At 53.3% G+C, this 71,654-nt stretch overlaps 1 long non-coding RNA gene across 2 annotated transcripts; it reads left to right on the plus strand.

Moving 5' to 3' along the window:
• The first annotated feature begins 12,612 nt into the window (after positions 1–12,612).
• Positions 12,613–27,318, plus strand: LOC115252976 (uncharacterized). 2 transcript variants are annotated; one of them, XR_003891273.1, is made up of 3 exons: positions 12,613–14,763; positions 14,867–15,038; positions 27,210–27,318. It is a non-coding gene; the product is annotated as an uncharacterized lncRNA (long non-coding RNA). The 2 variants fall into 2 exon arrangements; XR_003891271.1 differs by having other exon boundaries at positions 12,613–15,038.
• Positions 27,319–71,654: the final 44,336 nt, after the last annotated feature.

Here is a 71,654-nt window from a genome sequence, read left to right on the forward strand (position 1 = left end):
GTTCCCTCCTTTCGCGCCGTCCGGCTGTAATTGTGAATTGATTCGGGCCGTCTGGAACAATTGAGGCCTGAATCACATCAGAGCCGGATCGTCTGATGGAAACTCCGCAGCGGTCGAAGACGCTTTTATCCCTGATTGGTTTTCCACGAGCCCGTCGAGCCGCCGAAAGCGTCGGCCGTAAACAGGTTTCGCTCTCCGCAGCAGGAACCAGGCAGGAAGTGACGGTTCGGGAGAACGGCCTCATTCATTCATCACCTGAGCCGCAGTTATTATTGCAGCTTGACCACAGGAGGAGGTTCCCGAGGGCCAGCCGGTGCTTTCCCTGCTTCCTCACGTCATAAAAGCTTGATGGAATTATGTCATCAGAACGGAATCTGGGGCCGTCGGAGCAAACGGGCCCGTTTGCAAGTTTGCCATCGCTCCAGAATTCCTCTGGAATACTAGTGCAGTTGTGTGCTCGGGCCCCCCAGCCCACTCCTGCCCCCCCCCCCCCCCCCCCCCCCCCCGGTCTCGGCCCAACACCAGGAATCAGGAGCTGGGCTCGGCTCTGGCGGCTGGACTCTGGGGAGCTGCAGCTCTACCTGTAGACAGCCACATCCAATCTTATTCCCTGCACAGAACACAATCATACAGGCAGAGGGAGCAGCTCCGCCTGCGGAATACTGATGAGACGGGGGGGGGGGACAAACTCTTAAAGATACAGGCGGTGGAAGACTTCCCGACCGACCCTGGTGACGCCGCGTTAACGAGCGAGTCGTCAACCTCTCTGGACCCCAGTGCAGGACACGAGGACAAGTCGTCCCACGGAAGCGTCCAACCACAGAGTGAGGAGCCGTCCACAGAAGGTCGCCGCCGCTCCTCCCACTTCCTCTGAGGATGGTGATAGAGTGAGGCATTGTGGGTCGTTGGGCATCGTGCCCGGGTGATATGAATGTTTGCAAGCAGAGGGGCTAAAGAGGAATCAGGCCGTCGTAAAACTCCGTCTGAATTCCCACTAATCACTACCGGAGTTTCATCACTTCCGGAAACTTATTGCGTCACTTCCTGTCTTCTCAATCGTTCGCTGGTTGCACTGTGCACGGGGTGTTGGATTCACTTTACTTAATATTTGAACATTTGGGACATTCTAGTCACCTGATAACAACAGTGAGAAACAACCCCTATTAAACAAATACAGGGCTCAGCCAACTATTAGCATTAGCATGGCCTCACCGTCTGTTTCACCCGGTGTCTTTGTCTGTTCAGCGTTCGAAATGTTTAGTTACTCCTCTGCCTCCCTTAGGTGCAGAAAGTGGAGTTTATTTACGACTATGGAGGCGAGACTTAGCGAGCTTGAGACGCGGTTCCGCAGCTTGGAGTTAGCTGGAGTTGCGACAGGTAGCCAGGGTAAGCTAGCTGCTGCGGAGCCGCCTAGCGTAGCTACAGCTAGCGGTCCCCCGGCAGCAGCCGAGCAGCCGGCTAGCCAGGGCGGCTGGGTGATGGTTGTCCTCTCCTCTCCTCTCCTCTCCTCTCCTCTCCTCTCCTCTCCTCTCCTCTCCTCTCCTCTCCTCTCCTCTCCTCTCCTCTCCTCTCCTCTCCTCCCCTCCCCTCCCCTCCCTCTCCTCTCCTCTCCTCTCCTCTCCTCTCCTCTCCTCTCCTCTCCTCTCCTCTCCTCTCCTCTCCTCTCCTCCCCTCCCCTCCCCTCCCTCTCCTCTCCTCTCCTCTCCTCTCCTCTCCTCTCCTCTCCTCTCAGGACCTGGGATTCTGGAAAGTGCCTTGAAACAATTTTGATCGTAACAGACGCTAAATAAATAAAGATTGATAAAGATTGATTGATAATATGTGCTCCCAATCCTCCGGGGTTTCTGTCTCCGGTTATTGGGAAGGCTACAGCTCAACCCTGCCAGTCATTTCAGGTGAATTACGGCGTTATTCTCCTCAAACTGCTGGTTTAAAATGCTAATCGTGTATGCTAATTGTTGGCTTAGCGAGCCTGTTGATTAAAAGCCAGCGTAATGTACAGCTAATCTCATGTGCGCGGCGCTGGGAACCAGGCTCAGAGCGTTGCTCGTCCTCACAATTTTCCCTCTAATTACGTCTCCAGAGGGAGGCTCCACTCCCACTCCCGATAAGTTCCTCGGCACCGTGTCGCTGGGAACGACGTGCACGCGGAATGCAGGCGACGCTCTTCATCAGGGCGCTCGGCTGCTGCGTATTTTTAGCCAGATGCAGAGATTGGAAATGACTGACGCTGGGCTGCGGCTGGTAATGGAACTTAATCCCATCACGAGGCGGCCTTTTATCTTATTCCCTGGTATCTATAATAATCAGTCACTTCCTGCCTCACACTCACATCCCATAAGCAGCCGCAGCCACTAGCTCGTGAAATTTAAGAGCAGTTTCCAAAACTCTGCTTTCAGAGCTCGCAAACAAGCGGCTGCAGTGGAATTTACCACATCTCCCCTCCGTGCTGAAATATTTATAACCTATTAATTATCAGAAAAGAGGAGGAAAGTAGGGGAGCGGCGGCAGATCTGAGAGACTACAGAGACGTGGCGGAGAAACAAGGCTTGGCGTGGGCTTCCTGCCATCCTCGGGATTGTTCTGCCCTTTCAAAGCCCGCGGTCTCATTTCTGTCTGATCACATGGAGGAATAAACCCACTCCGGCTTGTTATTAACGGACCCGGAGCCAAACGCCGCCTGAACCGGCGAAGACGCCTTCAGAAAGGAGGCCAGCTTGCAGGAGGGGCCTTTAATCACAACATCCACAGCTTCAGGTGCAATCACCAACTGAGACCGATCAGAGGTTCTGAGAGCAGCCCCACCTGGAAACCTGACGCAGCTGTTGGGTCTCCTGTCCTCCAGAATCAGTCTTCAAGTGGACGTTCAGAGGGGTGAAGAGTGACTTCAGATGGTCCGAAAAGGAGGACATTTTTCAATTATTTTGAGGTTCAGGTTTGACTTAGCAGCAGCAGCAGCAGCTAGCAGCAGCAGCTAGCAGCAGCAGCTAGCAGCACTAGCTAGCAGCAGTAGCTAGCAGCAGTAGCAGTCCTGTTTAACTGACCGTTGGGCGTTCAGCCTGGAAACCAAAGATCTTGCCGGATGCTCAGCGTGCAGCTTTGACCGTCCGAGCCGTTTGGAAGAGCTGCAGTTTGGGAGCTTTGCGAACATTGAGGAGAGGAATCGCCCAGGAACGAGATGACAGGAGCAGTCAGACGTGCGGGGTGGCGGCGGAGGTGAGCAAATTGGGAAAGTTTGATGGCAACTTTCCCCGGATGCAAGTCTGCAGTGACATGAGAGTGGGCTGAAGGTTCTGTGGGGAACCGTGAGCTGAAACCATCCATTTGTCCTCCAAATGAGCCGAGCAGGAACGTGCTCCTGCTCCGGCCGTCAGAACATCCGTGCCAGGTAAGTTCCAGCTTCCTTTATTCAGCGCCTTACGGCCCAATATGCAAATGTTGTCCACTTCCTACATAAAACACGTCCAGAGCCTGATTGTCTCTCTGCTCCCGGCCTGTTTAATTCATCTCAGCCTGCTCCTGATTTATATTCCTGCCGCTCCAGGAGTTCCTGGCCTGAGTCCTGCTCCTTCCTTTCCCCCTGACGTCCGTGTTCGGAGAGGAAAACCTGCAGCTGCTGCACGTCTGCTCCCGTCTCACTGACCTCGAGTGTGTGTTTCACACTCCTGCAGGAGAATCACACAGGTTCAGCGCCGCGTTTCATTCTGTCCCACTTCAACGGTCAAAATGGATCATTTACAGCTGTGAAACCAGCACCTCGACCTTCACGCAGCCTGTATTTTTAATCCACCTTCAACCCTCTGTGATTGTGGATTTGACCAATTCCGTCACATTTAACCCAATTTGTTGTTCAGCATTAGCGTGCTAATTGTTAGCACCCTCCGTATAGCTACAGATTGCATCGTCGCCGCCTTTATTTTCACCAGTAAAACTATCGACGCGCAGCAGACCGCCGCTCATCAAAGGTTGCCGGCGTTTGGGAGCCGCTGCTCTTAATTTCCCGCTTTGCTTCGTCCCCGCAAAGCTGCAAATGTGTGGAACAAAACACTCCGACTTCTCCTCGGGATATTACAGCATGTAGAGCTAATCAGGTTGGAAATGATGGCAGAGGCAAACCCACACAAGGACGTGCTCGTTTGAACTGCCTCTTATCTCTGCTCCTCATTCAACATGGTCCAGAAACACACACACACACACACACACACACGCACACACACACACCTTTCCCCAACTTGCACATCAGAATTTTAAATGTGCTAAGAGTATCAGAAATGCATTATGTGTAAACACATCTTATCAGGAAAGGGGCTTCGCTCCGGCTGCGCGCTGATAAGTGGAGCCTGGTGCGCGAACACGGGATTCCCCAGATTGTTTAGTTCTTTTAAGCTAACGAGCATCACAAGCTGGTCCCCGCTGACCACGCTGCAGCAGTTGATGCAGATTAGAAAAGGCAACGCGGCCCATCGTGAAGGTCGTGTTACACCGAGAGCACATCAAACGTCGGAACTGGCGCAGAATTAGCTGGGCAACAAGCTCTTACTTCCTCCCGGCCCGGCACGCTGCTATTATAACACGCCTGGTCCATCAATTAGCATCTCTTTTTCTTTTGACCATCACACAAATTAGAGATGTGACGCTAATGCGAAGCTTGGACCTCTCAGCCGTTAGCACGACTAAAGCCCTGCCAATGTGCGAGCTAAGCTAGCACAGTCGCGCCAAGCCTAAGATGGACAACTGGGCTAATTAATGCAAGGCGATGTTTTCTGATGGTGTCCAGGCTGACTGGGACCTGAATCACGGTCGCTGGCGGCTTTAGCGAGGCTAATTCCTCTGGTTTTCTGCGGTTTACACAGATTGGATCTCATCAGTTCATTGACCTCGAGTGAATCTGAGGCGTGCGAAACAACCCCCGACGCTCCTGTGAAATCTGCTTTAATGTGCCTTTTAAATGCAGCAGGAGCCAAATGGCGACGAGCTCAGTTACTGTTGCAGATTGGATCCAGGGTTTGGGTCCGACGGGGGTTTGTTTGACAGGTTTTGCTAAAAAAATCAAATAAAATTTAAATGGACTGAGTATTTAAAATGCAGTCGTCAGTGGGCGCGGGCGAGGTCTGACTCACGTCCAGAATTTCTCAGCCAGAAAACAAAGAGCGGACGCGTTCCAGCCCGTCTCAAAGCTCCCGAAACCTTGTTAAATATAAGGGAAAGCTGAGCAGATCATGCCTGGAGGCCAACCGGAATTTAGCATTAGCATCGCTACAAACGTCCACGGTCAGCCGCGACTACCGTCGTCCCTTCGGAGCGTCTGAACGCTCGGATCACCCACGGGACGACATTAAAGGAGAGCGAGTGGAGTAAAAATAGATGAAGACGTCTGCGGCTGCTGCCACCACGCCGTCGCCGGGGAATAAACACGTCTTTGATGCTGATGCACATTTATAGCTGCCTCCTCTGGGCGTCGGAGAGTGACCCGCCACGCCGCCCGGAGCGCCGTCACTTGTCAGACCAGCGGAGGGTTAGCGAGTAGAACTCGCCGAGCTGGTCGTTTCCCAGCAGCTGAGTCAGCGATCTGCCCGATTGTGGCGAAACCCCTCCGTGATGTGGCTCTGATGTCAGAGAGGGTGGGGGGGTTCTTCTGGAAGTAAACAGGAAGTAAACAGGAAGTGGCACGTTCAACCACGAACGGCGACCATCACAAACATGATTAATAACGGGCGGCGTGGTGGGACGGCGTCCAATCAGATGCTGGTTCAGAGCAGATACGATAAAACGGCATCATTGCAATATCCAAGCTCTGGAGGCGGCAGCGTCCTCGGGCCGAGGACACGCCCCGCCCCTCAAACCCCGCCCAACCCCGAGGACACGCCCCGCCCCTCAAATCCCCCCAATCTGTGGACACGCCCCGCCCCTCAAACCCCACCCGATCCTGAGGACACGCCCTGCCCCTCAAATCCACACAACGACACGCCCCAAAGGACACGCCCCGCCCCTCAAATCCCCGCGATGATACGCCCCCGAAGACACGCCCCGCCCCTCAAATCCCCCCCACCCCGTGGAAAAATCAGCCTCGTTTGTTTCCCTCCAGGGCGGATCGCCATCTACCAATCATTCGTCACAGGATGGCGGCCCGTCTGCCCCTTTCATCTCGCTCCAGTTTGGCCTTGAAGTACGACCTGAATGTGATGCAACACACACACACACACACGCACACACACACACACACACACACCCCTCAATCATCCATGGAGACCACACACAGACACATTCTGAGCATTTTATTTCAGAAACAATATTTGTCTGCCGCGACTTCCTCGGGTCACACTCGCCAGGTAACCGTGGTAACCGCGCTCATCGACACGGGGAGATTGTTCCCGCTCACCTTACGGCGGCGCCATATCGGGGGAACGTTTAATAACGTGACACAGGAAACCATTTCCCGGCATAAAGCCTCCATTTTTGTGGAGAGCAGCCAGAGGAGAGTCTGGCCGACGTGTGACGCCCCTTAATGAGGACATGATGGGAGAGCGGCGTTGTTGTTGCCACGGCGACGGCAGAAATGTCACCGTTGACACAGTTGGGCCCAGCAGAACTGTAATTAGCCCAAACACAGCAGGACGAACGGGGCAAGGACACCAGTGGTGGAGGAGGTTAGTGGCGTGAAATAGGAGAGGAGCGGGGGCGGCGGGTCTGCCGGGGGGGCAACGACGCCACTCTGGGGCACTTAATCACCTTTTATCTGCTCTGAAGGCGTCTGAGGGGGCTTTTATTGGGAGATGAAGCATGTTTAAAACTGGACTAATGCTTCACCCCCACTTGCTAAACAGCACTTTGACCCCTGGGGGGCATCTGGCCACTCTTAAACCGGGTTAAATGGACCCGTTGCCCGTCAGGCCGGAGGCGTCTGACCTGCTGAGGTTACATCTCTTTGCATTTCGCCCTACAGAAATGACATTTTAAGTTTGGTGGGGGGGTTTGGGGGGGGGACTTGGCTCTGCCCAGGCTTCCTTCTCCTGCCGCTCTGCCTCTTTTTCAGCTCATTTCACATTCAGCCGTGGAAATTAAATCAGGGTGGTGTTTTTTACCCTCCTCCTGTGACATTATTGTACCCTGATAATGAAGGCAGCAATTAGGTGGCATGAATTAATCTGCAGGGGGGGAGAACCTTCACACCCGCGAGCAGGTCGTGATGCTGGGCGGAGCGCTGCCACTGGGGGGCGCTCTGACACACACTCCTGGGGCAGCGCTGATTGATGTGCCGAGGCTCGGCCCTCTCAGTGGCCTCCGCCCTCCTGGAACGGAGCAAAGAGGGAGAAAGGTCTTCCAGCAGGGTGGGTGGGTGGGGGGGGGCTCACCCTTCGTCCCGATGACCATCAGAACAGTGGAGGAGCAGCATCTGGATCTGCAACCCGCTGACGGCCAAAAATGGGCTCAGGCTTCCAGAACCAGGTGCCAGTTCAACAGATTTGACTTCAGTGGTGTAAAAAGAGGCCCACATTTTAATTTTTTTGTTCAGAAATTTGAGGCTGTGGATCCTTACCGGGACCAGGAGCGGCTGCCTGTAAACACAGGTGAGGATGTAAAGCAGGAGTGGATCTAAAGTGATGCAGCACCTGGGTAATAACGCCGTTTTAGAGCTGCGTTTACGGCTCAGGGAACAGATGGAAGACCTGATGTCTGATGTCAGAGCTGCAGTATAAATTCTTGGCAGGCTTTGAAAAGGACACCTGCAAACTGAAAATCACTCCTGAATTCATCGTTCCGCCGCTAAGGCGCTGCTCATTGCAGCGGCGCCTCCACCGACAGTGGTTTGACCTGTAACACCCCGCCAAAACCTTCGGACCGTTCTGGTTTTATTATACTTGCGAGGACCGCCACTCACTTTGGTCCTAGATCTGCCGTCCACACGTGAGCAGACTGGAAAACCTCAGAGACGTGGGGTCATGCTTAGAATGTCACCGAGTCGCCGCTTCTTTGTTTCCGTGCAGATAAACGAGCCCCGCGCCGCCGAGATCTCCTCATTTTGTCCACATGAGACGACTTAAATGCGCTGGACTTGAAACGGCGCCGCCCTCCTTTTCACGAGTGGCTGCACACGGTCGACTCGTCCACAGGGTCCAATTTCAGGTTGCTGACCACGTCAGGCCCCACCCCCTAAATCTGAGTACGATGTCATCTTCTGCGTGTCCGTTCCATCAAACCTGTGCCCGACAGGTGACCTTTGACCTATTGCACAGGAGGTCAGCGACGTTATCCTGTACGAAGGCGAGTTTCCCAGTGAATATTCAGACAATTGTGAATAATCCAGACTGGGATGATGAAGAGTCCCAGTTTTGAGCGCCTGGCTCGTCTCAGCCGCGATTACGAAAGCGCTTCGTTATTCCCTGAAATGTTTAATGTGTCTGAACACACAGCGCAATAGCAGCGTGCTATTGAAATGCTAATCTTCCCATTAAATCCAGTTGGCTCTCTGGTAAGATGCCGCGTTCCCACAGATGCTCCAGGCTTTTATCTGAGAAGAAAGAAGAACTGATTCGTGCAGATCAATATTTGAGGCTCTGATAACGTAGCTTTGCTCCGCACCACCGTATTTTTAAACTTCACCGGCGTGCCACCGCACCGCGCCGCGCGTCCCACTCAGAGGACGGCGGCAGATCACACCGAGGAAAAACTCACTGAATAAAATTACCTGATTTACCTGACACACACACACACACACACACACACACACACACACACACACACACACACACACACACACACTCAGCCCGTCTTGCCCTGCGCAATCTTCCGTGGAAGGTAATCATTAAAATCAGTCCCACTGTTTCCACGGTGACCTCTGATCGCTGACGACAGGCGGCGCCGCCACCGTTTCATTAGCTTGTGCCGCTAATTTGCATTCAGTCCAGGCATGAAAGACCCTTTGAGCCTCTCACAGGCTGAGAACATTCGACAATATGTGCTCCATGTAAAGCTAATGTAAAGCTTCTAATCCGGGACACAGTCCGACGGCTCCCACGGCAACAACTCGCATCACTTCAGCTCATCACAACCATCAGAAGAGACAGAAGACAAACAGACTTTAAAGCTGGAGGACAGCCACATGTTGCAGATGCTGGAGAGAGATTTCACCCTTTGACATGTTGCGTCACGCATAAATTCACATCTACGCTCCCGTTATCGTCCCATCGGTGAACAAGATTTAAATTAATTCCAACACTGCTTGGAAAAACAGCTTAAACCACCTGTGAGGTCAAACTCAGGCTTTTATTTTGAAACATTCTGGATCACACACTAATGTGTTTTACCCTGCATATGGGGACCTTTCTGGTGTTTATGAGACCCTTTGGAAGCAGAAGGTCACTTTTCCGCCTCCTGCAGGTTCCAGCTGTAACGCGACCAGGAGTTTATTTTATGAATCTATGAAGCTTCCGGTGCGGGAACACGACGCCGTCATACCTCAAACGGGCTTTTAACTTTGGCTCCGACTCCATTAAAGGTTCACAACAATCCGCCTCGCAAAAACACCTTTTAAAAAACCGCCAAACGCGACGTCTGGGCGCAACAGGAAGTGGTCCATAAAGCCGCCTTTCATGCTTCCCCACCTCTTCCCTCCTTCCCTTCCAATAAAGACGTTCTGAAGACGCGAGATGAGACGGTGACCACATATCGCGTCTCCTCCGTGGGGGACGCCGGGGGGCCGGCCTCCTCGTTAGGGCGACCACGGACGACGGCGGCGGCGGCCATTTGTTTCCTCCACTAACAAGTGTCGTCCAGAAGCGTCGCCGCTCCTGCGGAGACATCGATACAGACGACGACACGCCAACACTCAGGGGACACATTCACGCGCAGTCTGATGCATCCAGAGACGATAATTCTTCCCCTAATAGTCAGCAGAGGGAGGAAGAGACAGAGGGGGGGGTCAATTAAGAAAATAAAAACTGCCTGGAGACCCCGGGGGCTACGGAGGGAACCTTAAATTAATAATGTGGATTGTGCGGTCAGTTTCTGCTGGAATAATAAGCACAGCTACTTCCTGTGGTTTCAGAAGAACGTAAAGTTTCCGAACGCATTTACACACACAGATGGTGTTTTTAAAGTATTTGTCTCTTATTTAGGTTCCAATTCTCCGCGTCACAGCTTTGATACACGTCGGGTCCCTGAACGCAACACAGTTGAAGCTTTGATGAGCCTGAAATGAATGGTGCGGGCTCTTCGTTCGGGGGGAACAACCGCCGTCTGCTGCTACAGACGGCTGCAGGAGTTCAGCCTGAAGCCAACTTTGAGTTCCTCCCTCCACGTTCTTCCGCCTCTCCCAGGCTTGGGCGTCCTCTCCTTTCCAACTCTCTCCAGCAGCGACGGAGACGCAGACACCACTCGGGGTCGCTCCTTCGTTGGTTTGCTGGTGGAATTTGTTGACACAAAAGGGGCCGGAGGATAAATCCCACATGTTGGAGAACGACCGCTATCATTGATTTCACAGGCTTTATTTATTCTCTGGGATCTGTTGCGACCCTGCTTTAAGACCCCAGAGATCCGTTTCCAAAAACCAACTGTTGACCTTTGCAGTTGCTCAACGCGCCGCCGTCAAATCCCATAATGGAGCTGCGGCTCCCCGCTGGGAGCGCGTATATACCCTGTACATATGGACCGCAGCTCCATCTGTAAAACAGAGTCAGGTTATTGGGATGGACGTGAGCGTGACAGAGATGGAAGATGGCTGGAAGCAGCCGGTAAGAGGCCGGTTTCTTATTCTCTCCCATTGTTTGCCTGCAGACACGCACGGACACCTTAAACAATTACACACACATGCGCGCACGCACCCTACATTTCCTCCCGGGTGTTTGAACAGGGAGCATTAGCCTTGGCAAACAGAAGTGTGCATTCATCAGGCCGGCGTCTTGTTTCATTTCCCTGTCAGATGCTGAGCCTCGGCACAGGTCAGGAACAGCAAAACCATTCCACCCGTTTAATCCCTCCATCCACACCTCCACCTCCCCCTCCCCTCAATCTACTGCGCAGTTGGAAGGACCTTGAAATTCTAATGAGCCACAAGGCAAGTTGCTATGGGAATGAACAGAGGATGCGTCGGCAACGGCGCCCCTGCTGGCCACAGGAGGTATGACATGAGTACCTTCTGCCCCAGTGCATTGTGGGTCTGGATGTTTTGAGGACAAGTCAAGTATGGGACATAAAATAAAAAGCAGTTTAGGAGAGCAGCAGCGTTCAGTTGGTGGAGTGGATGGAATCAGGATGAGGAGCAGAAAGGAGGCGGAGCCTGTCGCTGCTGCCCCCCCCCCCCCCCACGTCATGGTTTCCTCCTCCGATGCAAACGCTCCACAGGTTGGACGCGGAGCGTTTGCTCAGCGCTCAGGACGGGATTTGTAAAAGGTAGGCACACGTGGGCACCCCCGGGACGCCTCCTTCCTCCGCTCGTGCACGCTCCCGTCTTTATTCCCAGGGAAGCCGGGCGATGGGAGTGAATCCATGTTTTCTCCCATCAGCGGCTCCGATTTGACGAATTCTTCTCCCCTGCTGTCCCGGGGTCACGGCGGCAGCTGCTCTCGCGCCGCTTTCTGCCCGTAAGTGCATGTTTGCCCAGGACTCAGCGTTTCCAGATGGGAGAGCGACTGACGTGCACGTGTGCACAACACCTCCTCCAGTCGGGAGTCATTGCCGACATCTCTGCCTCCGACGGAAACACTTAGATTTCCTTTTAAAATGGGAGGTTATTTAATTCACCTCTGCCGTAGGTGCAGAGCGCTGGCGGCGTGGTGCCATTAGGAGCCACACGGCGCGACGCTTCCCCGTAGAGCCGAGGAACAAACACCGATTGGGTCGCTGGGGTTTGTTGGCAGCCGATGTGTTCTTTTGGACGCAGTCAGTCCATAAACTCTTCATATGGAGGTTTAACGAGGGGAACAGGATTTCAGAGGCCGATTCCTGCCAGAGGAACCGTGTTCCTGATGTCAGCTGCGTTAGGAAGCGTCGCCATGATCCGATCCGTCTGACCTCAGCGCAATTTTATGTGCTCTGAACACTGGACCGGCGCTGTAATGGGAAACAAAGCCTCCTGCTCGGGTTGCTGCCGCAGCGTCTCCACGTGCACTGTTAGCCGTGGCTGCAGTTTATCTGCAGAGCTAACGACAGCAGCAATCAGGGCCGCCACCCCTACGGACCTGGGAGTTCAGCTGTGCGCGCGCACACACACACACACACACACACGCACACACACACACACACACACACACTCACACACTCACACACACGTCTGAAAATCATGTGACTTTTGCTGTTTTCTCAGAGGTGATTCATTAGGGTGAGATTTAATCATGGAAAGAAATGTGACCAGACTGCATCAGCTGATCTTTGCCTCAGGCTCAGGCACACACACACACACACACACACACACACACACACACACACACACACACACACACACACACACACACACACACACGCTACAGTTCTGCAGTAGAAGCCCCGTTGCGTGATGCATTGTTCCTGGATGCCTGCCCTGCCTCGTCCATACCTCAACCAGCTGAGTCAAATTACAGGAAATGCATCATTTCCAACGTCGATGTGAAAGCGATCGCTGCTGGTGTCATTTCTAAAATTAACAGGCAGTCGGCGACCTGTTGGACTAAATTAGGATTGGTGTTTTTGCTCTCGTTTGTTTGCTGCCTACTGCGTTAATCACCAGATCAAACTGGAGAACTACACGCCGTTTTACTGGGATCCGCCAGGAGGAGGCGACGTAGAGGTGGCGGTGATGTCATCCGTTGGGATCGGTCGGTTCCTTTGTGGTGCTTTCCCATTCCCTTTCCTTCTTCAGGGACCAGTTTGAGGGAAGTGTTGTGTATTTGTCATGAGCAGCTGTGATGTTGTGGTTCTGTCTGGATCCTAAAAAAGCCTCATTCTGATGTTTCATCATAAAGCAGCTCCGTGTAGGTTAACCTCCAGAGTCCTCACACCCTCCTGCTGCGGAACGCCGGCCAAATGTGAGAGCACAGCTTTGGTTTGCCAGTGGAAAAAGCAGCATCATCCAGTTTGCCCTAACAGGAAGTTGAGAGTGATGCAGCCGAGCTTCTGGGATGTGGGACCAGATGGAGAGCTGGAGGCCAAAACCATCACGGAACGCTAAAGGAGGGAGCATCTCTGAGCTCCAGAGCGTGGCGTTGCTTCATAAGGAACATTTTAGAAACTAAACCTTTACATCACTGATGGAAATGCTTGGTGGATATTTGTGGAAAAGTTTCCCTGCGAGCAGTTCGGAGCCTCCAGAGCCGCCTAAATCAAACAGGACTCCTCTTTGCCAAATAGCTCACAGACGCGTCCTGAGCCCCATCATGACGAGGAGCGGCGTGGCTCTGATGGGCACCAGCACGGGCGTTGGTAACAGGAGCCGACGGTCGGCGGTCCAGGGCCGGCGCAGGCATGTTGGGACATGAAGGTCGCGCTCCTGACAGCTTCTGCGGCGTGATTTATGACCCGGGAGGTGAACTAAAGTTCTTCTGTCCACCTCAAACTGGGCTGAGTAATGAAGCAGATGCATTATTTATTATTAAAGCAGCAAAATCTTTTTAGGGGGGGCGAGAGTTGCTAAAGAAAGCCTGACAGCAGGATTTCTTCCTCTTCCTTTTCTCCTGTCGGCCTCGTCGACCTTCTGCCGGTTCCAGGCCTGATAGCAGTTGGATTAAAGGCTGCTGCGGAGCAGTCGGTAATGGAAGGAGATGGGGCGGCAGGTTTTTGTGCTCCGATTCAGGGAGCAGAGAGGCTGCCGCTTATCTGGATCAGCGGTGGGCAGGCGCGCTAGCTGTGCGAGCCGTTTGAGGAGATTAGATCTTAATTGTGCGACATTAGAGAGCGATGGCGAGCACAGAGACGCCACTGCGCCCCAAAATAATCCAGCAGGTGCCGAAACCCAGATCTAAGAGGAAATGAATCCAAAGGGGGATTGCATCATCCCCTGAAAGACCCTTTCCTGTAACGTCGCAGACGTTAGCCTAGCCTGGACGGAGCCTTTGCACGTCTGTGTGCATGAGTGTTTTTCACGGGAGTTGGATGTTTACAGGAATATTGCTGGGGGGGATGAAAAACACTTGCATGTCAACGTTAATCTGTCGACGTCGGAGCGTTAAAGCAATGATTCTAATTTGGTGCCGCGCAGATCTCCAACTCTAGGTTGGTTCTCTGAAAATCATTGCAAATGTTGCATCACTAAAGGTTTTTTAGCTGAAATAAAAAAAAAAGAAAAAAAAAAAAGGTTCTTTTGTTGCAATAACATGAGTCAGAACTGGGGGAAGAGGGGCGCCCCCTGGTGGATGAGGCAGGAAACAAGACATTTGTGACTGGAATGAACCGTTTTTTTGCACAAAAACTGATGTTTTGAGGTAGGTGATTGGAAAAACTCTCCGCTCTGACTTGAGATTTCCATGTGAGGGCAGGTTTTCCTGAATATTGGAGCAGGACTGGCTTTGGAAGCGCGATCTTATACATATACAATGACCCAGTTCCTCCTCAAAGTCCCACTTTGAGCAAGCTTCCACCCACCCACCCTTAAAGTGAACCAGCCTGTTTGGCTGCTCATCGTTCCGCATTCGAATGGAGCAGAAACACGTTTCTGATGGCTTCCACAGGCGGAGTGAGATGGACTCGCGATGGATCATTTGGAGCTCAGCGCAGCCAAGAAAAGCAGCTTCTGAGAACTTGCCAAACGTCCCCGATTCTGCAGGGATCGTCTACAGGGGTGTAGAAAACAGAAATGTAACTCAGAAGTGACTGAAAACCAGCCATCGGGGGGCCGGGGAGCTCAGAATCTGCCCTTTATATCATCAGCTTCATGAAGAGCCCGTTTCCTTGTTCTTAGACATCAACTTCTGGTGCCTCAGAAATGTGAGATCGACCACAAGACAACAAAGATGTTCAGGACTGACGTGACAAAGAGGAGCAGCAGAGATCATCTCCTCCCCAGTGAACCAGGCTGGAGGCTTCCTAAAGACATGTGGTCTGACTCTAACTGGACCGACCCGTTAGAGCAGGTGAGGCACCTCAAACACACCTGATCCTGAAGGTAATTGTTACCTAAAGACCCCAAACTGGTGAAAAAGGGTAGAAAATGTGGATGAAGACCACAAAAATGAGCAGACCATTAAAAAAAAAAACGTTTAATTTTAGAAATGATTGATTAAATCAGGTGTGACGCCTTTAATTGCTGGCCACGCCCCTTCGGGTTTCAGGCGCAGGCAATTTGACGAAGCTGCTATAAAAGAGCTGCCAGCTCCAGGCGCGTCTCCCCCAGGCCTGCAGCAAACTTTAAAAAGGCCCTTTTACACATAAACATGTCTGAATTAACTGCAATATGTCACTTTTACTGGGAGGTGCTGTAAATGCCTTCAACAGGGGGCCGCGGGGGCCGTGGCCCCTCGCATTACTGTTTATCTGTGTTGTTCTTCGGCGTGTGAAGTGTCTCTCCTCTGGACCCACAAGCTGTTGCCCGTGACACGCGTGTCATCAATCACAGCGGCGCGCGGCCCTCCCCTCGCATCAATAACGCCGTGTTTATTTAAACGCTCGCCGCTCTGACAGCTGCAATAAGAAGGTAGAGAGAACCCGCGCCGGCGTCCGCCAGACGCCCCGACAGAGGGCTGAAACGGCCGAGGCTTGAGTCGGGCTGCTGGCGGACGCCACAGTCACGCGCCTGTCAATCACCACATTGGGAACAGGAAGTCGAACCTGATGAAAATCCCACCCGATGGCGCCGAGCCCCTTAGCCAGAACTAGCGTGCGGGAGGCTGCTAGCGACCGTCGGGCACAACGTTTTCATGTTTACCCTGGCGGTGGTCCAGCGCGGCGCCGATCAGCGCGCAAACAAACAGGAAGTACCTCCGGCGGGCTCCGCACTTCCGCAGAATCCCGCCGACGCCCGACGCTCCATCCGGGAAGATGACGGTGATTACGGTGTGTTTTCGCTCTGACTGACGTGGACGATGAGCCGGCGACGCGTGAGACTTGGCTAATCCACTCCGACAGCTGCGCTCCGACAACGAGAATTAGTCTTCGCCCGTGCAAACAGGATGAATATGCAAATACGGCGGCTAATTGATGGATGGAAGAGGGGGAGCGAAGGAAGGCCCGTCAGCGGGTGGGGGCGTCGGCCTGATCTTCAGCAACTGAAACGGAACGCTAACGCTGCGACCGGGTCAGAACAGATGGCGAAGCTGCTGACTCGGCAGGTTTCTGACACTTTGAAGGGATCTGAGCTTCATTTAAAGGTTGCCATGAATACATTGACATTTTTAGCGCTAATGTACTCGGTCAATACCGTGACTTTGGGTAAACTTCCAAGGCTTTAGCTTCCATTAGCAGCACTGCTAATGGTGCCCGTGTCCACACATTTAAATTGGTGCCATAGCTGCCGTTTTTTGTTTCCGCCTTCGTCGCTCTGACCGGAAAATGAGGCAAATGCTCTTTTTTGACACTGGAGCAGAAGCCGGTGCAGCGTCGGCCATGGTCACAAGATCCCAACTTTTCTGTTTTGCTTTAAAAAATAAAAAGCACGTCATGACCCAAAACATGGTTTAGTGAGGCCCCAGATCTGAGGCTCTCCAGGAACCATCCAGAGTCTGAAACACAGAGCCGGAGAGCTAGCAGGAGTGGCGCGAGCGGCCCGTTTCTGTTGCACATCTGCTGACAATTACGTGTTTCTGTTCACGCAGCTGCACGGGGAACATGCTGAAGGGATCAGGCAGCAAAGGCCTGTTGGTAGACGTGACAGAAATGAGCTGTAAGAACGCTCTCAGCGTAGCTGATGACTGTTCCTGGTGTTCCTGATCGTGATAGAAATGAAATTTCCGCATGATTTTCCTGTCAGTAGCTCGCTGGCTAATGTAGCGCAGTGTCGACCTTTATAGTCTCACTTTGTGAGGTTCAAGAAAGCACTCTGGACACAGATTACAGCCTGACCTCTGTCATCTCAGGCATCTCAGGCAGAAATGCTTGACGGAACAGGCAGAGGTTGCCAGGGCAACGAGCGTTGCTCTGTCTGAAATGGGACTGTTAGCTGGACGATTCATGTTATTTCCCCGCGCTGGTAATGGTGAAAAAGTACCGGGCTTTGAGCTTTTAGGACCACAGAAAGTTCTGTGGGTGATAATACGCAGACGACGCTGCTGTAAATGTTAAGGATGAGAGTTAAAACCGGGAAGAGCGCTGGCAGGAAAAGAGCGGGACGAAGCTCATCCTTCTGCAGCAGCCATCCCAACGGGAGCATGTGACGCTCATACGGAAGCGTTCCCTGCGGCGTTGCCGTGACGCCACCAGCCGCTCCACCGTGTGGGAACTCTCAGACCGGATTCGGACTTCGGGGCTTCGACTTGGATTTCTGCTTTATTTGATTTTTTTCCCTTTTTTCCCCCCCCGAGCAACTAAGCTGCTGATCAGGACTGATTAGTGTTTCGGCGTCAATAAATCTGCTCCCAACTCCAGAGTGGAGTAAAAGAAAGAGGCGTGAGTCTGAAATGGCAGAAAATTGAGATAATCGAGTCAAAGTGGCTCCAAATTGTGCTTAAGCGCTGCTGAAGAGCTGCTGCCAACGCCGGAGTATTACCTCATAATCTGGTGCGACCGCAGCTCCCGCCTGCTCTTTAATCAGATAAATACCGTGGAAGCGTCGCCACGGTGATGGTTTCACCAGGGCCGGGGTCGACCCTCAGACCCACGTTTAATGAAGACCTCCGAGGAGTCTTATGACTGGTGATTCATTCCCAGTCATCCAGCCCTCACGGAACTCATTTCTTGGGTAAACTTCTCACAGCCTAACCCCCCATCCCTTACCCCCCCCCCCCCCCCACACACACACACACACACACACAGCCCCCCCCCTTCCTCAGACGGTCACCTGATCAGAGCAAATCGAGCCTTTTCCAGCACCGTCACGTTTCCTGGGTTTCCCGTTTCAAGTGAACCAAACTGGTTGTCATTACGCCGTCTCCCTCCACCACGTGCACACATAGAAACTCACGTGCACGATTATCATTATTCTGTTTTGAGCCTCCACCCAGAGAAGCGCTCGGACCACTCAGAGTTGCATTCTGGGATGTTATCCTGGCAGCCGACACGCTGTCGATGCGTCGGGGGGGGACATTGATAGGCCAAGCTCCTTTGACCCCCCCCCCCGGGGAACGTCGGGGTCCAGAACTACATCCAGTCTGGCTCCATCGGACATCGACGGGCTGCGATTATTCCTGAACTGAAACCCCCTCCGGATTATTTCACCGTCCCTCCCATCGACCTGAGACAACAAAGCGAAGTCGGCGGCAGCAGGCTGTCGCTTCATTTGTCGCCCGATGAAACCGAAGGTCCTCGTTGGCGGCGGCGCTGCGGCTCCGGTGATCACAGGCTCCCTGCGAGGTTTGACAGGAATCAGGTAATGATTCTCCAACGCTCCATAATGGGGTGATTCACCCTGCAGGCCCGGTACAGCCAGGCTGGAAATACTGGGATGGAACTCCGATTATTGGAGCGGATCCAAGTCGTCCTCTCAGGCCCAGAGCAGCACCGGGACGGAAATGCCTGAATGTTTTAGTATGTACATATTTTAGCATGCTAACCTGTCCGCCGGAGCGCCGGCACGTCCGCCACGCTTTCTCGACATAAATAAACCATTAATATTCAGCGCCAACGCCGCCTGCTTTGCTCGACGGCGTGTAGCGTTCACGCCTCTGGAGGTGGCGGAACTCTCCCCGGAACTCCACCGTCTTGTTCCAGTCGGCTACGCCGACGACGCCTCGGCAGCTGCTCCGGGGAACGCCGTGGCGGCGACCTCTGGGTCTGACGTGTGAGAAGAAGACATCCAATATGGCGTCTGCCACATGCACGGCGGGGGGGGGAGGGCAACATCGCCCCGCAGGAGGGAGAACCTGGTGTGGAGCCTGCAGCTGAGTGATCGAGACGTGCCCCCCCCCCCCCCCCCCCCCCCACAACACGGCTGATTCCATATTTGCTGTTTCAGATCAGGGAGATTCTCTTTTTCACTGTTCTCATCACGGACGACAGGAGAAACCAACAGGAATGCGGGGTGATGGGGGGGGCACAGGGGGGGGCACAGAGGGCACCGTGAGGGCACTTTAACCTGCATCAGGAGGACAAACGAGCTTCTGGAGGACGTTTTACTGCCCTTTCACCACTTTATTGTTGCTACTTCGGAGTCTGGAGGCACTTTCGATGCATCTGGGCAACAAACCTGCGGATGTGGAACGCCACATATGGTCGGAATACCGCCGCCGCGGGGTGGACGCCTGCGTGTGGACGCCCTGCTGCGTCTCCTCCTGTCTGCATTCATCCGCCTGAGAGCTGATGTGCAGGGGGCCGACAGGGGGGCCGGGGAGGCCCCCCCCGCCTGCACAGCAACGGGACTAAAGTAGCAGCATCACACATACGTGAGAGCGTGTTATCGTGTGTTTGAGGGGGAGGGGAGGGGGCGGTGCCGGCGTCCGACTGGTACCAGGCACAGCCCCCACCCAGTAAACCCAGTAAACCCAGTAAACGTTGGTCCAAACCACAAATTTCAACCCATGAGCTTCTGAGCTGCTGAACTGTTTCTGCAGATGTGCAAGAAATCAGACTTTATTAGCGCCACATGCTCCAAATTAGCCGCTATGATTGCGTTTTAAGTAGCAACCGTCTGCAGAAGCTCAGCACGGAGGTCTGGACCCAATGAAAACATCCAGGCCTCCGTCACGCGTTCTCACCCAAACGTGCACAGAAACGTGCTCCAGATTCACACTTTGCTGTTTGAAAAACACTTGAGGTGAAGCTGTTGACACGCGTGTCCGTCCGTCCGTCCGTCTGTGGCGGCGTCACGGCCTCGTCTCCATGTCCTCCGTGTCCTCCGTGTCCTCCGTGTCCCCCACTGCTGCCTGTCCTGCTGGATTGTCCTGTCCTCCAGGAGTCCAACTGTCATCCCAATTGTCTTCAGCATTATTAGCCCACATGCTACTGTGCTAATGCTAATGGTTTCGAACAGAGAACCTCCCACAGGACGTCTCTGCACTTGTCGGCGTCCCCACGAAGGACACGGTTGGTCGACGGGAACATTTAAATCGGCGTCGCTAAAAAAAATAATCAAATGTGCTCCACCGGCGTCTTTCCCACACACGTCCCGAGGCTTTAGTTCCGTGTTCCCTGCTTTAGCTCGGGTCAAACGCGACCCCTGAGCTAGCTCGGCCTCCTTGATGGATCGGGGAACAAGGCGCCAAGGCGGGTGGAGCTCCGCCTCCAAACAAGTGAGGAGGCTACTGCAGAAGCAAGGCTGATGTGAGGGCGATGCGAGGAAGGTGTCGGCCCGTCGATGGTGAGGTCATGGACGGGGCGGCGGGCCGATCCATGTCAGCGGAGGCCGGCGTGTTAATGCTGCCCAGACAATAACGGAGCCCTCCTGGAGTGAAAGGTGTTCCGGGTCAAAGACGCAGCACAAGGTAGCTGATGTAGCTCTGTTCCTACGTGGCACCGCAGCTAGCCGAGCTCGTCGTATGGTGATGAGGTCGGTAGCGTTAGCGTGCTAGCAGCAACGCCGATGAGAGAAAACCTGCAGCCGGTCGACGTCCCGTCTCAATCCGCCGTGGTCGAGATGAAGAGCCGTCGGTGCCGGATCACGAGGCGGCTCCCTCATTTGCGCTGACGCCGTCTCGCCACGCTCCGACGCTTCAAATGTTAAAATCGAACGCCAAACGCGATATTTATAGAAACGGCGGCCTTTGAAAAGCAGCCAGTCGTCTTCCTCTGACAGCCGAGGGCCGACTGAGTTTCCGACCGTGTCGAGCATCCACTCAGGTGGGGGATTTAGTCCAGCGCGCAGTGACAGCTACGCCACACGGCCCCCTCCGGCTAGTGTGCTAATTTTAGCACACTCGCTGCGTCAGTGCAAAGTGGGCTGAAGGTGTAGAGGTAAACATCCGGACATTTTGGACAATCTACTTCACATTTTTCAGATTTCCCGCCTCTTTCTGATTTCATTAGTGTGACGGCTCAGACTCTGCTCTACTGTTTGAAAACGTTTAGCTAAATGCTAATGTTAGCAACATACCTTCCCTTCTGATTTGATGATTAAACGATCAAACCCATCCAACTTTGACCCTGGTGGTCAAGGACAACAGAAGGAACGCAGCATTTGCGACGCGGCGTGGCCTCCTCACCATCGCTGTGCTACACATGTTTTATATCGGACCTGCGGGAACGTTAGCGGGAACGTTAGCGTGAACTCCGACGGATTTAGCGCTGCGAAAAGTGAGCCGCGATGACGTTCTCGCTGGCAGACGCTTCAGATGATCAAAGTCAAACCCGTCGTCCGTCCCCCCCAACAAAAATAGGAAAATTCCGAGCTTCTCAACGTCGGCCCGCGAGGAGCGAAGAATCCCGTCGGCATCATCTGCCTCGCAGACGCCGTTTGTATTATTTCAGAGATTAAAAGGAATTCCTTTCAACGCTTCCATCCTGATACGTGAACATGCAGCATGAAGAACATCTGGCTGGGCCGACAGGTTTCACAGGAGCTCCGCTAGTTTCTGGATCTCTAAACGGTGGATACGCGAGGGAGGGAGGGAGGTTCCGTTGCCCCCTGAACTCGTCCTCGCTGGTACCTGCAGCTGCAGAGAATCTGCACATCCATCAGCTCTTTCCCCCTCTTGAACAGGAACCATTAGAGCTTCATTTGAGCCGGTTCAGTCGGCATTAAATCACGCCGTGATCCTCCTGCGGTCCATTAATGCGGCTCCCCTCTGATGTCGGGCCTGTGGATGGAGGCAGAAATATGAGATGTGGATGAATCACCGACGCGGCCGCGGCCTCTTCACGTGCAGCCGTGATGGACTCGGCTACACTCGTTATTTTCCCACCTTTTCCTGCTCATTCAGACGTCTGCTAATGGAGGGCTGCGGCTAACGTGGCTCTTCCTGGATTTTAAGGCCATTTTTGCATTTGGGACATTTTTTTTATCTTTTAATCTTCTCACTCGGCCGCAGGAGAAAACTTTCACGATGAATCGGATCATTTTGCCGCCACCGAGTCAACTTAAGCTTTTACCATTTTTAGGCTAATTACCTATAAAACTCCGAGCTGCGGGAAGCTTCAGTGTCCAGTAAAACACGGTGGCTCTCATGTCATAGCAGTTTCCCCACAACGTTGCCATGACAACCAGCCCTCTGAAGGGTTGTTGTTGTTGTGATGTTGTGGAACAGCCTCCTGAGAAGTCGATTTGACGAGCGTTAGCATGCTAATATCCGCTAAGGGAGGCAGCAACAAGCCGCCATTCCTCACTCAGCTGATGATGAGGAAGCGTCTGTGGATCCAGATCTAAAGGGGTCGTGAGGAAGAACGTCGGAGCGAGTTGAGGCTAATGATGCAACTTAAAAGTGAGGGATTTTACAGGACACGCTAAAGCCATAAACACCCCGCTAACAGCCAATTCCGCAGTCTTGCTTTTACAGGACGCGTCAGCTGGCAATAAACCCCAGACCTGCCTGACACACGGCCGGGCGAGAAAGAGACGTTTTACAGTAAAAGCCACAAGCGTGTAACAGATCCTCCCCCGCCCCCCCCCCCCATCTCCCCAGGGGTGAGGCCTGGAACACCATCTCTGGAAGAGGCAACGGCGAGCACGTGTGCCGGGTCGCTATCGGGGCAGAGAACCTCTGCTTGGTGCTGCGGCCTCATCGGTCTCACATGACAGGAAGTCGTTTGCTGTATCATCACAGCGGGGACAGAAGTGGGCGGGGCCTGTCTGGACACAAAGAGGTTCCACAACCAAATAAACAGAGACGGAGCGCCGCACGGCGCCTGTGCCACGGGGTCAAAGGTCAGGAAAACTGACCTCAGGCGTCTTTGGTGCACGCCGCAGGATGTTCTGAAAACACCGCGGTGCTAGAGCAGAATGCTCCGAGGTTGGAGGGCAAACGTTAGCCGCTGGATGCTAACTTGCATAAACACTCAGAGGCACCTCAGAGTTGCGCAGCCATGTGCTCGGCAGCAGCGGGATCGCGGGTTTATGACTCGGACCGGGGGGACGGGACGGTTTCCGGATGTGGGAGCGTCGTTTCATCTGGGATCAGAGACGGCCCCTGAACCGCTGACCCCCCCGCCTCCGCCTGAGCCAAAGAAAAACGGGAAGGAGTCGGCAGGAAGGCAGAGGTCAGCGCGGAGGAGTTCCTGCTGACTCAGACACTTGGAAGGTCAGACCCTGAACCAGCCATTAACCTCCTACATCCTGCAGAGAGGCGGCGGGGTCGCGCTGCCTGGGTTCTGGATTCTTTTTTCCCTAATCAACCACGTTTTAGTTCTGGTTCCGAGCGTCTCGCTCGTAGAAGCCGCCAGAACGAGTGGCCTGTTGCCAAAGCGATTAGCATCCGGTCCGCTAACAGGCGCGGCGTCGGTGACGTTGATAACGGCGCCGCTCCGGCATCTGCGCCATGAAATGATTGATGCTGTTCTGACGGTGCCACCGGGCTCAGAGGGTCCCGGGTTTGCTGTCCTGGGTGCCAGAACTGATCAAACCGAGCCGCTACGGCGCCGGAGGGTGGAAGCGCCACATTCTGACATTCTGAGGTGATGAGGAGCTAAAGAGGTTAGCATGACAAGGCGCTTATTTCAAAATGATGATTTTTAACTGAGGAAGAAGAAGCCTTGGAACCCCCCAGCTGAGCACTGAAGGGGACGCCAGGAGTAAGGAAGGAGACGTCCTGGCGTCTCTGAGACACCTCCGTCCTGACTCCCGTCATCACAGCTGAAGCTAAAAGCACGCGTGCACTCCACCTCGTGCGCTCCCGCCTGTGCCCACACACCGCTGCCGCGCTGCCTCTGATTTATCTCACCTCTCGGTTGGCGTCCCGAATCTGTTTAGCATTTCCAGCTTCCGAATCTGAAAATTTCTGCCTTCATCGTCTTGCGAGATATTTTATTCCTCTGTGTTGATTCTCTTCCGGAAGTACAAGATTTTCCTGTCTCACATTAGCATAAAAGCTACAATCCCAATCTGACCGCAGGTCACAGCCCGGGACATTTCCCAGCATGCATCTCTGCCCTCCATCATACGTCCTGATTTGTTTCAGATGCTACTTGTAGCTGTGCAGCTCCTCCATGCTAGTCCGTTAGCTCCCTCGTTAGCACTCGCTCAGCTCACTGGGAAATGTCATATTTCCAACTGGCAGCTTTCATGTTTCTAATCAAGGAGTTGACAAAACTGGGTGAGTCTAAATATTCTTTAAGATGTCGACATCTTGGACACACATCCGTTATTTACCAGCTTTTATCTTTCCTTTCCTTTGGAAGACTTTGATTCGCGGCATCATTTCCCGAGTCGGAGGACATCAAAGCCATCTTCCCGCTGCTTTGTTCTGCCTTCAGCAAGGAGGACGATCGTCTTCTCCCCCTTTTCAGGCTTATTTACGTGTGTGTGTTAAAGGTGAGCGCGGCCGGCGCTAATGTTCCTGGCCGCCCGCCATCCCCGGATTTTCATTTGAGAGTCCTTCATGTGCCGTTCACCCGTGAATCCTTCCAACTCTCCACTTATTACAGCCAGCAGGTCCAATCAATCCCCGGGGAGCCGCGGCGGTGCAACAAATTCCCCCGGAAAGGTCACATCTATATAAGAGACGTCTGGACGTGTCAATTGGGTTTACAGCAGGTGATTTGGAGAGAAACGGTTGGCAGGAAATGTCAAGTTTGTTCGGATTCTCCCTGAAACAGTTGCAGCACCGACGGGGCGGCCGGATCCTGGTTCTGGGCTGATTCTTCATTGTTGTGCTGGGATTCATTAGCGTCACTCGCTAATAGCCAATGCTGCCCCCGCAGGCGCAGCGGTGTAGGTGCAGCTGGGACGTGTCCTCCTGAGGGGTCGTCCAGCAGGCTCATCAGGGAAAGACGAGTTACAGCTCCGTCTTCTCCCTCTGGACCTCTAACTCCGGCTCGTTTGTGCTCACCTGCTGGATCCTTGGAGGGAACGCTTTGGAACCAATGACAGATTCATTGGCCCGCGGTGCCTTCAGGGACCTGCCGATGAGCTCGGAGTCTCCCCACCTTCCTGTCTCAGGTTCCTCTATCAGCTCTTCTGCGGTGGTCGGCTAACAGTGTGTTAGCTTCCGCACGTTCCTGCTGGCGAGGCAGTTTTAGACGTACTCATCTCTTCCGTCTGAGTTTATAGCTGCTGAAATTTAGACATTTTCAGGAAGACGGATCTGAGGATGTCTGACGTTCCCTGAAAAACTGAATTGTTGTGATTAGACGGTAAAACGGTTTTTAAGTGAGGAACCATCAGGTTGTTCTCGGCCCACCTGATTCCTCAGCTGTCATCTCACGTTAACCTGACGTTTATTGTGGAAAACTGGTGTTTGTGGCCAAGCAGACGGAGAAAAACTTTGGTTCTACAGAGTTCCTCGGATCAGCGACAGACAGAACATCCCGCATGGACTGGGCCGGTTTCTTCTGCACCGGTTCCCCCACAGGTCCAGAATCGAGTTGGTCTGTTTGTCTACTGTTGATCACGACTCTCCTTTAATCTATTTAAGTGTGTGAAGCCTGAACATCACGCTAATCTTTAGCCTAGCTTCAGTTAGCCGCGCTAGCTTCATGTGCTGTCTTCACAAACAGTAGGAAATGTGAGTTCAGGGGGATGCAACAACAGATTAGCGATGAATTACACGTCACATCGTGCAACAAAAGATAATGAGGCTTTAGCCAAAACGCCCTAGCATTGAGGTTGGCTTTGTCTTTTGGATGTTTTGGCAGCTTTCCTGCTCACTGAATCAACAACCTGGTTCTTTAAGGTTGAGATAAAGGCTAACGCGGTGTGCTACAGCCACCGTTTCAATGTTTACAGTTAATTTAATTTAATGAACCGGTCAGAACCATGAGTGTGGATTACACAGTCGGTCCGTCCTGTTTGTACGCCTGATTAAAGGTGGTTCAGGTTTCTCCTCCCACGTTGGCGCTGTGAGCTGGGCTCCAAACCTCTGCTGGTTCCACAGAAACCAAACGGGTCCACAGACGACGGCGGTCTGTTTTCCTTAAGCTGCTGCGGAACCACCTGATCAGCACTGCTGCAATTAGCCGACAGACTGACGAGGCAGCCGCTTGATTTAGGAGATGCTGGGGAGGGAGGGGGTGTCATTTTCTATTATCTTTGTGTCTGTGATTTATGTTGCACGTGACAACGTGCACACGCACTCACTTCCTTTCTTCCTTCACACTTTCTCTCCTTTCCTTCCTGCCTGTCGGTGCCTCCAGATGCTAATATTTCATCTCCTCTCAGGCTCCACAAATATCACAGGGCTCAACAAAGACAGGAAGTCCCGGCTATATGATACGAAGATGAAAAGCGCTGCTAGCTTACACGCTGCGCTGTTGTAATAAACAATGGGATTGGAGGGCTGGAGCAGATAAGCGTGTGCGTCCTTCCTCTGAGAATTCCCGCGCGCGGCGAACAATTTCACCAGCGATTGTTCCCTGCGTGTTGTCGTGCTGCGCTAGCTAACTCTGCGTTCGCAGTCAGCAACGGTGCCAAGCTGTTCACGTTTGCCCCTGGGGGGGGGGGAGCATGCTGCACTCTGTAATAAATCACAATTTCCCTTCTGTAATTAAAGGAGTAACGTACATACAGCTAAAAACAACAGAATATCTTGGGAAGGGCACGTATGCTAATATTCAACGCCGCAGAGCTACGTAGCTGCGCGGTTAAATGAGGAATAACCTATGTGGGCTGGCCATCAAAGCAGCCTAAGTACACGGTCCGCACCACTTCTGAGTGAGGAGGGGAAAGACGCCCAGCCAAATTTAGCCAAACGCTACGTTGACATGCTAAAACCTTGCAGTCGCCGCAAGACCTGCCTTGCTGCTTCTCCAAAGCCGACCCAGCAGGCCGCGCTGTTCCGGTAATTGAGTGAGTAATGGACTTATTCCGCTGAGTGGCTCTTTGGGTGTACTCAATACCGGGATGTAAATCCTCTGGCAAATGGCAGATCGGAGGAAGGAGGGGAAAAATTCTTCAGGGAAATAAATAAAAGAAAGTCCGACAATAAAAGAAAATCCACAGTCCAATTATGGCCCCGGGCCTTTTCTCTCCACCTGTTCTGTTGGGCTTTTGGGAAATGTTGCTGCAGGAGCGAGAATTCCCATTTTCCCAGACGCTCCACTCATACCTACCTCCTCTTGTTTTTCCTCCACAGAACTCCTGCCACACATTCCACCGGAGGGACACTCCGATCAGGCTAATCCTTCTCCCTCCAAATGGCCAAGATCCTGGAACAATTAGCTCGTACAATAAACCCATTATCCATGAATCCATCCGAGGTCTCAGCTGTGTCCCTTCCGGATCAGGGAACTTCCTGTCTGTCTCCGTTAGCTAACGTCGCGTTGAGCTTACCAACCTGTTACCCTTTAGCCGTGGCGACCACCCTGGTTCTTCTGGAATAATCCTTTCCCTTCAGAATCGCCGTCCTGTCAGGATCCCCTCACAATTAGCAGCACATGGCCAAAGACCCCGCAGTGAAAATAAGCTAGCTGAAGTCAAAACAAACGCGTGCAGGGAAAGGGCGCAGGAACGCTCAGCGAGTGGCCAAGCGAAATATTTTGGGGCCTCCTCGCCATGCTGGGATGGTAGCGCTGATCTCATCCGCCAAATATTGTTGTTGCCATGTGGGCGTCGGGCTCCTGCCCCTTGTTCTGGGGTGTATTCTTTGCAGCGGGGGCTATAAATGAATGTTTCTAGCCCGTTGCTAGAGGGCTGGAAGGGGGAGGGAAGGCGCGGGGGGGGGACGTGGCCCCGGGCCAATTAAAATACAGATGTCGGCCTGTCGGTGTAACTCCGCTCAGCCATGATTTACATTTAGAACAGTCACCCGAGAACCGCCACTCTTCGCTCTCACAGGAAATCAAAGCCGACTCCGACCTGATGAGAAAAGTGAACCTTCCGAACTTTTACGCGCCTCCCCTCTGAAAGGAGCCGCGACTCTTCGGGCGCCGTATTAGCGCCCTCGCGGCTAATCACCCATTGACAAAGGGCACCCGTCCGTTCGGAGCTCGGCGACTAATTCCACCTCTGCCGGCATGAAAAATAACGGGGGAAACTTGCCCTTTCTTCACACTACGTCTCGGCAGGTTCCCAGCAGGATAATCCCTGTCAAAGGGGCGCGCGCCACCTGCGGCTAATGACCGAATGCTCTGATTTTTACTCAGAACTATTAGCGTGTGGTACCATTACCCAGACTGACACATGATCCACCCTTGATTCTTACTGCGCTACCATGGAAAAACTGGGACCGGTCTTCTGTTTTGCTTCAAAGCATTTGGGAATCTTAGCGCCTTCAGACTCGGCACTTTCTCCCGCTTACAAATGTGTTCGCTAACAGCTAAGCTAACTGGCGAGGACTATAAGATTAGCTTACCTTCTTATTACTTTTGCCCATGCAACTTGTGGGATGAACCGTCGTCTTTCAAATCCTGACATTTGTCTTTAACACTTGTCAAAAGTATTCCCTAACTTCCTGAAACTCCAGCTACAGCGTTCCGCTCCAGATAGAAGGCTGTCCTGACATTTACGGCCACTTCGAAGCCCTGACTTGGCAGCGACGAGGCCGCGTAAACCAGCGCTAGAACAGCCTGTGCCGAGCCTGTGCCGAGCCTGCGAATCGCCCCGATTCTGCATATGGAAGCCATATTCTCCCCGGAGCAATAACTCACAACTCTCACAACACGCCGGTTTCAGCATTCCGTCAGCGTTTTAGCACAATCCGCTGGTCGGACAAATACCTCGATGGTCTTGTCGTTTAAGCCCGACCTTGTGCAGATCAGCTCTGGGTCTGATTACAAAGAGGTCACGACAGTGGTGATTTATAACACACTCAACGAGGTGATCCATCAACGGAAAAAGTTGCTCCATAATAAACATGAAGGCCGCGAGTTAATACGAGGAATGACGGAGAAATGGAAGCTAAAATGCAGCTAACGTCCAGCAACAACACAGGGAAGCTCCTGGTCTGAGAGCCGAGGCCGCAGCAGCCGTCAGGAAACAGACTGTTTAGTTTTGGACATCGGTCTGTTAACATTCCTGCTTCCTTCGGCCTCCAAATGTCCCAGATTGGAGCGTGAGCGGTGCCATCCGTAGGTGGGGTTCCTCCCCCCCCACGTTCTCCTGCAGCCCGTCCAGCTGCAGTAAACAGGATGCTCTCCTCAGACAAAGCTGCCAGGAAGTGACTCTTCTCCACGAGTCCTGAGGGGTTCACCGGGGCCGCGGTGGCAGGAGGACTTCGGGACCTTGGTGACCACGAGGCCTCGGGAACAATGGGAACGCTGGATGCAGCAGGAATTCACTTTCAAACAATGAGGAGAGGAACGTCCACGCCAGGCCCTCATAAAAGAGGAAACATGGAAAACCCTGCCAACCCTCTTTGCTCCAGACCTGAAGAAACGACCCCTCGGTGCAACTTTTCCCTCTCCTGCACATTCCTGAATGTGGGCGGATTAATGCGACTGGCGACCTGTCTCGCTGATCAAACGGGAAAATGTTGCGGGAAGCCAAACGCTGAACTTAATAAGAGCCTTCTGGTGGAAGAAGCGAGGCCAAGGTTGGCACCGAGTCCCACATCTGAGTCCAGGAGCCGCGGCCCTGTTGGCTCTGCCTCGCGGCGGAGGGGCGGAGCCAGACGGGGACGTCGCGGTGACCAAAAGCTGCGATCAAACGCGTTTTCTTGTGTGGGAAAGTAAATATTATTGTGGAGAACAGGAGAGGAGGCCATGTCTCTGAGTCAGGGATGGCTGGAAAAAAAGGGAAAACAAACGCTCCCGCTCCGAGTGTTTTACTGCCTGACGTTCTTCCAGGCCGCCTTTGAAAACGGAACCTCGCAGACGCGATGCAGGCAAACCCGGAACGCCATAAACAAGTACACAAAGATGTTCCCTCCTCAAACAAACACAGAATCCATGGAAACAAAGACCTTCTCCACGCTCCGTGAACACGAGGAGGAAGTGCGTGAGCGGAGGAAATCAACCATCCCACCGTCATCAGCGTTCCTTTGGCTCGGAATTGGGGTCACTGGAGGTAGAATTAAAGAGATTTAGGAAAGAAGGAGAGGAAAAAAATCCATTTTTTTTCTCAAAAGGAGGAAAAAAGAACAATCAGGAGGCTATTCATGAGGCGCCAAAATAAGATGGAGCGTAACAAATACGAGTTTTAGCAATAAAGAAGCATGATTACGAAATGAAATGGCAGAACCTCCTCGTGGAAGGAGATGGAAACCGGCCCGTTCACGCGATCAGAGGCAGGAAAATGGTGCAAACGTTCGTCTTCACTTCAACGATTTTAACGGAGTTCCGGTGTGACAAAAGTGAGGAGCAGCGTCTTTGATGTGAGCTTTGATGGGGGACAGATGTGGCTGGGACGAGGACCATCGGGACAGGAGGATGCTAAGATATGGGAGAGCGACAATCCCGCTGCGTCCAGTCAAGCTAGCTTATCCTCGGCGATCGATAACGCCCTGACCGTTAGCATCGCCGCAGATTTCACATCCAGCTGAGTCAGCAGGACGCCACCGACGTGTCTCCCAGACGGCGGCCTCCTGCGACGGGCGGGATGACATCACCCCCGAGGCGTCGACGCCGGGGTGACCCCCTCCTGGCGGTGCCGCCTGCAGCACAGATGTTTCCTCTGCGACTGCTGCGCTTTAGCATTAGCGGAGACTTGACGCAGGATTATTGCTGAGATCTGAATCCAATTAACTGCCCCAAAGTTCGACTGTGTGTCGCATGAAATTAGCCGGAGAGGGACGCGACCCACCGTCCTTCTGTCATTGATTCAGCAAATTCTTGCAGCTGCTGTTGCTCAACTAAAGCTTTGTTGCCTGAGTTGTGGGCGGCGGCGCTCCCCTTCATCTGATGTTTAATCACAGCTTCCACTCAGGTCGGGGTCGCGGCGACTCGCACAGGACACAAACAAAAACATGTTGCCTGTGTTTTCCTCTCGTTCCTCCGATGGAAGATGACGGAGGAAGAAGAGTTGAGAGGCGAGGAGGTGGCGACAGGATATGCTAATGCCAACCAAATGAGCCTCACGAGCGAGTCACTTCCTGTGAAAAGGGTGCTGGAACACACAGTAATTGCTCTGGTTGTCGTTGGGGGGGGCCTCTTGACTCCGGGGGCTTTTTATAGACGTGATTCTCCATTACAGAGAGCTGCTGGTGCCCACTTGAAACTTCAGAAGTCACAAAATCAAATAAGGGACAGAGATCAGAACTCCCAGTGTTGTTCGCTGTAGTAGCGGTGTAGCGTGTTAGCATTTAGCCTGACCTAGCGCTAACCTGCACCCCTGGCTTTGGGCCAAATCAAACGAGATTAAGGCTGAATGTGACTGCACGGATAAAAGAAGCAAACATGGCCGCCGCGTCTCCCAGCTCTGAGTTATTAAAGGCCAGCAGGAGGAGCAGCAGCAGCAGCTGGAGAGCAGGGTAAAGCTGGGGGGGGGGGGGGTAGGTGGCTGTTTTCTCTCCCACTCTAGTGACACATTTGAGGACTGTGTCTCCACTCAGAGCCTCTCTCAACCTCCTGTTCAGGTCGAGCTGATTTGTGTTGAGATTCTGACACAAAATGGCCACCGTGAATCATGGAGTGGGGGGGTCCCGACAGGTCGCTGATGGATGGAGTGCCGCCACTTGGCTCGCAGGTTCTCACAGACCACCGTCATGGTTCCAATCAGGGCGCCATCGGAGCCACGTCGGCGTTTAGCGCCGCGGCTAAAGACGGCGTCTCGCCGCACATCATAAGTCACGCTGGGAAATGTCACCGGGGGGGGGGGGGGTTTAGGGCGCCGAGGTCGGCAGGGTGGTCACGTCAGGGCCGCCACCGGGGGCGGGGCTTCTTCATTACTTAGACTTTTCATCACCTCTCTGGTTCATGTGATTCCAGAAACCCCAGTTTGGAACTCCGTGTCATCATTTCTCTGATTTTCCTGCTCGTTCTCTCAACAGGAGTCTCCGGTTACGCCGACGGTGGCGTTTCTGACATCAGGGGAGGCGGAGAGACGCCTGGAAGCTGCTTCTGAGGGTCGGTCGTGGGGGAGAGGGAGCGAGGCGAAGGGCTGACGCGTGTGTTCGGAACGCCGAAGCTCCTCCTCCGATCTTAAATTCAGATGTGTGTGAAAGCAGAGGATCGAATGTCAGCGTGTTTCTTCTCCGAGGTCCTTAAACGCATCCATGTGAAGGAAATTACAGCGGCGGATCCAGGAAAAACAACCGAAAACTGCAGAAAATTGGTCGGTGGTCTGATTTTCCAGGCTCCTCCTCAGATATCCACGTCCGTCACGGACCCTCACACCTTGTCCAGACGCCCTGATCCCGTTTCAGACGGATGGAGCAGATGGAGCATCCAGAAATCCCATAAGAGCGCCGGGGGCGGTGGAGCTCGGGGTTCAGCGGAGGGTCGCGTGACCAGAGTTCACGTCCCCTTTCAAACCCGTCATTTCTTAAAGCCAGTGGTCTAATTTTAGAGCCCTGGTTTTCCCAAACGTCGGCGCCGTTTCCTCAACGCCGACCACGAGGTTTTAGTGCACGAACCCCGCCAAAGTAAAGTAGACCTTGTTCTCAAGATAAACACGGGGTGTGAACCAGAAGTCCACTTTTAGTGCCTCCACCGCCGACGCTAAAGGCATCAAGGTTAGCCCGAGTCCGCTAACGCTGCCGTTAGCTGTCCGGGTCCAGAACTGCTGCTGACGGAACGCAGGACCCTCCGTGGACGCTTCCCACGGCAAACGCGCACCATCCTGTGAGGATTGATGGAGGCCCAGAGGACGCTAGCACGCAAATGCTAAAACAGCAGCCTGAACCTGAACTACTGCAGCGTTCTGGAATGTCTGGGCTGGAGAACAAAGGAAAAGCTCTGGCGTGGTGGTCCAGCCGAGCGCTTCCCAGGAGGAGAATATAACCAGCAGTTCAGGAAGATTCCCTCTTCGCTAATGTGCGCTGTGCAGGCACTGTCGTGTTTAGCGTAAAGCCCCCGATTTTAATAGCCGAACACTTCAAATTCCAGAAGCAAACATTTCCGCAGCTCATGTGGGAATCTGCTCCACGGCAGGAGCTGCGGCTGCAGCAGCGTTTTCGATGATCACGTCTATTGAAGCCAAATGTGAGCGAGGACCCGGGGTCGACACCAACCCGATAATTCAGGGTCAAAGTCAGCTGCCTGTCTGGGTAATCGCAGGATTCCAAAAGTAGAAGCTGGAAAACCGACGGTTTCTGGCCTTTGATGTAGTATTCCCTGAGAGGTTCCTCCAGACATTCCTCCTGCTAACTCCTTTAGCATACCTTAGCATCGCACGTCTGTTTAATAAAGCCCCTAGAGCTCCGTCTGACGGGCCCTCCCCCGATCCACTTTCGCACATTGACGCTCCCAAACTGCCCGAAAACGTGGAAAAGCGGGCGCGTGTTTGTGGGAGAGATTAGCTTAGCATAAACAGGGAAAACTCGCCGCTGGCAGATGATCCGGCCGCCGGCTGGTGGAGAAAAGCTGACCAGAGCAATGAAACGTGCGGCCGTGTGCGCAGCCAAAGGGCCGGAGAAAAGTAAATCTCCCAGGCTCCCGGGATTTGACACTGATCCAGGTAAGATGATGCCAGACGCTGAAAACACAGCATTCCGAATCCAAACAGCTTTAAACACGGGGAGAAAAACCGCTGTTCAGACTCAAACTTCCTGACAGCTCATGGAGGAGATGACTCACCTCGCCGGCTCCGATTTTCCGCATTTAATTACATCGTTTTGGTTCCCAACATTCCCCGGATGGATCGGCAGGCACAGACAAATCGAAGGTAAACGTCGGACCCGTGTTGGTACCGATGCGCCGCCCCTCCTCGGAGCGTTATCTCCCCCCTCCTGCGCCTTATTGCTCCCAGATGCCAGAATGTGCGCAGCCCCTCGACGACCCGAGGTGGCGATTAAAATCAGGCGACGGCTCCATCGGCGCTGACAGGCCGTCAGATCTGGCGCTCCGTGTCATGGCGGCGTTCCTCTTATCGCAGCCCGTTGGCTGATGGCCTCTCCGGGAGATCCGCAGGCCGTTCCCAGCGTTATTGCTCCCGTTTCTTGATGGATGACAGGTCGGCGTTTGTCCTGTGGTTCACGTTGCCGTGCGTACGTGTTGCTGGGGGATAGGGAATGTGTTCCAGGCTCCGTGGAAGTGGAGTCCCTCAGACGGGCGCTGCCGTGGGCTTATTTAATGTTGGTTCAGGCTTGGGGGGGAGGGGGGGGGGACGCTTAATCACAACACAAATGCTTTTATTCATCTCCGGAATAGTGCAATTAATTTTGCTGCCGATGTCGGAACCTTTGGGGAAATCTGACCTGTTATTGCCTCTCTGTTCCGTCGCTCTCTGGAGGGCCAAACAGGCGTTCCCAACACATCTCAAGGCTGCCGTCAGATTTGTATTCCAGGCTCCGAGGGGCCGACTCCACTTTGTTTGATATTCCAGAGCGCAAGAAGAGGAATTTCGCAAGTGCAGCGTCGCACGGGATACAAATCAAGCTCGATTCCGGATGCGAATCGGGCCAAATGGTGTAAACACTGACTGTGTTCACCAGTGTGTGTGTGTGGGGGGGGGGGGGGGGGGGGGGGTCTCACACACTTCAGGAGCTGCTGAGACCTGGAAGCTCAGAAAGTGTCCGAGTATCTTTTTGTTTTTTCCAGGTTTGATGAACTTTGCTTCTGCTTTTCCAGCCTTGCTGTTGGCCAGAATCAATGAAATCCAGACTCAAACGTTAATAATCTCTCAACGGCTTCATTCCGAGCAGCTTCAACCACCTTTAATTCATCGATTCTGCTGGTCTGAACACAAACCAATTAAAAAATAAAAAGGCCCAAATGTTCGACACTCGTCGCTCACAAAGCCGCCGTGACGGCTAACGCTTTTATGCTAGCAGCAAAGGTGACGTCGGCGGTGGATCCAATTAAAGAGCTTCTCCTCCAATGCTGCCGGGCCGGCTGGGATTCCGAGCCGCCCCCTGTTCCTGGGGTGGATCATGACGTGGATTGATTAAAAGCTGAGAGAAACCAGACGCGACCGCAGCGGTTCTGAATAACTGAGAGCATTAGCAGGCCCAGTTTTCAGGCCATACGGCTTCAATAACTGTCATAATCACCCGCGCTCTGAATGTGAGGCCTTCACGAGGCTCGGACATGGTTTTAGACAGAGGCGTGTCGTTTAGAGGAAGCTATGTCCCGCTAATGGACAAGCGCTGAATTATTACAGCTAACGTAGCGCTGAGCTGCCCGGGGAGATGTAATCAAACAGCAATGAACCTTTTTAAAAGGCTAGCGTTGCTCCGGAAACGGCTCTAAACTGCTCAATCCAAACATTAAAAACACCAGTAGAACTTTAACAGTCAAATTTGACCCAAATCACCACAAATTTAGTCAATTAAAAACATATTTTGCTGGAAATTGTCAACAACAGTAAACGTATCATTAAATGAGCCCATTTTATCCTGAAACGGGCACTTAACAAACAAGCAAACGTCATTTCTACCTTGAAATTGGATTATTTTTGTGAGAGAACGTCTTTTTGTAACCTTTATTTTGCAACGGGCTTGAAGACACCCTGGGATGGGGGGGGGGGGGCACTAAACTACAGGAAAATAACCAAGTTATCCCAACCAGAAGAGTGGATGTACAAACTACAAAAGCTGAAATCTAAGACAGGCAACTTAACCTCGATTAGCCAAAAAACCAAACAAAAGTCATCAGCCCCAGGGCCTGAAAACGCAAAAAAAAAACCAACAACAAAAGAATATAAAACAAAGAAATGATAGGACAAATGTGACCGTCGGCCCGGCAACGTTAGAGTGGGACTCTTTATTGCACTTTTACTACCAGGCAGTGAAAACACAGGACAAAGCAAATGGAGGCGGAACCTGATGCGGACTAGCTATTGATCTCACAACCACACAGAAATCCCAGAGGATATCGGCAATGTGTGTGTGTGTGTGTGTGTGTGTGTGTGTGTGTGTGAACATCTGTATTGGCTGTTTATTAATGTGCACACAAATCTGCCAAACATCTGGGCTCACCTGCATCTGAACATTTACGTGGGTCAAAACAGCAACTGGTAAATCGGTCATTAGCAGTGAGTTAGCAGCATATGTTCTAATCATTATTCCGAGCCCCCCCCCCCCTCCACAGGAACCACTTGTGGACGACCCGCACTTGTACGTGACACAGTGGGACTCTCACACTCTCCTCAGACAGATGAGTTCCAGCAGAATGGAGAGGACATTTCATCCTGTCCTGTCACCGATCCGCTCTTCCCTCCATAATTATGCTGCTGTGTGTTTTTAAATTGGACCATAAAATGTGTTTCATGTCAGGAGGAAGGGCACAGAACCCAATTATTGCTGAAGCTACGAGAAATCATGCTGTTCTGCTCAATAGACTCAATTAGAGCTGGAGGCCCGTGTGTGTATGTGCGTGTGTGTGTGTGCGTGTGTGTGCGTGTGTGTGTGCGTGTGTGTGTTACGAGCAATAGGAGCATTAGCATTTTTTGTTTGATTGATCTGGACGTTGTCGCCGTGGTGCAAATGTCTTAATTTAAAAACCACGATCCCTTTTACTTTGGGCTAAAACGTCTGCAGAGTGTTTCACGCTAAGCTATCGTGAACGTTAGCATCTGACGTCTGAGGGGATTCTCACGCTTCCTGGTGACGGTTACAAATGAAAAAAACTGGTGTTTGACCTCATGGAGCCATTTGAGCAACAAAGGGGTCAAAACGTCTTTAGCATTCAGCTACGTTTAATTAGCTTCTGGTAAATGTTGCTGATGCTAGTAACAGTGCAGCAGGGAATCGTTACAGCCGGGGTTTTTATAATAGAATCTAACATTAATAAAAACAATGTTCATGACATTTACACTTTATATAAACACACTGCGCAGATGTTCTATGGCTAGCAGCTAGCTGGAACGTTTAGCTCACTTAAAGACTTTGGAGTTGATTCCAGTGATTGTGAATCAAAAAGTTATTTTCCGTTGTGGTTCAACCTTTCAGTCCTGGCGTTCCGGAGACTGTGGCGTTGTCATGCTGCTCCGTGTTAACACGTTAGCAGCCAGACGAGACGCAGTTAGCAATAATCAGGCTGTGTGCCGTGATGGAGCCCTCCAGCTATCGATTCCCCCTCCTCAATAACTAATGAGCCTCCTCACCTCGGCCACATATGAGAGGCTTTTGGGGAAGTTGGATGAAGCCGCAGCTTCACGTTTGGGCTCATTTATTGAGTGTGTGTGTGGGGGGGGGGGCAGAGTTGCTAGCATCAAATGAGTTGTTTCATCTGGTGTTGGGGGGGCAACATGAGTGCAACATCAACACAGACGCTGTGTGTTGTGCTGACTTCTGAACGAATGAACTCGGATAATCATAAAGTATAGATCCGATGAGCAGGAGTGGGTTTGCTGCGCGCGTGCGACGCCGCCGCTCCGCTCGCAGGTCAGCAGCACTATTGATTTACAGCCTAATCACTTCGGTAACATTTCCCTGGTGGCTGCTTTTCTCCTCCCATGATTCATAGCCGAGCACCAAAATCTCCCCACTGCCACTAATTAAGCGTAAGGTCAGCCTTTAATCATCACCTGTCAGTGCGAGGGGGGGGGGCATCGTACGTCTGGTGAAGAGTCGAAGTCCGTTGGCGTTTTTAACCAATCTTTTATCCAAAGGATGTCCTGAACAACTAGAATATCTGTCACTGGCAGAGCACACACACACACACACACACTCCCGTTTACATGAGCTTGGGCAGTCTAACACTCCTCACCGGTCCTCACTATGTCATATGAACACACACACACACACACTAGATCTTCTGCAGGCTTCCATGGACCGACTCATTCTGACATTTATGTGCTGTAAGTGCCGCTTTCCTCCCATGTGTGATGATTTAAGTGCTTTTGACACCGGCCAAGAGCCCCCGCCTCCCCCGGCGCTCCAACACACACCTACAGACGCTCACGCCGGCCGACCTGCACGTGGAATTCCATAATGAGCGACTGTAGGCAGGAGTTTAACCTCTCGCTACGCGGGAGCGGCGGCAGTGCGACAGAGTGGGGCTATTTTCACTCTCTTTGCTTTCAGCGCCTCACGCAGGGGTCAGAGGTCACGGGCAGCTGCGGGGGCGATTATCCGTGTTGGTTATCGTTGTCATTGCTGTATTCCCAACAGCGCACTTCCTAGTTACTGAGGGCACGCCTGCCTCGGGATCCCAGACCTCATTCCAGCCACAGAAAGGGAACGACAGCACAGGAACGTGGACGAGGTCCTCGCCAACCAGGAGAGACGGAGGAATTCGTGAGGTCAGCCTCCGTCGTTGATCCGTGTTTACACGTCGGAGTCGCTCCTCCGTGAATTGAGGCTGAAACGACGGCCACAGGCAGGATTCATTTTTCATTTGACTCCAACTCTGCATTTGGAGCGTTAAAAATTCAGACCAACCAGCTGTTCTGACTAAAAAAGTGGGAGAAAAAGGTTCTTCCCAGGTCTCCTTCAAAGTTTAATGAGTCCAGCGGGTTCAGGACGCCCCCCCCCCATCCTCCCCCCCCCCCTTAGGTGGTGAAATGCGGCGTTTTATGGAGGAAAATCCTCCGGCGACCTTCCGTCACTGCCAAATGATGATGCGCTCGCGCCATAAAGGTGGAGATGGAACCATCCAGGTTGAGCAGGCGGGCCGGGAGGTGAAGTCTATCCTGGGGGGAGCAGCGGTGATGGATGGCCGACGCCCCCACCAGGCCGGCTTCTGTGGTAGGAGGCGGGGTCAAGCCGTTAACGCCGTCGCTTCGCAGGTCACCGGGCTGTTCAGGGTCGGGAGGCCGGAACAGAGCGGCTGGAAGACTCGCTGAGCACTTATGGAAGTGCACCGCTCGTGACACGTTGACCCCCCCCCCCCACAGGAAAAGCTCAGGCGCTGCCAATGCGAAGCACAATGGATGTCTTCATTGGAATCTCTTCCTGGCAACGACTGTGGGGATTTTTATTACATTTTCCCTCAAAGTGAAAAAGAAGCTGAACGGCGCTCGCACATGTGGAAGCAGAGCAGCGAAAACCCAGAAACGGGACGGGAAAAGGTCCCCGAAGGCATCGGATGACCGCACTTCATTGGGAATGAAGTGAGAACGATCCTGCGGCCGCCGCGATGGGCTGCTGCCGGCGAACGTCACATCTGCCATAAAGTCGGGATGGTTAACGGAAAAACAAACACAGGCGTCTAACATTCCCGCTCGCAGTCCAGCGCTCATTATCGGAGCTGGAATCTGAGCCGTGGTGCGTTCAGGGAGCCCACTGCTGGTGGGAAAGCTATTATTTGATACAAGATGTCTAAAGTTCCCCTTAAATTAACTGTTATCTTCCGACACCGTCGCAGGAAGGAAGCTCGCTCTCGGCAGCCTTGGCCCCGGTTTATTCCGCCCATTTCAGCGTAACCGGAGCAAAGCTGGCGCGGCTAAAGCGTTTAGCATGTTGCTAACGAAAGGGTTCAGGGGTCGCCAGCGGGCGCGATGACCTGGTGCATTCTGGGATGGGAACACGTTTACTTGGTTCAATGGTGGAAACGGTTGATCTGAAATCAGGAAGGCGTCCAATCCGACCAGCTGTGGACCTCCAGGTGACGGGAAGCGTGCGGAGTTTCACCAGATGTTGTCAGTGTTTGACCAGATGTGTCGCTCAAGGCCTAGAGACCCGGAAGAGGATGAGTCACACAGGGAATTCCAAAAAAAGGAGAGGAAACAGGAGCGATGGAATTCCAGTTTGACTCCGAGTTTCCCGGACTGTTTCCTCGCTCGCAGCCTTTGCTCTTCCCAGTAAACGGCCTGATTTCCCAGCTCGTCTTCATCATCTGCAGAACCAGAACAAACCAGTTGTGTGGCTTCATCTGGCGGGTGAACCCTGCGATGAAGCCTGGGATTAGGACAATTTAGCCACGGAGAGATGGATGTCGGAGCAGAGGAAGAAGCTGTTACGCAGAAATGATGAGTTATTGATCCTGGAGAGGATTTGAATCCCAGAATTCCCCTTTCTAAGAGACAAAAGCTTTCTGGAGTAACATTCCCTCTAGAATCTGTGAGGTCTCTGATCCGGACACGTTCTCCCATCTGCCAGTATTGGAACGGTGTCGATCTCTGACCTCTTCCTCACGTCCCAGCTTCAGGAAGTGTCGGTCGGGAACATCGTAACAGTGATTCTGGGCTCGTCCTATTTTCCTTACCTCCCATGTTAATTATGCAGCCCCAACTAAAAGGAGAATGATGCTTTCTCCTCATGGTGGGGGTGGAGAGGAGGTGTCGCCCCCCCCCCCCTTCATCGCCGTGGCAACAGAAGGTGCAGTAGATTAGGTGTCAGATGATATTTAATGTGAAGTGGGCCCGTCTCCTTCCATGACAGCCTCTCCTGGGCCCGCTGCTGCAGCGCACTGATACTCCAGCGCTCTCAATCCAGGTCTCATCAGACGCCACTCCAGAGGCTGAGCGAAGGGGAACATATGGCGAGGAGGGCGGACACGGCTCGGGGGTGGAGGGAGGAGAGGCGGAGACGGAAGGGAAGCCATTAACGGAGTGAAAGAGACGGAAGATCCTCGGCGGCTCGGCCCGATTGGCACACGGGAGCCGAACGCTGCTGTTTGGGATGTAATGACGCACAAACACACTCGGCGGCCACTTCCCTCTGAGGCCGGGGGGGTTTGAGTGGCACCTATAGACGCAGTCGCTCCACACAGGCGAGCAGGATGTGACGGACGGCGTTCCGAAAGCCCTCCTATTTTCTTGTCATCTCTGACGACTCGGAGCTCTTTCATCGCAACCTGCCACTCAGCCGGGGAGTCGCTGCAGCCCGGTCCCTAAAGAAGCCGGTAAAGTTCCAACCTGAGCTGAACACACACCTGGAGAGAACAGGAAACAAAACCAGCAACATTCCGGGCCAATTGGAGTTTCTCCATATTGCAATTAAGGGAAAAAAAACCCAAAACGATCCTATCAGAGTTTCCTTTCATGTCTTGGAATGTTCTGCCAGCCTGCTTGATTGGACCCAGCATGTGGAACAAGCTTGTAAAGCATCCACACGCCCCCCCCCCAGAGCAAACAGAACCGGGACCGCACAGCCTGGGACCAGGGAGGGCGAGCTGAAAGGAGGGAGCGATGGGAATAATCCGTTTTCCTGCAGGAAGCGGAGGCTGCTTGGCTGAAGCCTACAGTAACAGAATGGCTGTGACAGTGTGAGAGGTAAGTGAATGAGGACGGGAACGCCGTGGAATATTCTGGGATGGAAATACCTCCCCAGAGACGGAGGGAGGGAGAGAGGAGTGGAGAGGGAGAGGCATGGCAGGATGCCGACCTCCAGGTGATTGCTCTCCTTCTCTTCTGCCGTTCCTCCACCTCCCCATCTTCCTGTTTTCAGCCTCCCTTTGGTCCAACGCGCGGCCTGATGGCGTGGAGGGCGGCGGCCGCCATTTTCTCACAAACCATTGAAGGTTTTCTTTCCCCCTGTGAGTCAGCGCTCGCGCTAACACGAGAACATCTCTGAACACCCTGGCTGACTTCGAGCGTTTGATCATCAGGTGAACCGAACCGTGGCCGCTGCCGCCGCGTCCGCCTCAAAGCGCGGCGCCGCTGCCGCCTGACCCCTAATTGATAATCGTGGCTCCAAATCAAAGAGCGTGTTGTTGTCACAGCAACCTGCAGGGGTGTGAGGGCCCGTGATCTGGTGATCTGCTGGCATTTTATTTATCCACCGAAAGGTTGAAGCTTCCCTTTCAATCAGAAAAGAAGCTAACGACGCCGCGGTGGCGGCTGTGAGGATCAGATCCTAATGGGTCCAGTCTCCTCACTGGTCGGACTCCCAGTTCAGATCCAGGTCCTTTATTGTCCCACACGGGGAAATTTACAGCGCAACAACAGCAAGAGCACGCAGAGACAATTAAGATAAAAATAAAATAGAATAGAATCTGGAATATACAAAGAGGATGTATATTTACAATAATCCAGGGCCCCTGTGTACCTGTACATAGTACAGAGGGTGGATACAATATACATATCAGAATATATAATATTCAGATTGTGCTAGTGGGTGTTATGTTTATTGTGCAGTCTGACAGCAGCCGGCAGGAAAGATCTGCGATACCTCTCCTTCACACAGCGAGGGTGGAGCAGCCGCTCACTGGAGGAGCTGCCCAGTGCTGCCAGGGTGTCCTGTAGGGAGGGGGGGGGACGTGTTGTTCAGCATGGATGACAGCTTAGCCATCATCCTCCCGTTTCCCACCACCTCCACCGAGTCCAGGGGACATCCCAGGACAGAGCTGGCCCTCCTCACCAGTCTGTCCATCCTCCTCCTGTCCCTGTCCGTGATGCTCCTGGACCAGCAGACTGTCCCACAGAAGATGGCTGATCCCACCCAGGGTTCCACCATCTATGGTTCACAAACACTGCCAGTCCTCCTCCCTTCCTCTCACCACTCTCCCTGCTCCTGTCTGCCCGTAGAAGAGTAAATCCGTCCAGTTGTGCGGCCGTGTCCGGAGTCAGCGCGGTTAGCCAGGTCTCCGTGAACAGCAGCAGGCTGCTCTCCCGGTACTCCCGCTGATGCCGGGTCAGCGCCGCCAGCTCGTCCATCTTGTTGGGGAGAGATCTGACGTTCCCCATGATGATGGAGGGCAGGACGGGTCGATAGCGTCTCCTCCTGGCACGGTGCTCGACCCCGGCGCGGGGTCCTCCTCAGCTCGGGGGGCACATCGGGTCGCTCCTTGGGCAGCGCCGCAGAGCTACGCAGGGCGAACAGCTGGTCCCTCTGCGATGGGTCTCCGGATGTGGTATGGAAAAGTGAAAAAACAAACTCCACAAGTCTTACATACATGAAGATAAATGAAACAAACCAAACACACAAAGACAAAAGTAGTAGGTGCGGAGAAATGAAGAAAAAAGTAAAGAAAAGCTCGAAGGTGAGCAGGAGCTGTTGTCACAGGCTGCCACTCACACGGCGCCTTAACCAGCCTTAACCAGCCTTAACCAGCCTTAACCAGCCTTAACCAGCCATAACCAGCCTTACCCAGCCTTAACCAGCCATAACCAGCCTTACCCAGCCTTAACCAGCCTTACCCAGCTGATCTTCAGCCTTTACGATTCAAGTTTCAACTCATTTCTTTCCCTCATATGCTAACAGGTCTATTTCTATCGCACGGCATGCTAACGGTAATGCAGAGCAGCCTCCACGCCACAGCTTCCTCTTCGGTGTCAGACCTCACGCACGTGACGGGCACTTATGGGAGCAGTGCTGCCCCCGGTGGCTTTTATTCAGCTCTTCTTGTCCGTTTCGTGACTGCAGACAGGCCTGGAGGCCTGGAGGCTGTTTCTGGCTGCCTGATGCTTGCTGGTGCTTCTGAATCTGACTTCTAACTTCTTGGTCCGTGTGAATCAGGCTATTGATCAGCCGAGGCTCTACTCCATGTTGCATTGTTGTTAACAGGACGGATTAAACGTGGACCACGTCGGGGCACAGACGGTCCCGTCCTCCCTCCTGTGCTACATGACTGCGCCCCACAGGAGGGAAACACCTTTGGCCTTTCAGCTCATCAGGCAGATGGTCCTTCTGATTGAATCCCCCCCCCCCCCCCACTCACCCACCCACGTGCACACACGTATGCCCACGTGCTTCACTGCCCCTGCCACATCTTGTCCTCAGTTGTCCACCTGGATGGACTATCCACAGGAAGCACCACCTGAGGCCATTTTGGACTCTCTTGCCCACTCTCCCTCTCACACCCTGTCTGGTTTTGATCCCTTTCCGGGCCAAAGTTTAAGTCAATTTCGTTGTCAGACCTGGACGCCTCCTCCCCTGCACCTCCCGCGGCTGTTGGGGCACTTTGCCCTCCTCCTCCTCCTCCTTCCTCCTCCCTCCTCCTCCTCACAGCTGCCTCTTCAGCTGTGTCCACTGGCTGCTGTCCCGCTCCTCAGAGCGCGTCCTGTTTATCTCAGGCGGCCTGAGACGCCCATGAATACTGTATGAGCAGGGACGCGTTTAGGCTGAGCGTCAGAGGAAATGACAGATCGACGGGTCTTTCTGGTTTTTCCTTTTCCCAAATGATCCACAAAGATCAGGAAAAGGGAGATACCCATAAATCATTAATAACACAATTGAGTCGGCATGAAGGTCTTTGAGGCGCCAGAGGTCAAAGGTTAACATGTAAGTCCCAATAGTTGAGATATTCTTCCCTTCTGATGTTGTTTTCATCTATTCCAGCTGATATTTTAAGCCTCTATTGATCCCGGTTCTGTGAAGTCGGTCTTCTAAACGGACTTTAAGGTCTCCTCCCTCTCAGGGTCATGAATGAATTCATTTCTGCTGTCTGCTTTGATGAAGATGGACTCCAGAATTGTGTGGACGTGTTGTGGTGTGCGGTGTTCTGTTTGGTTCCACTTGAAAGAGGAGACGTCGGTCCTGTTCCGTGACCCTTGTTGAGCGGAGAGATTCTGTTTAGGTGAGTCAGTGTTTGCTCAGGGACGCTGACACAACAGAAGAAGAGAAACATCACCCTTTTGTCGCGCGGTTTCCCCTAAAAATGTGCTTTTGCTCCCAGGTCCTCGGCTCCATCGTCTCCTCCATGTGCAGGAACTGCTGTTTGAGGAAGGACGGGATGTTCCTTCCTCCCTGGATGAAACCCAAAAGGGTTCAAAGAGCCCAACACCTGCCACAGGTGTGCAGGGACGCCTGAAGGCCACACCCCCTCAACCCGCAACACGAGTGCACGGCATTGTGGGTCCTCCGTGGCGTCCACGGCTCGCAGGACGGGACAGAACCCTGCGGAGATGCTGACCGCAGCAGCCACGCGGTCCGACTGCGACCATTTCAGCGGCGAACAAATGGAAAAATGGCGAGAAACGTGCACGTGTGTGACATCATTCACCCTTCATTTAACAGAGTTCAGCTCGCGTCTCTGTTTAAGAACCATTTAGCTTAATGGCCGTGCTTTATAACCTAATGGGACGTTTCATCAGTTGGAAAAACACATTTAAAATATTGATTTTAGCCGCTCCGACGGGCCGCCGACACATTCCGATGTGGTCGTGTTCGGCCCATTTCAGCAATGTGCAGCGGAGGATGTGCTGAGGCGGAGCGGGCCGCGCCGGCACCGCCGCCGGGCTGCTTCTGAAGCCTCACGAGGAGGAGGAATAACAAGCAGGGTGATATACGCTCCGACTGCTTTAGGAACTCTGATCATTCCGCACACGGCGTTTCCCAGGGTCGGAACGCTGCGGTCCAAACACGGCTGCTCTGCTCAAGTGAAATTTATATCGGGGGAGGAGATGGGAGCCAGAGGAAGCACGCCGGCCACATATAAGGAGTCGTAAATTACATATCTGTTGACTCAGCCTGCTTTGATTAGCGACCTCGGCTGTTGCGTCACACTTTCCAGCAGCGGTGGAAGTCAGGGAGCGCCGCTGACGCGCGAGGACGCGCGTCCCTGTGGCGGGAACGCACGGCGACGGGAAAGTAGCAAAAAAGAGTAAGTCAGGTCTGCGAGTTTAATCTGGATAAAAACGGCCGGGACTCAAAATGCCTTCTCTTTAATTAAGAGACGTATCGACTCCCCGGACGTGGCCGCGGCCAAATCTGGCGTTTTTTTGGGAACGGTAGCGGGCTTTGAAATGATACACGCGCTCGGCGAGGCCCGCCAATCACGCTCCGCTTGCTCCTGGCTCAGCTTTCCTGATGGCAGCGCCATCGGGAAAAATGCAGCTCACGCGGCAGAGGAATGACTTTCAAATTGGTGAGTTCGAGGCCTGGCGACACACACATACTCGTTTTTCTATCTTTGCCAGGACTAAGACTGGTAAAACCCAACAGTCAGCCGAATCTAACCTGAACTTTAAAACCAGGTGTTTACCTGGTGGGAACCATCCACACACACACACACACACACACACCTTGTGTTTTCTCTCACTTTCATCCCGTAGCCTTCCTGCCTCCGCTAACCTTCACTTCGCAGCGCTCAGCAGCGCTCGGAGCAACAGCGGCTCGGAGCGCTGCAGGTTAGACACAGAAACAAACACGTCTCCTCACGCCGGAGTGGCTCTTCCAGCTGTGGCACCTGTCATCTTTATCCCGTTTGACCCGCAGCTCCGCTCCCTTCTCCCTGTCGCTTTGTTCTTTTAGGAATAAAGCTTTTGCGTGAGGCTCTGTGTTTGATATAGATGTTCTGGTGGTAGGTTAGCATCAAAACAGGTGTTTCCACATGTGAGGCTAACAGCAGAGGAGACCGTGTCATTACACGACATCCATATATACAAGAGAAGAAGAGAACGTCCCACATTCCGCCTTTTATGTCTCCATCCCGCAGACGTAAACACGCCGCTGATGTTTCTGCCGCTTCCTGTTTTCACTCGAGTCTCGAGTGTCGCTAATGGCAGCGAAAAATGAGCAGCGAGTCTGAAGAGCTTTGAGGTTCGCCAGCGCTAATTCACAAGATTGATAGGTGGCTTTCTAAGTGGGGGGGGGGGGGGGGGGGGGGGTGAAGAGAACGATAGGTGCATGAGGAAAGTGCACAAATATAGAGCCAATGAGGTGGAACGAGTGTGAGGTGAACATTGGTGGGCCGAGCTGGTTCTGGGTCGGTCATGTGGCGTTGCAGGGATTTAATGGTGGGGGGGGGGGGGGGTGCTCATCTTCTGGCTGGGGGTGGAAGCTGGGACAGAGATGAAGCCGTTTCAGCTCAGGCAAATCGTGCATCCATCACAGCGCTTATCGGGCGCTGGGGAAAGGTGCCTGTGATGGATCGCCAACCGGAGCGTCAGGTTGGGGGGGGGGGGGGGGGGGGGGGTGGTTGGGGGGCTTGTTTGAACAGGGAGACTTATTTGGAGACCGATGAATCAAGACCAAGATGTTTCTAATGTGAGCTCACCTCGTATGTAACTGCAGGGAGATACGCAGCAGACGGGTGGGAGGGGGGAGGGGGGGCTCTCCGCAGCCTCGTCATCTCCATCAGCCCACCCTGGCAAAGGTCGCGCCCGGGTCAAAGGTCGAGCTACCTCTCAGGGGGAAGGGTGGAGGATTATTGTTGAGTTAAAGCCCCCAAGCTAACGATGCTACATAAAGAAAACACGTTGGTTCCAAATGAGCACAAATGCAGCCGAGGGGTAAAAACGCAGGTTTACCAGAGGTCACCACTCTGTTTACCTGTTTACCTGTTTACGTGTTGGTGACCCCAACCTGTGGTCTGTTTCTGACACCCTCGTTATCTCCACGCCGGTTTTCTCTCGCTGTGATGAAACGACACCTGTGAAAGGGTCTCTTTTTAAAGCTCCTCTTTCAGCCGTCTCACCCAGGCTACAGACACAGACGGCCTCTGAACCACCCCAACCTGCTGCTCATGAATACCTGTTGATGGGCCACAGGGGCCCAGATGTGCGGGAGGGGCTTTTATGAGGCGCGGGGCAACAGAGGACACCGACCTCCACCAACAGCCCCCGGCAGCTGCCTGAATGAGCTCTTTCATTCTGGGCCAAACAAATTCAACCGTCCTCGAGAGCGAGCCGCAAACTGCACCTGCATTGTTGATTTAATTTGGATCTGAAAATAGATCCTGAATCTCTGCGTGGCCGCGGCACCATTCAGCCGGAGTGTCTCTGCAAACGAGGCTTGCTTCCCCGTCAGTTTAACCCCGCCGACCTCCTGGAAATTGCCGCCACTGTGGCTCCGACGCCGGTCCAAACACTCGTCTGGGAGCCCTTTCAAGCGCTTTATAATCACCTTGGTTATATTGACTGCTTTCCAAGCTAATATTTAGCCTCTGCTGGGCCGTTTTCATACATTTGTTGGTGTTCATGGGTTTTATCCTGATGCTGTTGGGCCTTTTTGGGAGGTGCGAATGTGCAGAGCATCAAAAGTTCCTCATCGAGGATCGGAATTCTGCTGCTAGGACAGCGGGAAGTTTATTGTGCGTTCATTAAAATGAGGGGATTCTTGCTTCGGCCACATTTTCCCAACACACGCTGCCCGTCTCCTTTCATGCTAACAGTGGGAGCAGATCTGCCTCCGTCCGGATTGAGACGTTGGCATCTGAGGGCTTCCGAGACAGACGGTAATCCTCCGGCAAACCCCAGCTCGTTCCAGCCCATCATTACTTCTCAGTGGCCTCGAGCGCCGCTACCGAAGGCCGCCCCCCCCTCCCCCGCTTCCTTACTTTTGCTCTTTCGGCGAGAAAGACGACGCTTCCCTCAAGCTTATTAGCATTTCAAAGATTTTCCCCAGAAAAATCGTCCCTCACATCGGCCTGTTGTGGGGGGAGGGGGGGGGGGGGGACGCTGCAAGGCCAAACAGCCTCTCGGCACAACCCGACCAAACCCGGGGCCGATTCCTCCTGACTCGGTTGCGTCTCCGCTGCGTCCTGGGAGTCCTTCTACAGCGGAGCGCTACCTGAGGCCGCTTCATTCAGATCTTGATATTAGCCTTTGTCTGGGCTAACGCTAGCGCTTACAATGTGTGCTTTTGAGATCCGAGAGTCGTCTCCACAGAAGCGCCGCCTCGGTGGCATTTAGGGAGCGCCGGCCTATTTGTAGCTGTCACAAACGGTTCCGCAGTGAAGAATGTTTAATTCCGAGCTGAGCAGAAGTTGGTGATAAGAGCTCACGATGAGCCAAAGTCTCCCGGAACGCCACAAAGACGCCGACGAAGGTGAACTTCAAGAAGAAAAAGACGGGAACAAAATCTCCCCACTTCAAAGTGGCCGTCCCAACCTGCCGCCACGACGTTCCGAATAAAGATTCCTGCCAAAAAAAGTGGGTTTTTATTTGCAGCAGCTGAAGATAGGAATGTTCCCAGGATCCTCTCTGCTGCCTGCATCCGTCCCACCTGGACGCCAAGGGTCCAAGACGCGATTACGCAACACCGAGTCAGCGTCAGGTGGGCGTCTGGGAAGCAGCGAGGAGACGGATCGGACATCGGAGCAGAGGAAAATACAAGGATCTCCTCTGAAAATGGAGTCGTTCCTGCTCTGGTCTGGTTGCTCACACATGTTGCTGGGTGGGGCTCAAGGGCACTGGGGCAGGTGGAGGCAGCGAGGCGCTGAGACGCATCGGATCCGTCTCTAATGGCGCCGTTTGGAGCAGGAACGATCCCTCAGACTAACGAGGCCTTTCTCCTCTCTGTCCTCCATCCGGCTGCGGAATCGTCCGGGAACGTGGCATCTGATGCTGAAACGGGAGGAAGCGAAAACCCGTCTTGTTTTTTACTCATAAACATTTGTCAACAGGAAAGAAAAAACCAAAGATCCCCGTTTGTTTCCTCAACGTTATTTAAAACGCTGCTAAATTATTCCTGAAGAAGAGCCTCCGAGCCACCATTCACCAGCATCTTCTCCTCCTCCTCCTCCTCTTCCTCCTCCTTCTCCTCCTCCTCTTCCTCCCCCTCTTCCTTCTCCTCCTCCTCTTCCTCCTCCTTCTCCTTTTCCTCCTCCTCTTCCTCCTCCTCTTCCTCCTCCTTCTCCTCTTCTTCCTCCCCCTCTTCCTTCTCCTCCTCCTCTTCCTTCTCCTCCTCCTCTTCCTCCTCCTCTTCCTCCTCCTCCTCCTCCTCTTTCTCCTCCTATCCCTCCTCCTCTTCCTCCTCTTCCTCCTTCTCCTCCTCCTCCTCTTCTTCCTCCTCCTCTTCCTCATCTTCCTCCTCTTCCTCCTCCTCCTCTTCCTCTTCGTCCTTCTCTTCCTCCTCCTCCTCCTCCTCTTCTTCCTCCTCCTCTTCCTCCTCCTCCTCTTCCTCCTCTTCCTCCTCTTCCTCCTCTTCCTCCTCCTCCTCCCTGCAGCGCTGGCAGACGTCCAGCTCCAGCACAAATCTGCATTTGTAATTTAAACATTCCGACTTGTAGAGAGTTAATACGGATTAAGGATCATCCAGGGGCTTCGGGAGAAGAGACAAACAGGGACCAGGCCGAGGGAGCAGTTAGCAGTTAGCAGTTAGCTTCAGCTCGTTAGCTGGCGAGATCGATGGGAAAACAGGTGGAGAACAAAGGAGAACCTGGATTATCTGCTCATTAAGCACGTGGACCCGAGAGCTGGCCCAGATTAGCAGAACAAGGTCGGAGGTTCAGAACCCTTCAGGTCCTCTTTCATGTGCTGAGAGAACGCGGAGCTTCTACGCCGCCTCGGCGCCGCCTTCTCCCGGGACCTTCCATCCCCGTTCAAACGCGTCTGGTGTCTGAAGGCTGACGAGGCCGTTGCAGATTCTTCCGTCATCACAAGCGCCGCGTGGCGCCGCTCAGATCTCCCAGATCTGCAACTGGCGTCCGCGCAGCCCTCCGCCGGCAAACAGTCAGTCGGTGTTTAAACCGCTGCCAGCGCCCTGAACGTGGCTCCGCCCACTCCTTCAAGTATGACACGAGTTGTGCGGAGAGATGTATCCCACAATGCATTTCACCTCAGCCATGAAGAGCAGCAGCAAAAACTGTGTATTTGGTCTTCGCCGTTACTGGAAACGTCCCTTTGAACCTTTGATTCCCGCGTGTGTGTCTTGATTGGACGGCGACGGCTCCGAGGATCACGGTTTTCCTCTTCTTGAACGCTACTTGCTGACGTTTTTTGGCTTTTGCCTACCTTAAACGGTCGAGCAGACTCGTCCGCGAGCACAAACAGAGATAATTACTCTTTAATGTTGACGCAGACGTCGGCGGTGGTCACGGCGAGCCAGCGCGCCCATGGAAACGATCCTCCACGTGTCTGCTGGGCCTGGAAAAGCCGTCCGAGCGCAGCTAATTGATGTTTTGATGGGAAATGTAGGCGATACCGTATATGAAGGAATAACCGGAGACCCTGACAGCTGCTGAAGGCCACCAAGCTCCGCCCTGCTGGGACGGGACGGGACGGGACGGGACGGGACGGTCCAGCAGCCAGGAACCCAGGTTTACTGGTTTCCTCCCAGTTGACAACACTTCTGTCCTCTGGTGGAGTCGAGCGTTCAGCTGAAATGATACTTTAATACAACATAAGCAGCGAAAATTCAGGTTTATGGTTTCTGCACTTTGTCAGAGCCGAACCATGTTTTAACACACACACACACACACACACACACACACACACACACACACACACACACACACACACACACACACACACACACACGCACACACACGCACACACACAGAGTTGTTATCCCAGATTTCCAGGAGCAGCTGCTATTCCACTTCCATGATGGGAACAGCAGCGGCGGCCTGACGTCTCGGCTCGCCGCTCCGTTTCCCACCGCACGACCTCCGACTCCGACGCTGGTCTGGAGTTCTGGACCGGTTCAAGCCTCAGTGGGCGGGGCCAGTCGGCTCTGATTGACGGTTCCAGGATCCAGAACCCGACAGTTGTCGAGCTACAAATCGGGAGGAAGTAAGATATGAAATAAAAAAGCTTTTCAATTTGTCAGCGGAAAGATAACAAGCCGCAGATTATGGGATGGAGTCGTAACTTTCCAACAATCCGTCCGGTTTTATCAGTTCTATCTTTTGGATCCTGCATTTGAAGCCAGACCTGCCAGCAGCGCTCGCCAAGTGTCCTGTAAGGACAGGAGGGGAGGAGACGCGGGACAGTTGGACGGGACGTTAGATGAGGCCAGCTGTCAATCACGGCTTCCATTTATTATTCCAGCGATAAGTGAGGAAAGTTTGTCCGTCATCTTCAATTCCATCAGCACTCAGACCCATTTACGGTCATCCGTAATCCAAACCAGATTTTTTTAAGGTTTCGGAACGACCGCTCGGACACTGAAGCTGTTCCCAACCCACCGACGAGGCAGGTTAACCTACAGGAGGGGGCGGGGCTATATCCCACCTGTGATGAAGCCGTCTCTCTCCCAGGAGCGTGTGTGGGAAACACCAGTAAACCGGGAGCTGCTCCCCTCTGATGTGGGACGACTGGTCCAGGTGCTGGAGTGCACGTTGGTGCGCACGTGCTGCTGCCACGTTCATTAGCTTAACGTTATTATTGTGTAATAATTAAGCTACATTAACAGGGGGCTAATTCCACCTGTTCCGTCCTTCCTGCCGGAGTTTGTCATCATCTATTAGACACTCGTCCACCTGGAAGACGCTCACGCTGGTGGACGCGATGGCAGCGGCGGGCCGGAAAATGAAAGGGGAGACACGGGAACGCCAGCGGAACAGCCGCCCGCCTGTGGACAGGCCGGTTCCTGGGTAATTGGACCGGAGCGGAGGTGGAATAACTCAGGTTTCCACGCGTCTGCCAGTGGAGGAAAACAGCAAACAACACATCTGACTTCCTGTTTCGGGATTTTCTCTGCTGGCTGAAACCAGGAACTCGGAGAAAACTCGCAAAGTTGCGCAGCAACATTGGAGGACGCTCCGAACTTCTGGTTCTGGACTCGCCGTCCATCCGAGCCCGTCGGCCTTTAGCGGCTCCACCGGGACGACTCTGGACTTCACATCCAGCCTCCTCAGAAGTCTGGCGGCTCTGAGCGGGTCTGAGCGGGTCTGAGCGGCTCTGAGCGGGTCTGAGCGGCCCTGAGCGGGTCTGAGCGGGTCTGAGCGGGTCTGAGCGGCTCTGAGCGGGTCGGTCCGTCTCCAGGCCCCCAGCAGCAACATTCTGTCCAGTATTTTGCGACGCTGCCTCGACTCTGCAGCAGCGGGTTCTTCAGATCCATCCGAGCTCGCCTCGCATGGATGCTAGCAGCGTTAGCGTCCCAGATGGGGGACGGAGGGGATTCGAAGGTCCAAAACAGAGTCATCCAGATGGTGGGGAGACGTAATTCCATCTTTTTGGCAGGTTCTAAAGGTCCCTGCCTGATTTCCTTCGCTCTTGACAGCGAGGTGATGTCACTCGCTCCTCAAACGCCACGCCGCCGAGCTGGGAATGTGCAGAAAGCTCTGCTGGCCGGAGTCGGAGAACTCTGGAATTCTGGCTGCAGGAAACACGAAAAATGAGTGAAAGAGAAATCCCAATAAGAGTGGACCTGGCAGGCCCCCCCAGAAACCACTTTGTTTTCTTTTCGTCCCTCGGGGGAGCGGAGCCGAGGTGACGGCAGGGCTGGAGGCAGCTTTAGCTTAGCATGCTAGCACTCCCTCCTGAAGCATTGATGACCTGTTGACAGGGGCAAATGTTCCCGTCGAAGGCGCGAAGGAGCAGCTTCTGGAGCCACGTCCAGCCCCTCAGAAACGGCACCACTCCTGGGGGGCACCTTCTGGCCCTGCACAAGGGTCTTCGGCAGAGCTGCCCCTGGCAGGTCAGCGGCCTCTTGGATTAGCACTAGCTAGCATCACGTTGTGTACAAGCAGGTCTGTGATGTGCTGTAAATCCTCAGAGGTCTTTGTGACCCTCCTCTGACCTTGTTCCTGCTGCAGTTCTGCCCCCCCCCGATAACCCCTGTCATCTGTGGGTAAAACACCATCTACAGACCTTCTGCCCACAAAGCTTTCAAGATGAGCCGTCAATCACGCGTGAGAGGCGACGCTGAGCCTGGATCAGGAAGCCTCCAACATCTGAGGGCAGGAAGGCGTTCCCATGAAAAATTCCCCCCATCCAAAGGTTTTTATTAATATTTTCACAGTTTGATGAAGAACCAAACAGCGTTCCTCAGCTCGGAGGTTCTGCAGCCTGTTGGAGGAGGTTCAGCTCCCACAGCTGGAAGCTGCCCAGAGAAAACAGGCTGAAAACAGGCTGAAAGTCTGACGGCTCGCATTCCAAACGCTGATTTATCCTGCCTGGTCCGGAGAAATAAACAGGCTGCGCGTTCCAGGAACCAAATCATTCAACAAGGTTGGAGAGGTAAAAGTGAAGGACGGCTCTGAAGAACCGGCAGGGCGGTGATGAATCTGGGCCAGAGGTCACCTGACCTGGATAAAAGAGGGAAAACTAAAACAAGTGGGAACATCTATCACTGGAAACATCCGTCTGACTCCTGCGGCTGCTGCGTTCAGGAGCGTCCTGGCTCACAGAACCTTCAGAACCTGGATCCTGACGCTCAAGAAGAACCTGTCGGCAGCCGCCGGGATCGGGCCGCTCGTCCAGCCTGTTCTGAGGCCTGGCGGCGACACCTCTGGGGTCCTTCTGTGCCCGCCCTCCCTATTGGATCAGGTGTGATTCCAGTATTCCGTGTTCTCCCAGTTCTGCTTCCATCCAGCTCCACCTGCTGTAATAGCCGACTGTAATAAGCACGGCTTTGGGCTGTAATAACGACCCATCGATAGTAACCACGGTCCTGATTAACCCCCTCACACACTCCAGGTTTTACCTGGTTCCACCGTCACCGTCGGTTCCGTCCCAAAAGATCCAGAACAATCGGATCAGCAAAATATCGATTTTTCCAGCTCTGCGAGTGCGACCTTCAGGCCCCGCCCCCTTTCGAACTTCCAGTTCATGATGATGAGAGAGCTTTTTAAGTGGCTTACACACACACACACACACACACACACACTCCTGAGAGACCCCATGAGGTTAATTCTCTGGCAGATAATTGAATCTTGACCTGGTTATTACCAGGTCAAGCAGGGTATTATTACCCCCAACACACACGCACACACACACACACACACACACACTCTGCAGGAATCGTGCCTCATAAAAGCTTTTTTTACCCCACCACCACCACTATCTCTCTCTCTCTCTTGCTCTCTCTGTCTCTCTCTCTCTCACACACACACACACACACACACACACACACACACACACACACACACACACACACACAGTTGACCTTGTACAGCAGCTCTGCACTGATAAATCTCTGCAGGCAATTCGAAAACGCGACTAAAACACAGTTAAATAACGTGACAACAAGGTGACAGTGACAAACTCACTGTCCCCCCCCCCCCCCCCACACACACACACACACACCGTCCATCATCATGCTGAAGCCATGTTCTAAAGTGATCCCACAGACTCATGACAGCTGTGAGAGTGAAATCACACCTAACCACATCATGTACACACACACACACACACACACACACACACACACACACACACACACACACACACACACACACACACACAGAACTACGCTTGAGTAATCAAAGACTCTCGGACCTCCAGCTCTGGTCTCCGTCTTCACGGTCTTTTGGCTTTTGTAATTAATTCTTGTCATGGCTCCTGCGGGGAAACAGGAAGTGCCTGTTTGGGTCCCTGAGGAAATAAAACGTTGGAAAAAGAGGTGTGTGAGACGAAATATCTGCTCCTTTCATTAGAGAGTTAGAAAGTTTCCCTGCGACGCTGTTTATCGGCTCCCCGCTGTTAGCGGCTAACACGCCGAACGGGTCAACAGGACCGTTCTTTGGGCTGCTGTAGCATCACAACGGGGCTCGTTAGCTAGCGCGCGCGTGCGTGTGTGTGTGTGTCTGTGTGTGTAAGGATGGTGGTTCTGTCTGAGGCCAGATATATCCGTCATGGTCTGCTGGTGTGTTTGGGTCGGCTGGATGGTTCAGAATAGCCTCCAACGCGCCCGCGGCGACCTTCCGCCCCGGCGTGCGGTGGAGGAGGGAACGGCTCCCTTCACCCATCTCGGTTTTCTTCTCCACATTTCGGGGCTTTAAAGGGGGAAATTAAAACGGGTTTAATTTATTGTTTGGCGGGAAGACTCAAAAAAGACTCGACACTGGATCCCACCGGCGGATCATCGGACCCACGCCCGGAGGAGCGTCAGGAGTTTGAGCTCTGAGGGACGGGAAAGAACAACAGGAAAACACCAAACCTGAGCGGCCGCCAGGAGAAGACCTCGGACCAGGAGAAGCCCGGGAGCCGTCTGACACCCCTGCAGATGCTGCAGAGGAGATCCCCCCCCCGGGAGGAGCTGGATGGGCTGGGTTTGGGTCTGAGCGGAGCCGCCTGGTAATTAAAGCATTTGTGGGATGGGTGGAGATAAAGCGGCTCCTGAGGCCGAGAACAAACCGTCAGGCAGGAGGAGGACGGCTCATTAGCCGGGTAATCGTGGAGGAGCCTCACAAGAGTTCCTGCAAACGGAGCCAAGCGAGATGGTTCTCCCACAAGCACCAGAACATTCCCACACTCAAAGCTATGGTAGGAACTTGGTAGGAACTTGGCAGGAACTTGGTAGGAACTTGGCAGGAACTTGGCAGGAACTTGGTAGGAACTTGGCAGGAACTTGGCAGGAACTTGGCAGGAGCTTGGCAGGAACTTGGTAGGAAGTAGGAAGGACCACTTCACTTCACAGCGGTCTTACGGGAAGAGAGACATTAAATTCAGGCCCAACACTGAAGTTGGAACCTTCTGATGTCACAAAACTGGGTTGGACTTCTTTAGATTAGCATTTAGCAGCTACATTGATTCTCGCTCATGGCTGCTCTCAGGAGCTGGACAGGAAGTTCAGGCCTTCTAATCTGACGGCGTAACCGTGGAAACGGGGACCTAAACTGATGTGTTTCAGTTGCTGCTGAGCTAACATGAGCTAACATGACACAGCAGAAGGCTGTGGGGAACATCCAGAACTCCCCCTCAAAGGGATCCGAACTCGTTTTCCCTGAACATTCCCGTTGATTCCCATCGATTGTGTTGATCTTCCGATTGCCATGGTGAAACACAGAGGTCGGGATTGTAATTATCCAGTCTGGCACCAACATGTCTTAGAGGTGAGCACGTTAACGGCCCGTTTGTTCCCGGACTCTGACGGGAAACCTTTGATTTCAGGGTCAACAGTCGGCGAGGTTTCCATTAAGTTGCCGCTCGATGAAGCGGCTGAGACGGCTGCTCTTCAGACGCTGATTGATCCTCGTGTTCCCGATGGTGTCACGATGTGCAGCGAGCGTCGGATTCACTGAGTTATCGCGGTTCCCATTTAGCCAAAAGCTCACCAGACTCATGGCGAGATTCAGCTCGTGAAGACAACATGTGAGCAGATTAGCATTAGCCGGCAGCGTATCATCATTCCACCAGCATCGATTTCACCGTATCGGTTAAAGATCACCAAACAACAACAGCTGGTTATAGCATTGATTAGACATTAGGCATTTAACTGAAACGACCGTTAGCGCCCTACGATACAGAGCACGATACAGATAATGTGCAGCGAGCGGATGAGATCGGCCTCCTCCATCACAGCACTGACGCTAACGTCCCTTTATGCTAGTGTGGAAGTATGACAACGCCACACCAGTCCTCTGACATGCTAATTCATCATCAAGGTTGTCCTGATGAGTAGCTGTTAGCTTCTATAAAATAGTCCGTTCTGATACAGACAGCTGCCCCTAGTGGTGGGCTACCGTGTTGCACCACTGTTTCTGGTTTATGCCAGCCGAGGCTACAGTAAATAACGCTACAGGCTAGCATGCCTTCAAAATGCCCGTTAAATACTCTCTACCATTAGCTATAATAACAATAAAAATAGCCTCCCGGCCTGCGGAGCTACGCTAGCATTAATGGAGAGCGGCGGCTCCTGAATTACGCGGGTGAGGACAGCATTATGTTCCTTTTGAAGGGAGGGGGGGGGGGTCCCTCTTGGCTGCTGGTCACTTAATTCAGCCGGCCTGAAGACGGAACGATTCCATTAGCTTTGATGCTGCTACATTAACTGGGATCACTGGGGGAATAAAAAGACGGGGCAGCTATTTTTATTTATTATTTTTACTCCTCCGTCAATGCAGGGGTGGAGATTATTGACCGCTGCGTATAAAAAAAACAGCAGAGGAAGAGAATAGTCAGTTTCACCGTCCATAAAGCCGGGCGCCGCCTCTCCTGGGGGTCACGTGAGCGCTCACAAAGCTCGCCAACAGCTTTAAAGCTGCTAGCTCCCGACTCCGTCCCCTCCACCTTGTCCTGCTCGTCCCTCTGGGGGGCCGTAGCTTTAACGTCCCGCCTCCTCTCAGTGGGTTTGGTATTCAGAGTGAAGCTGGTCGCCCACGTGCGGCGACCTTGCAGCGGATCCGTTCCGCCTGGCGAGGCGGCCATGCTAGCCCTGCCCGGAATGCCAAACGCCGCAGGCGAAGGGTGACCCTGAGGGTGACCCACTTCTTTTGCTATCCCTGGCAGTGTTTGTGTGACCCTCTCAGAACCCCCCCCCCCCCCCCGCCGAGGTTCATCACCTAAATCTGAAATATCAGCCGCCGTCGGCTTTTCTGATCGACTGATTAGCGCGATAGCGGCTGTTGATGTGGAAATAATTGCCCCCCTAAATGTCAGCGCGGTTGTCATATCAGGATTGAATGAGCCGGGTCACCTGTTCCTGAATTCAATCTGAATATTTAGTCGCCCGCGGTGAACGACGCCCGGTCAATAACATTCCCACAATCCTCCAGGATTATAGAATTCAGCGCACGCGCGTCAATACCTGTTAAAACTTGTCTTTAAGTGTTCCAGGAACCGTTTATCCAACATCTGTTTTACAGTTTCAGTTTATGGGGGCAGAGCTGCTAGCATGACCATCGACCAGCTTGGTTTACAAGCTAGCAGCAGCGCTGTAAAGTCCTCTGGTGTCTGGTTTCCAGTCCATCAGCGCTAGTTTTATAGCCGCCACATAATCAGTTCTTGTGTTGACACGCTGCCATTTACAGCAGATGATTGCGGTGACGTTGTTGACTAGTTTGGTGAGCGTTAGCGATGGAAATGGCAGCTAACATTTCAACCCATGACAGTTAGCATTATTTGTCATGCTAACCTTCAATAATACCATTAAAAGGGTGCTGCGAATGAGATTTGTCCATGGGGGGCAAACTCTCAAACCATGAAACGTCAGCACGTTAGCATTAGTGTCCTCACATTAGCATTTGGCTCGGTGCACCGCTGGGCTTTGGTGGAGCCTCACAGAACCGCTAGCATGGCAACAGACCGCCGGCTCGCCTCTGCCAGACAACTTTTAGCCTTCGAGATGAAACCGGGAGCGAGACAACTCCACGCCCGCGGCTCCATTACCAGCTATTTGGAGTCGACCGCCAAACACCTCATCACCGTCGCCGCCTCGGCCGTGATTAATGCGCCGTGCCCTGCTGGGGTTAAGACAACCGCAGCGCGTGCTGCGCGTTGGCTCGCCTCGCCTGTTTGTTGACAAGCCGTCCGGGAGTCACTTAACATATCATCCGGGGCGGTTGGGAGGCGGCGTGGCAGCATCTTTGGGCTCAGAAGGTCACATTATTACATTACCGCCGTTTAGCGTTGTAGCTGACAGGCACATAAAGGCGCAGCGCGGCGAGCGCGCATCAACACGTGCCGCCAGTGTGGCTTCATGGGAAACCGCAGCATCAGCATCGGCGGCACGGACGTGACGCTCCGGAATGTTGCCCCTGTAATCGGGAACACGTGTCGGCGGGTGAGAAGGCGCTGCACGCCGAGGGAGGACACGGAGGGACAAACACAGCTCACACACACTCACACACACACGCTGGGAACACACACCTAGGGAGGGAGACGCGGGACGTGTCCTCGGCGGGGACTCGGGTTCAAACCAGCACGAGAGCAGAAAATGGGAGCAGAGCCGATCTGTTCGGGATTTAGCAATAAGGAGCAGTCGGGGATGATAAAGTGCGCGTGTATGCTAGCTTGACATTAAGAGGAGTGGCTGCTTCCAAGCTGCCGTAGCGGCGGCGGCGGCAGCTGTGCTATATATACACCAGCAGGAGAGGCCATCCGTCATTTTAGCGTGGCGCGGCTGTAGCCGCTAGCACGCCGGCTTCACGTGCACGCTGCAAACGGCCTGAGAAACGCTTAATTGTTTAATTGTTACCGAATAACGGCGGAAACGACAGAGGAGACAAAAGCCGGCGACTTTAAGTTTTTATTTCAATTTTCGCTTTTTTATCGCCGACTATAAATCTTTATTGATGGTTTCACGCAGCCGAATCCAAAAGTCCGCCGCAGCTAATTTTATTTGCCGGGCTACTAAACTTAACGATAACGCGGAGACGGGATTTACGGCGCCTTCCCGTGGATGACCGGAGCATGGGAGCTGTAGCACCGGCTAGCTGGGAGCAGAGCGTTCCCGTTTCGACCGTTCCTGCTACCCACCTTTAGCATTTACGCTTGTGTGACAGCGGAGTAAAGTGATGAGTCGCAGCATGTTTATGGCGGCGCCGCCCGCCGGGGCGTTAAACGTCCTCCTGGTGCCCAAATTCCCGCTTGGACGGCAGATTTGTGCCGTTAAGTCCAAATTAATGAGCATCCTAACTGTGGGTGGCGCCCCTCCCTTTAGCGAGCGTCCGGTTAAAGCTGGGGGGGCGGAGCCTGTAACACACTGCTGATCCTGAGCTCCTCCCCCTCACGTGTCTCTACTGCCCCCTGCTGTCCAGGTGCACATTTCCTCCTTGGAAATTCTTCCACCGGAGCAGCGTTCCGTCTTCCGAGAACGCTGACGTTATCTCGGGAGCTAATGGAGCGCTCCTGATCCTGTCATCGGCATTTAAAGGGAGGGGCCTTTGTTCTGCTTCAGCGGCGCCGCGGACGGCGTGGAGATGGATCCTGATCCAGATCTGAGGCCTAATGAGGCGCGAGTGTGGACGTGAACTGGGTCTAAAGGTGGAGCCCAGCAAACCGCCGAGGGGCTCCAGCGGTTTGGACCAGGACACGATGGTCACCTGATGCCTGCAGAGAACCGGAGCGGGAACAGAGCAGCTTTCCAGCCTGGAAGGTTGGATGGGGGGACTGGGAGGAGATGAGATGCCTGGGAACGCTCACATCTTGGGAACGCTCACATCTCGGGAACGCTCACATCTTGGGAACGCTCACTTCTTCTTCTTCAGTGGTTCCTCTGGGAGCGTTTCATCTGCAGAAGAGAGGAACCTTCCCGTTGCCATGCAGGAACGTGTTCACCAGCCTCCTCACACACTTCCTGCCTCCTCACACACTTCCTGCCTCCTCACACACTTCCAGCCTCCTCACACACTTCCTGCCTCCTCACACACTTAATGGGATTTTCTGGGACAGGAGATCAAATGTGCATTAATTGAATTCACCGGAGGGTCTGACGCAACTTTAGCCTCTGTTGTTGGGACGCTAGCTCTACTTCCTGTCAGCGGGGCTGCTGGTTATACTGGGGGGGGGCAACTGGGCACCTCATCCATCGGTTTTAGAACAAAGAATCACATCAGACCTTCATTTTTGATCACAGGCTAAATCCTGTCAGCTGTGGCTAATGCTAATGAAACCCGTCTGTCTCGCGCTAATGCTAGTGCTAAAGAAACCGGTCTGGTTGTAGCCAATGCTACTTTCAATGAAACCATGCTAACTAGAGCCGTTTTCCCTCCTGATAAGAAGCAGAATCCAGTTGTGCGACTGTGGTCAAACCTTCACAAAAGGTGAACAAAAGTGACACAATGGTACAAAAAATGTAACTTTTACTTCATTCATCTGCTTTTGAGAAAGTTCCGTCCGTCTGCGCCCGGATGAGCCTGACATCTTTTATGGGTTTACTGAAATCAGCTAACCGACTTACGTCCATTCCATCAAGCTAACGCTAAGCAGCTGACGGCTAAAATATCTTAGTAGCAGTTGTTGTTTCAGAGAGTCATCAGAGTCAGGAACTCTGCTCCTCCGAGCATCTGCGCTGAATAAAGAACAGATTGTTCTAAATAGGAGAAAGATTTCTGGCAGAACCCGGCACGACTGGAACCCACAGACAGCTAGCGCCGCGGGCTAAATCTTCTTAGCGAGCGGGAACGGCTGACAGTCGTAGAAACAGGAACTAACTTGGAACACGGTCAGCTGGCGGTGCTCAGACGTGCTGTTCAATTTATCAGAGGACAATATTAGCGCGGCGAGGCCGCCTGGAAGCCCCGCCTCCCTCCTCGCCGTGCGCTCGCCAGTGTACACGCTAATGTTAAAGAGAAGGAGGGCTAGGACTACGACCCTGGAGCTTGACATCAGGGTGGCTAATCTGCCCGTGGGCGGTGGTTTGGACCCGAGGTGTTGCGAGGCGGGGTTGGTGGGGGTGGGGGTGGGGGTGGTTGGGGGGGGGGGGGGGGGGGGGGGGTGAGTCAGACCCATTCCCGCCATCCCATTAGCCTGTGGAACAATCTGATACTTTCACGGCTCAGCCGCAGGAATGTGGGATTCGCGGTCGGTCGATGGCCTTTACGCCCCCACCCCCCCACCCCCCCACGGTGGCGGGACCTGACGAGCATCCTCATTCAGGTCAAATGTCGGCTGTCCGCAGGCTCCCCAGGCGGGCGTGTGTGCGGCGCTGATAAAGGCTGGACGGCGGCCTCGCCGGGACGGGAACCAGGGATGAAAGGAGCGACACATCCAGCCCGTTGACGGTCTCCTCCTCCGTGGCGAGTTGGCAGGCTCGCCGCGTCAGGCTCCCGCTGACCTCGTGTCCGGGACAATTAATGGTACCACACGTCTGGAGAGGGACAAATGGCGAGCGCCGCCTCCGGGGATGGACGCGCCCCCTCGCCGCCCTCAAATATGCAGACTTAACCGCCGATGACCTGCTGAGGATGAGCAAACAATCCGCCCGTGTACTCCGAACTTTGGGAAAGTCACATCCCGTGTGTGTGTGTGTGTGTGTGTGTGTGTGTGTGTGTGTGTGGATGGAGTGAAGGATGTGATGTCCGCTAACAGAGGCCGGAGGGGAAGGACAGAACAATGCCGAGAGGTAGAAAAGTGTCCGTCTAATCTTCCCTCCGGAGGCCCCACAATGAGACGGGAAAGGGGGCGGAGCCAAGAAGCACGACCTCATGACTCCCTTTGTTTTATGAGGATAAACACACGGCGCCAAAATGTTGCTGAGACGAGAAAGTTGTGGGTTCGAGGCCCTTCGCCCTGGCACCTTTTCCGGAGTTCACATAAGAACGGATGATGTTCCGACCCCCCCCCCATGAATAACGTCTGGCTGGCTAAAGTAAACGTATGGACGGTTGTCGTCGGCTCGCCGTTTGGCGAGGAACCGCTCCTGTTGGGATCACGGCCCTGCCAACCTGGTCTCCATGACGACAGTGTTCCACCATCACATCGTGGCTGGGTGGACTTCCATTCCTCCCTAATGGAACCCGGGAGGCCTTTTCCTCGGGCCGCCCCCCCCCCCCCCCCCACCTGTGTGTCGCCCCCTACAGACAGACGGGTGCTATTATTAGCCCGCTGAATTATGGATGAGCTAAAGTGGGTGCCCACGAATGGTGATCAGGTGTCTCCTGAACCGCCACTTAAAGTGTGATATAACACACTGGGGGGAGGGGGGGGGCACCGGAGAACCGCTGATAACAAGCTGCTGCCTTGATTGGTTATCAGAGGCCAACGCCCCCCCATGCAGACACGTGACCCGGCCAGGTACACTGGCGGACGACCTGTGACCTGTCCCTGAGGTCATCCAGACCCGGTCTGGGATCTGGGATCCAGGACGGAGCGTCCCGGTGGACCGATACCGTGTCTTCCTGGGATGGAGATGCTGCGTTCAACATCCCCAAGACTCTCGTGAGGGTTTCGGGTTTCTTCTGGTCTTGTCGGTACTTTTTGAGATGCTTTTCAGGAGGCAGATTTAATTCCCTCCCCGGGGGTCGTCTGGGTCTCCTCGGCCCTCCTGGTGGTCCGGCACCGTCTGACCTGAGCTGATCGACACTTTTAGCCTGGGTGCTAATGGAACCACCTCATCCATGAGCCTCATGGACCCGACGTGGACACGTGCTGTCCCCCAGAATGTATCAGTTTATTTCCACCTCTTTCCCCTCAGAACCAGAACCACAGATCTGGGCCTGGTCCTTGGGGGCCGGACCACCATCAGAAGCTGTTGTTCATCTTATAGTTTCTCTAGGTTACGCGACAGGGACGGGATCGGTCTCTTGAACGTCCCTCCGCCTCTCTGCCATAAACCTGGCCGGCTTCCCCGGTAGGACCGGGCCCACCGGGACCACTTACTCCGGCGTAAAAGTTACAACCTCAAGGTGCGATGAAATTTAACATCCAAGAGCCAATAGCCCAAACACACAGCAGCGGCGGCAGCAGCTAGCTACGCTAACGTGGCGCAGCTGCAGCCAAAAGTCACTTTGCCTCTTTGCCGTCTGGGTTATTTACGAGCTCTCATTAGCAAATGACTTTCACGCGGGGCCGCCGTTCGCTAACCTCTCGCTGCGCAGAAGGAAAATCCACACATTTAATGTTCTGGAAAATATAGTCGTCATAAAAGTGTTGCCATCGGTAAAAGAGGTTCCAGCTCCTCACTCAAATCAGCACAATTAACCTGCAGAGGCGCTTTGGAGCGGTCGCCACCCACGGCGCCACGGCCAGGCCACGCCCCCAGGACACGGCGTGCACCGTTGTGCCGCGACGGCAGGGTCCGCGCGTCGAGTCGGCCTGTTGCTCGCCGCGCGATGGCAAAAACAAACCCCACCAATTGTTTACGATGATTTACTGCAGACTAGCATGATTACTGTTGGGCTACTGAAGAGGGAGCTAAACTTCAGCGTTGCTAAAGAGCTTCACACTGGAGCAGCAGCTAAAGACGCTGCCAAAGAAACGATTTTAGCGACGAAAAGTAGCAGCACAAGACGAAATTTCTGTTTTTTCTCGCTAATTTCATTGTTTTTCACTTTGTTTTCCGCTTTTATCTATTTTCCAGCTCATCATAGCATTAGTTCCCCAAACGTTGGTATTTATAATGCGAAATACGTAAATGTACACATTTGAACGAGTCACTATTTCAATTTAAATTTGAAAAAACAAAAAAACATGGATGAAAGCAGCGAACATTCGTGAGGTATCATCAACAAGTCTGACGACCAGAAGATTCTTGCTAATGCTAGAATGGAAGCTAATCGACCTTGTTAGAAAAGAGGACGTATTCAGGTTATCAAGTCTTCACAAACAAAACACGTAGCTTCTTTTAGGAAGCAGTTGTTATTTTAGTTAGCAAAAACAATTAACCCAGATGTTGATGAAAGGATGGCAACAGTGTGGAAGAATCACTGAGAGCCTTTCTGTCACCATGGCAACAGATATTATTTAAGATCAGACATTTGTCTTAACAGAACGGGGCAGAAAAACAAGGTTCTAATGAGGCCTCGGCTCGCTCCATTAGCCTCCCCGTTCATTTCCCATAATTTCCTGTTATTTGGGCGTTAATAAATTGAGAGTTTTCTGGAGAAAAGTGCAGCGTTTCCTGTCATTTATGCTAATTTAGCTAGTGTGAACTAATGATGGACGAGCAGCCACCATGGTCGGTGGATCCGTCACGTCGACGTTCTCCCGCTTGTGCTGCGACAGGAATAAAACAATTAGCTCGGCTTTTTTATGACGCCAGAAACGCGTCCGTCTTCCTGCAAATGTTTCTTATTTTTTTCTTTTTGTCTGAATTCCTGAACGTCAGCAGAAGGAAAATGAGCTCCGGGAGACTTTGAAGTGAAGGTTTGCGAGCTAACGAGTGTTGGAAATAAACCTCTCTGTGTGTGTTCATGCTAACGAAGGGACGCGTCACAGACGCCCACTGATCTCCGCTGGCGGGAGGACACACGGCCCGTCTGCACCGTTTGGACTCTTTAATTGACGCTAATGACGATTAGCGGAGGGATGAGTGAGAAAGCGAGAGGACATTTTCGATGGTCCAACACCAGGCTAAAAATAGACGTTTGTCTTCGTTTGACAGCTTGTTGCTGCTGGGAGGAGCCACAGAACTCTGACGGGAAGTTGGTGTCTGGAAAACAAAGGTTCAGGGATGAGCCGAGGAATGCAGGATATGAGCTGATGTAGCTGGAATTCATGGGTCTCCACTCGTGAATGTCCAAACATCTAGAAGACAGAAGACAGTGGCTCCATAAATAGAGCCCCCCCCCCCGGGTCAGAACAATGGTTCTGATGAAAGTGTCCCATATATGTGCAGGTTGGATCCTCGGGGGAAAGATTGTTCTGATTCGGAAGCGCGGAGCATTTCCTGTTGAAGAAAAGCTGAAGAAACAATGTGAGGTCCAAAGACGGACCCTTGTGGAACACCTGACCTCATTCTATCATAATAATCAGCAGAAATTAGCAGTTCCGACCTCATCAACTTCCCCAGCGACGTCTCCCCGCCTGATGCTAATGCTAACGCCTCAGATTACAATGTAAATAAAACCCTTCATGGCCGCCGGTCACAGCCGAGGACGCCTCAGTGATTGGCTGTAAATCAGCCGATGTTTCATCTGCCTCCTCATTAATACGACAGGAAATCTTTACAAGACGCCGCGGCGGGGGCGCGTCCCCGCTCCTGCGGTCTGGATCGTCCCCGATAGCATCAGCCGAGTCGCGGATAGACACCGCTGTTAAAAATAAGGGTTCCGAAAGGGGGGGTTATTTACACTTTCCAGTTTTACGTGAGAGGTCAAAGGAGTGTTTGAGGTGAGGTTAGCGTCGGGGGAGGGGTTAGCTGGGGTGGTTGGAGCCAGGGTGTCCCCACACAGATAGCAACACCAGAACGTATTTGTGTGCATGTGGCTACATGCGTGTGTGAGAACTCACCTTGACTCCGACTGTTGACTCTGGCTCGGCGGCGGTCCGGAGACTCCGCCATGTTGACGCGCGGGCGTCCCCACCCCCATTAATAATTCAGAGCCGTCTCCATCGCAGCCGTTAGCCGTTAGCTCGCGACGAGCCGATGGCGTCTGTAAGGCCGCCATTGTTTCTACTTTGAAAGTGATCCACATCTTTTATTTTCCTTCATTTCCTGCTTCCAACAAACAAACCACTGCGTGAAAATGGCTTCCTGCCCAGCGTGGCTAACAGAGGCTAAAAGCTTTAGCTGACCCGGTGTTTTCTTGGCGCCGAGGCGCACGGTGCTACAGGATGATGTCTAATCTCGCCCACTCTGCTCGCCTGATGCATCTGGTTTCCTTCCCGCTGGCGGCCTGACTACCTTAATCTATAAGGCTGATAACATGATAGCGGCTATCACCGCGCTCGCTCAAATCACTCTAGACACATCAGGAGATTAGCTGGTGTCACGCTGACACGGTGCCGTGAGTGACAGGTGAGGAGACACCTGTAAACGTGTCGGAGGACATCAACCTGGAAGTGGCTGCTGCGTCTCCTCATCCGATTTGACGTGTCTGTGAACATCATCGAAGCCCTTGAGCGGGAGCTAGCCGGGCCTAGCCGCCACGCTAATCGACATACTGACAAAAGAAAAGGGGGATGACCTCAATCACCCGCCTTCCTGTTTGTGTTGGAACGTGACTGAAAGCCGTCGTCCGTGGCTCCAGACTCATTTGAATAAATGATGAATGTGGCCAGGTAAAAAGAGGAAAATATCCATTAAAGCATCCATCCCATAATGAGCAGGTGGGTATTTTTACCCCGCAGAAGCTCCATTAACAGACGGGTGAATTTATGACCCCTGTCTGAAGAACAGTCGTCTCTGTGATAGCTGCTCATAGCTAGCCTTGATGATAAATCCGCTAATTTTAGCACTGATGTTCTCTACTGTAAGAGGACGCAATCAGTATTAGCAGCTAGCGTGCTAATATATAAATAGCTACATTTCTGCCAAGGTCCCAAAAAATTCAGGAGAATGGGCGCGGCGCGCTAACATAAAGGTGAAAATCAGCTCAAAATTAACATACAACATTCAATAAAAGCTACAAATGTCAGTTTGTGCGGCTCATTTTTCCCAAAGAAGCATAAACTTCACCCATAAAAGTGCAAAACTCCATCAGATGCAGCCGCGGGGGCTAATTTGAAGGTGTATTTGTTATTAAAAAGTCCACAACATTATTACAGTTCATCCTTGGGTGGACATAAACGTCAGCTTCGGATGCTAGCTCCATCCATCCCACCTTCCTCTGGAGATTCCCTCAGAAGCAACAGACACAGGCAGCTTTTGCCATCAATAAGTGAAAGTTGGTGTTTCACCCGTGTTAGCGCATGTTAGCGACTGCAGCTATCCCAAGCTAAAGCCACGATCCCTCGCCTCCATGAACATCGATGTGACACAATAAGCCGGTGGACTTGAGAAGGTGGCGTTACCCAGCAGTCGCGTTTTACACGGACGATAAATATCAATTACGTGGGTGGTGGAGCGGCGCCATTCGATCTGCAGAACGCCAGCAGGTGCTTCTGGATGAAGGCCGATCTGTGGGCCTGGAGGCCCCTGGAGTAGATCCTCCAGAAGACCCCCCTTTCAAGGTCAGCTGGTTGCAGCCAACGTCGAGCTTGGACGCCGGGGTGGACAGAAAGACGCCGATGTCCTTGTCAGCGTTGTCCTCCGAGTGCTCCGATTCCCAAAGACGAGACAAAAACGCCTCCTCCTGAAGTTCCGGGAGAAAATGAGCCTCTCTAATCTCTCCGAAGCGGGATTTATCTCCTCTAATTAACGTAACAATGGAAGAAAGGGAGGATTAATCGGACAATAACGTGTCCGAGCGCGTGCAGCAACGGAAGGAACATGTTCTTCTTTAGCGGCGTTAGCGCTGAGGGCTACAGGTGAAGCCTTTATCTCCGGCAGGAGGCTTAAAAACCAGCTTTCTTCTCCCCTGTTTGCGGATCAGCACTGATAAGAGGAGGTGGAGGTGGATCACCGGCCCGGTTGCTCTCGGGAGCTCTCCTCAGATCCAACATGCTCCCAACCTCCAGCTCCCAAGATCCACTCACGGATTTGCTGTGAAGCTCCGGCGCTAAAGACAAAACCTCTAACGACCCGGAGATCATCCTCTCCTAAAGCGGGGCACGGATGTCCGGCACCTTCCAGATTGCCCCTTAATGCCCTCATAAGTGCCCTGGCGGGGGCACGTGCGCGCTCTCTGTCCCTGCAAATCAAGACGCCCGTGGCAGAATTAGCATGCAGCCGGGACCGGGCGCCGCTATCGCCGCGCTTCCCCTGGCTCAGTGAGCACAAACCCATATTAAGCTGCTCACCGCGAGCGCGAGGAGATGAGAGCTGGCCTGTTAAATATTAATGGGGGGGGGGCAGATGCCTGGCTGGCCGCTGGCATTTATCTTAACCCGATCCAGCAGGTGTGAGCCCAGCGGGGCCCGGCGGCGTCCCGGAGCCGCACTCAACCTCTGGATCATTTAGAGGCGTTAAAGGATTATATCTGCGCTGAACCAAGACCGGACTGATACACCCGCAGGGGACAGGGCGGGGGGGCGGGGGGGCGATTGCATCTCCTCAGTCAGGGAGGGAGCTGGTAGATGGATGGGGTGGTGGTGAGCGTCTGGGCAAACACTCCCCGCTGTTTGCTTCCCTCGTTCCGTCTCTTCCCAAGGGCAAACAGAGAGAGAGCGAGGCTGCAGCTGTCAGTGTGTGTGTGTGTGTGTGTGGGTGTGCGCGTCTGCAGATGAAGTTGACCTTCACGGCCTCCACATAAGTAGCAGGGAATCACCACCAACAAACTCCCTCCTGGGGCCCTTGGCCACTGGCCCCCATCATTACTCCCTGGAGAGCCCCAGGCAGCGCCGCGGCGCCCTGTAGCCGCTCTCATGCTCGCCGTAATGAGGACACGTGGCGAGGAGGAGAGAAAATACCCCGTGTGGCTGCAGAAAAGCCCCCCCCCCCCTTCCCAGATCCTTGACTGAACACGACATTGAACATTAAGCTAAATTGTTGCTACTCAGCTGATGACAAAACAGGCTGATGGTGTTAATTGTCTCTGTTAGCTTAGCATGAATGACAGAATGAGCCTGCATGCTAATGTTAAACCTCCTTCTGTTCACTGGAAACAGTGTGATTTTCTAAATCACGGAGCCTGGAAGGGTTACGCGGTTACGCTACCTGCTAATGGATGGGCCCCTGCGATTGGATCACTTTGATGCTTTGTTTTATGTGACGGTAACTAAAATGAAATATTCATGAAACGTTCATCAAAGAAACGGGAGAATCTGTCCTGCAGGTGGACGTTCACCTGCTTCACCCTGGCCTGATGTTAGCTGGAAGCTAACCTGATAGCATGGGTCTGTAGCTAATGGTGTGTGTGACACTGGGTAATTCTCTGGACGTGCTGGTGTAGCCTGGCGTGCCCCCCTGATTTTTAAATCATCTGGAGCCATGATGAGGCGTCCTGGTGGAGATGAAATCAAGCTGCAGCACATAAATTATAGATCCGTTATGAATTTTCGTCTTTTAAAGACGAGCAGAGACGGAAAAAAGCGCGAGCGACAGAGAAGGAGGCGGTCGGAGGCGGCGGGAGGACGGAGCATTTGTGGAGGGAGGGAGGTCACGACTGGGATGGAAGGAAGATGTGACAGGAAGCCCTCAGAGGGTCTAATGAAGCCACCTGTGTGTGGTTAGCCAGGGGGCGGAGCCAGCCACCACGGGGGAATCTGCCTAATTTAGCCTGAAAGGACACAGGTGTCTTTTATTTCTGATCTGGAGATGTTGCTGAGCTTCCTTTCATGATGCGTTCACTGTCAGGCTTTTATCAACTCAGGTAGAAGGATCCGGGACCCGCCTCCTCCAGCTGGATCAACACACAACCCACTTCCTGTCAGCGTGTGGGATGGCAGAAGCTAAAGACACAAGGACTTCTGGAGTAACGAGGTGAAATGCATTGTGGGATACTTAGCTGTCTCTAGTCTACCCTCTGACGCTTCATAAAAGGGGCGGAGCCAGCCCACACTGGGTGTCTACTTAGCTGAGTCTTCCACTAGCACAGATTAGCGCGCTTATCGAGCAAACAGGAAAAGCTAACGATAGCGAGAACCGTCCAAGGAAGGACATCGGCGCCGTTCAGGTTTCCTTTATTTCTATAAAACCAAAGAAAAACCCACCACCAGGGGGCGGACAGGAAGTCCTCGTGTCGTCCTCCCGTGGTGGCAAAATGAAGGAGGATCAGGGAAATCTTTCACGTTTGACTCGCTCGGCGTTCAGGAAACGGTTTCCTCTCTCTGGACAGTCTGCTGGCCTTTCAGGTCCACGTCGGACTCGGCGGCGCTGACGCTAACGGTGTCTTTGTCAAACACGTACCTGCGTCCCGAGCTGAAAGGCTTCCTTTGTGAGGGTCCGTCCTCGCAGCGCACGGGGGAGGGGGCGGTGGGTGAAGGTCAGCCCAGCTGGGACTGAAGCATTCAGCACTTCTGTGTGTGTGTGTGTGTGTGTGTGTGTGTGTGTGTGTGCCCACACCAGCAGATGGACCTCCTGTATGACTGATGGCCTTGTGAAACATGAAGGTGTTGTGTCAATAAACGATGTTTCGCCCCATCCATCAACAGCAGCGCTCGCCGCTCCACGTGCACACACACGAACCCGCGTCTCCTGTTGCCTGCGGACTTCATTCCCGGCACCGCGGCGTCACGCAGGGCGCCCCCGTCTGCACGTCGCCGCCCGCGCCGCGACGGTCCAAAGCCGGTCCAGCGGGGCGGGAAGGGATCGGGTTTTCCTCGGGGAGGGAGCCGCCGTGTCCGACTGTTGCTCGGATTCGTCAGCGTTTGCGGAACGTCTCTCGCCGCCGCGTCGAAGTCACGGTATTTAATGACCCTGCCACAGCTGCGGCGGTCGTTCGGCCGCGCTAAAGGGACGACAAGCGCCTCTTAAGCTAGTACAGCGAGTTAGCGTGTAGCGTTTAGTTGTAATGGCTATCGAACCAAACGCTATAAAGATGCAGCGGCGTTTCCAGTGCTAACCGCTCCGCCAGCAGCTACATTATAGCATCGTAAACACTCGTGGACGCCGCGCCGCTGTGTTTCAAGGCTGATGATCCGTGTCAACAATCCTCCAGGTGGGATTTGTCGTGATAAACATTGATTTTCCAGCCGATATCCGCCTGGAAACGTCCTCGTTTCGAGCCGGGTCCAAGGCGCTGAA

This window comes from Takifugu rubripes, chromosome 16 (assembly GCF_901000725.2).
Source record: "Takifugu rubripes chromosome 16, fTakRub1.2, whole genome shotgun sequence".
Taxonomy (NCBI): domain Eukaryota; kingdom Metazoa; phylum Chordata; class Actinopteri; order Tetraodontiformes; family Tetraodontidae; genus Takifugu; species Takifugu rubripes.